The sequence below is a fragment of the Anastrepha ludens genome, chromosome X (genome assembly GCF_028408465.1).
Source record: "Anastrepha ludens isolate Willacy chromosome X, idAnaLude1.1, whole genome shotgun sequence".
Classification (NCBI taxonomy): domain Eukaryota; kingdom Metazoa; phylum Arthropoda; class Insecta; order Diptera; family Tephritidae; genus Anastrepha; species Anastrepha ludens.
Genome location: NC_071503.1, coordinates 14373573 through 14445661, shown reverse-complemented (window position 1 = coordinate 14445661; position 72089 = coordinate 14373573). Strand labels below are relative to the sequence as shown.

General features: G+C 39.9%; 3 protein-coding genes across 3 annotated transcripts; all 3 read left to right on the top strand.

The window, feature by feature from the left end:
* Positions 1–15101: 15101 nt before the first annotated feature.
* Positions 15102–20306, top strand: LOC128869764 (uncharacterized). Its single transcript, XM_054112370.1, has 2 exons — positions 15102–18949; positions 18995–20306. The coding sequence occupies exons 1-2, from the start codon at positions 15102–15104 to the stop codon at positions 20304–20306; spliced, it is 5160 nt and encodes a 1719-aa protein (XP_053968345.1).
* Positions 20307–29586: 9280 nt separating this feature from the next.
* Positions 29587–30570, top strand: LOC128869763 (uncharacterized). Its single transcript, XM_054112369.1, has one exon. It carries the CDS (start codon positions 29587–29589, stop codon positions 30568–30570), a length of 984 nt encoding a protein of 327 aa, XP_053968344.1.
* A 14144-nt stretch (positions 30571–44714) lies between these two features.
* Positions 44715–45698, top strand: LOC128869762 (uncharacterized). The gene has a single exon (XM_054112368.1). The coding sequence runs from the start codon at positions 44715–44717 to the stop codon at positions 45696–45698; it is 984 nt and encodes a 327-aa protein (XP_053968343.1).
* Positions 45699–72089: the final 26391 nt, after the last annotated feature.

The following is a 72089-nucleotide window of genomic DNA, read 5'->3' as shown; positions in this document are numbered from 1 at the left end:
ACTACATTTCAGAAGCATTAAAATCCGTTTTACACAAACTTTATTACAGGATATCACAAACGAAACCGAACAAGAAGAAATAATACTAACAGAGCACCAACGAGCTCATAGAAATAGCCGCGAAAATAAAACTCAAATTCTAAAAAAATACTATTTCCCTAGCATGTACTACAAAATAGAGAAAAAGGTCAAACAGTGCTCAACTTGCCTTCACAAAAATACGATAGACAACCCCCAAAGCCAGAAATCCAAGCCACCCCGATTCCACAAAATCCTGGAGAAATCGTCCATATAGACATTTACTCCACAGAAAAAAGGTTTATTCTCACTTCTGTTGACAAATATTCCAAATACGCACAAGTAAAAATAATCCCATCCCGAGCAGTAGAGCACATAAAAGATCCAATGCGTGAACTAATGATTGCATTTGGAATTCCCAAACTTGTTGTAATTGACAATGAGAAATTACTGAATTCTGCCTCAATTTCATCGCTATTGAAGGATCAAATGAACATCGAAGTATATGTTACACCGCCTTACGCTAGCACGACAAACGGACAAGTGGAGAGATTTCACTCTACTCTTTCTGAAGTTATGAGATGCTTAAAGTCCGACAACAATAGTCTGACTTTCGAGGAACTACTTTTTAAATCTGTTAAAGAATACAACTCGACAATTCATTCAACCACCAAGAAAAAACCGCTAGAAACATTTTTCGGAACCAGAGTCACCACAGACCCCCAAGAGTTAGAAAGACATGGTCAACAAAATATAGAATTACTTACAAAGAAGCAAATAAAGGACCTTGGCTACCACAATAAAAACAGGAAAAAAACTAAAGATTACTCCGTAGGTGAAGAGATATTTATCAAAATAAATAAAAAATAGGCTCTAAACTATCATCAAGATACAAGAAAGAAATAGTTGCAGAAAATAATAGGACTACAGTCAAAACCCAATCAGGCCGAACTATTCACAAAAGTAATATCAGAAGTTAACCTTACCACCCAAAGCGTACTTGGTTCACCAGGCCTCATAACAAGAAGAAAAATCACCAAAAAAGAAAACAAAACAGAAAAAAAAGAAAAAAGGAAAAGAAAAGGAAAAGGAAAGAGGAAAAAATAAATTTTAATTATAGAAAATTAAAGCTTGAACTGAATTTCTTCATATTAATTTAAATTCGCATCCATCGAATTAAATTAATTTCAAGAAATTAAACCAAACTTAGTTCTATTAAATTGAATTAATTTTGATACGATTAAAATCAAAGGAATTTTAATATGATTAAATTTAATTTGAAAATAATTTATGTAATCTTTAGCGATAAAGAAAAATCGAGTAAAATGCCATAGGCGTTCGATCTTTAGATAATAGGAAAAATCGTTAAAAATGCCATAGGCGTTCGATCATTAGATAATAGGAAAAATCGTTAAAAATGCCATAGGCGTTCGATCATTAGATAATAGGAAAAATCGTTAAAAATGCTATAGGCTTTCGATCTTTAGATAATAAGAAAAATCGTTAAAAATGCCATAGGCGTTCGATCTTTAGATAGTAAGAAAAATCGTTAAAAATGTCATAGGCGTTCGATATTTAGATAATAGAAAAAAAACGTTATAAATGCCATAGGCCAACGATATAAATTTAAAAATTAGATGAATAACCATAGGTCTATAATTACAACCTTTTTACAGTACCCTTGCCGCCATGGCTTACGCAGAAACCCAAATCCTAGATTATACGAACGCACTGCTTATAACCTTGAAGGATGGAACAGCACGAATACAGGAAAAAACATTTAAAATTATTCATATAATAGACACGAGACAGTACGACAACTTAACGAAAGAGCTTGAAAATACTATCGCACAAAATATCCAAATCAACCATCCATTACATCCTTTCCAGAGAACATTGATGATTAGAGAAGTCTCACGAGCTACGAATAGTGTGAGTTGTCAAAAATGAAGTGAAACCGCGAACACTATTTCACCTCGCTTAACTCGACAGCGGGGAAGTTCTTAACAGAGCTGATTACAGTGAATTATGTACAAGTACATTGGCTCTGCTCAGTTTTTGGTTTCTGTATGAAATCAAATTGACGAATGCCGACGGCATTTTGCAAGGCATTTGCTTGTGCATTTCTATGTTCCCTTGATAAACGAAAATTTATTCAATTTATATTTTCAAACAATATAACCAAATAAAAAGACAACATTTAAAATCAAAGTAACTTTAATGTTTGTTGTTTTAATTTTAAAAGAAAAATTTAAACAAAATACATTATAAAACGACCTCACATTTTGTTGTGTGCGTGTTAGTGTAAATTTTATGAAAATTTTTACTAATTTTTCGAGCCGAAATTAATTTTAGACAAGAATTCAAAGAGCATATTGGTATATTGATGAATATATATGTATATCAATATATGTTTATATACATATATTTTGTTAGTTATATTTGTGCAAAAGTTCAATTGCATCTTCAATTCTTATAGTGTTACAAATGTATGTATGTGCACACGCACTGCAGCAACAATGACCTATCTCACGACTCATTGCCTTATCATATTATATTTATGTACATTTGAATATGCATTTTTGTTCCTTTGCCAAACGAAATTTTTTGAAATTTACATATGTATATTACAGGGAATAATTCATATATGTATGCATTTTATAGATAGTACAAAACTTTGAAATTTAAAATAAATAAAAGAAAACTTCAAAGAAACGTATTTTCATACATACATATATGGGACAACTAAGTTCTATTGCATCTTTAATAAATATAGTGTTGCACGCATATGTATGCACTGAAGCAACATGACCTACCTCACGAGCATCGCCTTATCATATTTCATGCAATAATTAGGGTGTAAATATTCGAGTGATCGAATTCCTGCAAATGCTAAAACAACTTCTTCTGCATATGCATCGACATATGTGCATGTGCGTATATGCACACTTGATGCCCTAACTATATATATATGTATATGTACGTTCAATTGAGCAAATCAAAAAATTCTGTATACAAAACGCTTCATTACCAGGCACACTAGTCCAGTCAAAAGAGACGAAAAAAATAGCCAACTTCGTAATTTTAGGAGTATGCGAGTTTATGGTTCTATTATGTAAAACCCATCACTGTGAACTAAAATTTGAGTTTTCGGGGTCGGGGGTTGTGTCCCGCGGCCGCCATCTTGGAAATAAGGGTGCAACTAGTTTTTGCGATTATCTCGTGAATTTCGAAAGTTACGAAAATTTTGTAAAATACTTTTTTGTAGATAATAATATTATCTACAACTTTCATTCAAAACTTTTTTTTGTAAAATTAATAATAAAAAAGTTATAAACAAAATTACGCGAAAAATTAAGGGATCAATTGTTTTAAAGCGTAATAACTTTTTTTTTATGGATTTTATGGAAAATATACTTTTTTATAGAGCATTCTTTTGTGAACATTTTTGTCTATACGTTTTTTCCGCTATCTTTATTTAGTCGTATGATTTTGAGCTGCTAAGCGGAGCAACCAATACATTAGCGAAGCGCGTACATGATTACACAGGCCGACAAAATTTAACCAACATTCAGACCCAGAAACCAGACTATATATTTCCGAAGGTTTATGATGCGCTGAATCCAAATCTGGCCTCAGAATTGCTCTATCAGCTCTGGTTTTCGAGATATCCTAACCTAAAAGTGCAAAAAACACCATTTTTCCCCATATTTGAGGTTATGTAGCCTTGCAGATGTTTTCTTTCACCAAAATTAAAGGATGGCATCTTTAAATACAAGCCTTCTTTTTTCAAATGGCGTTTTGTTTGCTCAAATATCATTTTTTTTCGCAGAGATATCGCATTTTGAAATTTTCATGTTTCGAAATTTTCCTACACCTGAAAATCGATTAAGATAACATAGACATGATATATTCGATTACTAATTTTCTTGGGTTTGAGGGCCTGAAATATATGGATTAATAGTATGTAAATTTGGAGTTTGTGGGAAATCCTGCTCGCGGTATGATATTGATGGTTTCTAGGGGTTAGGGCTGTGTGTGACTCGGTACCCAAAGGTCAGATAGTGTAGGGGTGTGGTGAGTCAGCACACTTATAGTGTGAGACAAAATTTTAAGAAAAATAAGACTCAATTCAAGAAAATTAGTAATCGACTATATCATGTCTATGTTATCTCAATCGATTTTCAGGTGTAGGAAAATTTCGAAACATGAAAATTTCAAAATGCGATATCTCTGCGAAAAAAAATGATATTTGAGCAAACAAAACGCCATTTGAGAAAAGAAGGCTTGTATTTAAAGATGCCATCCTTTAATTTTGGTGAAAGAAAACATCTGCAAGGCTACATAACCTCAAATATGGGCAAAAATGGTGTTTTTTGCACTTTAGGTTAGCATATCTCAAAAACCAGAGCTGATAGAGCAATTCTGAGGCCAGATTTGGATTCAGCGCATCATAGACCTTTGGAAATATATAGTCTGGTTTCTGGGTCTGAATGTTGGTTAAATTTTATCGGCCTGTGTAATCATGTACGCGCTTCGCTAATGTATTGGTTGCTCCGCTTAGCAGCTCAAAATCATACGACTAAATAAAGATAGCGGAAAAAACGTATAGACAAAAATGTTCACAAAAGAATGCTCTATAAAAAAGTTCTGATGTATATTTTCCATAAAATCCATAAAAAAAAAGTTATTACGCTTTAAAACAATTGATCCCTTAATTTTTCGCGTAATTTTGTTTATAACTTTTTTATTATTAATTTTACAAAAAAAAGTTTTGAATGAAAGTTGTAGATAATATTATTATCTACAAAAAAGTATTTTACAAAATTTTCGTAACTTTCGAAATTCACGAGATAATCGCAAAAACTAGTTGCACCCTTATTTCCAAGATGGCGGCCGCGGGACACAACCCCCGACCCCGAAAACTCATATTTAAGTTCACAGTGATGGGCTTTACATAATAAAGCCATAAACTCGCATACTCCTAAAATTACGAAGTTAAATCTTCTTTTGACTGGACTACACAGGAAGATGGCATAAGCAAATATAAATATGTGAATTGAATTCAAGCAAATCAATGCTTATTAATATACACATATGCATGTACATACAACCACACACACAGGGCACTCACTTTATTCCTGAAAATGCGTATGTCGTTCAAAGCTAAAATTCTATGCCTAGCGGCTACAAGAACAAAATGCAGTCATAGACGCAGGCGTAGCGGCCATCATTCTAGTTGTCATAGCGCTGAACAGTCGCGGCGGCGCCGAACAGTTTCAACTATTGTACTGTGCAACAAAAACTCACCATCAAAAAATTCATTGATAAATTCGAGCTCATAGTTCTAAGAGCAAGTACTTTCATTCATAAAACGAGCCGCCCATATGCCAATTTTCTCGAGAATTCGAAAATAGTCAATATTGGAATATTTCGCGTAGAATTATTTGCCAATACAGTAGGTTCTGTTTTTATGCGGCTTTTTTTTATGCGGTTTTAAAATAGTGCGGTTTTTTTTAAATTACAAAATGCATGTCGACCTATCGGGAATTGTACATATAAACAAGTTTCTAAACCAGCTAAGCAAAAACTCATCACAGATTACATCAGAAATGCTAACCCTACAAGTATGGAACCGCCTGCATAACCATCTAGATCAGACGTGTACATTTCCTCCTGTACGAAAGTGATTTTACGCCAAATCCTAAACGAATGCGCAACATGCCGGTATTGCCTGATTCTATATATTTCTAACGATGTAAATTTATTTTTCGATTCAGACGTTTCTTAAATAAGGATATAATTTTCAAAAATACAATATTTTGTTTGTGCGATTTTATTTAATTATTTCAGATTCATGCGGTCTATGGAACGTATCTATAGTTATAATATGGGACTAGTGCCCTTTTTTATGCGATTTTATTACATTATTTCAGATTTATGCGGTTTTAGCATTTGAAACGTATCTATAGTTTTACTATAGAACTGGTAGCTTTTTTTATGCTGTTTCTTGCGGAACGTATCTACCGCATAAAAACAGAACCTACTGTATTTGATAAATCTTGAATTTTTGTCAAGTCGAGTGCCCGCGGCTTCGTACATATGTATGCATCAATATATGTACGTAAATATGTGTATATGTAAGTTTTTAATTCGAAAGTCGAATTTGGTTTTTTAAAAAAGGTCGGAGCTAATGCACCGCTTTATTGGACTCCAGATTAAGACTAAAAGTTTATTTTCACAATTCAATTAATTATAATAAGTTTTACAATATTAATGCAAGTATTGCATTTTTATTCTTTGGATAAATTTACAATCTTAATGCAAGTATTGCATTTTTTATTCTTTGGAAAAATTTACAATCTTAATGCAAGTATTGCATTTTTTATTCTTTGGAAAAATTTACAATCTTAATGCAAGTATTGCATTTTTTATTCTTTGGAAAGAATTGCCCAATTAGTGCCTGCAGGTCATTGTTCTGTTATTTGCATTTCCGGCACGCTTAAGAAATAAATTGCTTACCTAATGTCTACGACTTGTTTGTGTTATCAAATTAACAATTAAGTAAAAGTAGCAAAAGCAAAGGAAAAAGAGAAAATAAATGTAGCGCGTGTTAACTCCTCCGCATTTAAAAACGAACGTCCTCGTGCGTCTGAGTAGGATAATCTTCAGGATGTGGTTCGGGTTGTTGGAAATTTTTAACTGTTACCTCTTGTAATGGGGCCCTTTTGAAAAATTCGGAGACGTGTTTGGCCCCTCGCTTTGGGCCTTTCGTTGAAGTTAGTTTTAGTACCCCGATTGCCATTAGAGTTAAAGTTATACCAGATATCCCAAAATTAACTATTGATGTTGTTAACCCTTTATTTTTTAAAGTCTGGATATAGTTTATGTTTTTTAGGTGCAGTTCTTTCATCATTTCCAGGCTTAGCAATTCTTCTTCGGCCGTAAGTGTTGCATTTGGTTGTAGAACTGCAGGAAGGGGTTTTCCGCTGGAGATTTCTTTAGACAGAAATGTTTGGTTGTTTATTATAATGGTGGAGTTATGGTACTGGATTGCGAATGATCCAGTTAAGTTAATCTTCTCCTTGTCGATGTGAACGGTGTCGTTAAATCGATTTAAAAGTATTATTCCTGGGAGGACTTCTAGGACAGTGGGAATGTGTTGGTTGTTAATCGTAATGCAGCTAGGCGATCGGCTTTTGAGTAGATGAGGAATGCATGTGGAGTTACTGATGTCTACAATATTTTCCTTTGTACAAATTTTAATTTCATTATGTTCTTTACAGTTGCTTTTCTTTCCAAAGATTTTATTTTGACATCTTATAATTTTTTCAAATGGTATTTTATATAATCTATTACCTTTCTTTATTGCTTTTATTAATAGGGATTCACATAAATTGTTGTCAGTTATTGGGATTTCAATTAAGTACACAATCTTAGAATTACTAGAGGCTATCTTAACGTTACTGAATTCAAATGCCTCTTCTATATTAGTGAAGGGAATATTATTTTTCTCAATAATTTCTTTTAATAGTTTCATTTCAACGTTAGAAAATATATATGAATTTACAATGCCAACTTTGGCCCAATGTATTGCATAATTGATATTTATGATTTCATCTTTTATTAATTGTAGCTTAAATTTAATGTTTACGGCCATATCATGCTGAACATCTTCCTTATCTTTTAATATTTTAAATATTTTATTTGACACTTCCGTTATATTATTTATTCTTCCGCTCATTGCTCTATTTATTATTAATTGGTTATTGTTATTTTCAAGTAAATTGTTTATATGATTTTCTAACATAACGAGATCTTCGTGATCCGGGCTCCCTGTGAGCCATTTCCAGGCGGTACCAATTGCGTTTATGGATCTCTTGTTTACCTTTGGCTTTAATCTACTTAGGAAACTTTGTATTTCGGACATTTCATGGAGCAAGAAGGGGAGTAAGGAATTGTCGGGAGTTATTTTGTGTCTTATCGTGGAGTTGAGTTCGTTCAAAGTCCTTTGGTATTCGTCCGTGTCTATTGTGTGTATAATTTTGTAGGTGCCATTTTGGATTTTGGTCCATCCTGTATTAAAGGTTGCAAGTTGTGAATTTGTATAGTCGAGGATACGGAACTCGCCTGTGGCGAGTGGTATTATTAATCTGAAAGCAATAGATGCGTTAAGTTCTAATATTACTCTTGCGTACGGTTCGGTCTTTTTCTGTTATAACTACACTAGATTTGTCTTCCTTTACTATTTCCTTTTTGTATCTGTTAGTAAGTTTTGAGCCTAGTCTTTTATTTATTCGCACGAAAATAATGTCACCTGGCAAATATGTTTTCATTGGGGTCCTCTTCCGATTGTGCACTTCTAAGTCTTTTGCTTGTTTTTTCCTAAGTGCTTCGACATTTTCCTGCCGGGCCTTCTCGTACTGGTCAGGATTTGTAGAGACCCTGCGTCCAAAAAATATTTCTATCGGTTTCTTCCCTGTTGTCGAGTGGACTGTGCAATTGTACTCGTATACCGATCTGTCCAAAATTTCTAGGAATGTTCTATGGATTCGTTCCGCCTTTAGGCAGCGCGCAATTTCTGAGAGGGTTGAGTGGAATCGTTCCACCTGCCCGTTTACTGTGCTTGTGTAAGGAGGTGTCTTGTAGATTTCTATTCCAAGTTGATCCTCCAACATAAAACATAAGGAGGCTGAGTTTAATGCTTTTTCGTTGTCTACTACTATCATTTTTGGTACGCCGAATGCAAAAATTATCTGTCTCAGAGGTTCCCTAATATCTTCCGAAGCTCTGCTTTTTATTACTCTAGCTTGGGCATATTTGGAAAATTTGTCGACTGCAGTAAGAACTAGATTTTTCTCTGTGTTATAAATGTCAATATGCACTATTTCACCGGGGTATTTCGGAATGGGAGTTTCAAGCAGCTGTGGCTTATTTGGATGCCGGTCATATTTATTCTCCTTGCAAATTTTGCATTGTCTGACTAGAATTTCTATTTTAGCACTCATTTTTGGAAAGTAAAATTTTTGTAATAGTTGGATTTTATTTTCCTGTGCATTCCTATGGGCGCGTCTGTGTTCTTCTAGCATTTCTATTTCCTGTTTGGCTTCGTCTGTAAGGTCCTCGACTTTGGTTTGGGTAAAACGTATTCTGAATTTAGAGAAATGAAGGGGGTATAATCGTTGGATTCTTCCCATGATTGGCTCTGAGGTAAAAAGTCCGTTTATTACGGAGGGATTTAAATAACGTTTAAGAATTTAAATTAGATTTTGTTCATCGTAATCTTGTTGATTAAAAATGTGTCTATGGTATGTGGGAAAGGGTATTTTGAATTGGTAACTATTTTCGCCGCCATTTAGGAGCCAAATTTGGTTCTTGAAAGCATTTATAGGTCCTTCTACTGCTGGGATAAGATTGTGCGCCGAACTTTCGTCACTATGTTGCGTTCCTGTCAATGAATTGATTTGTGATACTTGTGGCGGTCTTGAGAGTGCGTCGGCCACAATATTGGTTTTTCCTGGTTTATAGATTAGCTCGTAGTCATACTCTTCTAATCTAGCCTTCCACCTTTTCATCTTATTGTTGTGGTTTCTGTTGCTTAGGGCGAAAGTCAGTGGCTGATGATCCGTAACGATTTTAACCTTCGCGGAACCGTAAAGGTAGTTTCTCAAGGAATTCAGCGCCCACACTATCGCTAGCATTTCTCTTTCGTTTGCTGCGTAATGCTCTTCGGCTTTAGAAAGAGTTCTAGAGATGAAAGTTATTGGCTTGTCGTTTTGCGATAGTACGGAGTAATTGGAGGCATCTGTTGTTAGCACAAATTCTTTAGAGTAGTCGGGGTATGCAAGCATTATGTCTTTACCAATGAGTGATCGTTTAAGTTTCTCGAAGGAATCTAAGGCGTCTTTGTTCAAGGTTACCATGACTTTCTTTGATTGATTCTTGGACACTCGTCCGCCTTCCCCCCTTAAGAGGACTGTAAGGGGTTTCGCGAGCTTCGCGTAGTCTTTGATGAAGCGGCGATAATACCCTGAAAGTCCTAAAAAGGATCGGAGTTCTTTTGGAGTTTTAGGTATTGGAAACTTTGCTATTGCGTCGGTTTTTTGTGGATTTGTTTTGAGGCCTTTTTCGGATATTATAAATCCTAAAAATTCCACTTCTGTTTTTAGGAATTGACATTTGTCAAGTTGTACTTTTAGATTTGCTTTTTCTAACGTATCGAAGATTTGTTGGATGTCATTAAAGTGGGTTTCCTGATCTTTACTAAATATTATGATGTCGTCGATGTACACGTAACATCTCTTTCCTATATGGTTCCTTAAGATGTCGTCAAGAGCTCTTTGAAAAATTGAAGGAGCGTTCTTGAGACCGAAAGGTAGCCGGGTAAATTCGTATTTACCGTGATTTACCGAAAAAGCTGTCTTCTCTATATCCGATTCCTTTAGAGGAATCTGGTGGAAGCCGCTCTTTAAATCGAGTACTGAGAAGTATTTATTTCTTCCTAGATGTGCTAGTACTCCATTTATTTCGGGTATAGGATATCTGTCCGATATAGTTACTAGGTTCAATTTTCGATAGTCAATTGCCATGCGAAATTTCTTCTCTCCTGAAGTGTCTGGTTTTTTTGGTACTATCCATACAGGTGAATTGTATGGAGACCTTGAAGGTCTTATTATACCATTTTGTAGCAAGTCTTTGATTTGTTTCTCTACTTCCACTTTCAGTGACATAGGGTACGGATAAAATTTGGTGTATATTGGTGTGTCCGTGGACGTCCTTATGCTTCCTTGTACTTTCGTAGTGTATGTCAGTCTTTCTTCGGGTTCGGTAAAAAGTTTGGGAAAATTCTTCGCAATTGCGTTAAGTGTGGTCTTCTGTCTGTAATTTAGGTGGTCGGTCTGTATGTCTATTGCGTTAATCGATTGTATGGTTTGCTGTTTTATTTTAATCCTGACTCTATCTTGTATTGTCATATAATTGTATTTTGTGTGGATTACCGCCGAAAGTTGCTTGAGGCTGTCATTGCCTAAGATGCCGTGGAATGACTTTAAGGAGGGTAACAAAAAAAATTTAATTTTTAGATCGGGTATTCCGAATAGACTAACGTTGGTGTGGTGCGTAATTTTTATTTTTCCAGCTATAGTGTTAGCAAAAAAGGGTTCGTAATTTGGGAGGGAATTGGGTACAATAGAGGGTTGCATATAATTGTTGTTTGAGTCCGTATCGATCAATATTTTTAAAATTCCTCCTTCCTTCGTTTTACATTCAAAATATGGAAGTGAGGAGTTTGCTAATCTAAAAAATGGATGTCCGAAAAATCCTCTGCAGCATTGTCGTCTGTACCGTACTGTTCGAGAGTTTCTTGCACGTTGTAATTGTCTTGTCTAATTTCGTCGTGTTGGTTTGCATATTCCAAATCTTGTCGGTATGCAACACTGTTGCATTGTTCCGCTTCTATGTTAAAGTTTCGTTGTCTTTTTTCCATATCTTGCTGGGGAGGTGGTGGCCTTTTCCCGTGAAATGCTAGGTTTTGTGGTGGCCTGTTAATGTAATTGACCCTTTTCGTCTGCATGCTCTGGTCGATGTCCATTGGTTCAGGTCTTGGCATAGGCTTTGGTGCAAAAGGTCTAGGTGGTGGCAGGTGTCGAGGTTGAGAATTGAAGTTTTGTTGTTGTGGGAAAAAATTCTGGGGTCTTTGCCAGTGCCCTTGTTGTTGAGGTGGGATATAGGAGGGTGGGAGTGTTTGTCTCTGCATTGGTTGATTCCAATGAGCAAGGTGTGGGCAAAACGGTTTCGGTACGGCGTGGAGCTGTGGGGGGAAATTCCTTCGTAGATTTACAGGTGGTTTCCTACTGGCGATATTTGCTCGGTAGGTTTGATTCTCCAATTTGAGGCATAATTGCAGAGCCTCTGGAAGGTCTGCTGGTTCTCTTATCCCTAGGAGTCTCGGAAGGTCACCATTGAGACCTCTAACGAAGGTATCCAACGCTTTGTTTCTATACGTGTCTACAAGAAGTTTCCGGGGTTCTGATCCGGCTTCTAAACAAGAAATTTTGCTCAGGATCAGAGAGAGGTTTGAATAAACCTTCTGATAATATTCGTGTATGGTTAGATTTCCCTGAGTCAGTGAGGCCATTTGGTATTCTAAAGTACCTAGGTCTCGTTTGTCGCCGTAATGCGTTGTGAGACAACGTGAAATCGCGGTCCAATTTAAGGGTGTGCTGTAGGATTCCAGCACAATGTCTGCTTGGCCTGTAATTTTGTTTCGTATGGTGTTTAAGATACCAAAGTATTTATGTGAGCCTCGCATTGGCTCGTACAGTTGTAGAACTCTATCGACACTTTTCTTCCAAGATCCGAATTCACCTGGGTCCCCTGCAAATTCTCGCAAAGAACGCACAACATCAGGAATTTTGTCGAGTTCACTGATTCCTTGGGGTCCTATGTTAACAGGTTCGTCTACCTCTATAACGTTCCTAACTGCTAACCTGTCGTCTAATATTCTATTGACCACTTCTGTTATTTGCCTAACTATGCCCCTATTTTCTTCGTTTTGGAGATTTGCACCCGGAGGGATTTGACCTAGAACCGGTGGTCTTATCAGATTGCTTGGATTACTCATCTTCGCAATTGGACACGATTATTTACGCCTTATAATTTAAATAACGGAAATGTCAAAATTAACTTGTATTTAGGTTTTGTCTTGATCCAGAATTGGATTTCTTTATCTTATTCCTAACTTTCAAATTATTTTTATTACACTTTATTTTTGTCGATTAAATATTTTCTATAGTTCTTGGTTTGAACCTTACAAATTAGAACACGCTTTTCGTACCTATGCGAAAAATTTGTTAAAATATATTGGAATACACAATGGATCACTTCTTATTTAATATCTCTAGTTATTAATTTTATTATTTTGTAAATTTAAAAAGGTTTAATTTCACTTAATGTATATTAATAACTCACTTCTTATTTAATATCTCTAGTTATTAATTTTATTATTTTGTAAATTTAAAAAGGTTTAATTTCACTTAATGTATTTAGTTAAATACGCTGACTTACAGTAGGAGTAGCATTGAACTACTCTTCCCTCGCTGGCTGCACGGATGAATTCCTTTTTGGTCGGCTAGACCTACTGCGGCTCCTGCTGCAACACTTCGATGCGAGGTGGTCTCCGGACGGACACTAGAGAGCCTGAGTCTTCTGGGAATCCTGTATGACCAGTCGGAAAGTAGGATTGGTGCCGTTGAGAAGTCAACTTTAATTTCTTCCTTTCACAGACACTTTTAAACACTTTACACTTTTTCACGACTGGTCCCTGCTCGGGCGCCAGTTTTTAATTCGAAAGTCGAATTTGGTTTTTTAAAAAAGGTCGGAGCTAATGCATCGCTTTATTGGACTCCAGATTAAGACTAAAAGTTTATTTTCACAATTCAATTAATTATAATAAGTTTTACAATATTAATGCAAGTATTGCATTTTTATTCTTTGGATAAATTTACAATCTTAATGCAAGTATTGCATTTTTTATTCTTTGGAAAAATTTACAATCTTAATGCAAGTATTGCATTTTTTATTCTTTGGAAAGAATTGCCCAATTAGTGCCTGCAGGTCATTGTTCTGTTATTTGCATTTCCGGCACGCTTAAGAAATAAATTGCTTACCTAATGTCTACGACTTGTTTGTGTTATCAAATTAACAATTAAGTAAAAGTAGCAAAAGCAAAGGAAAAAGAGAAAATAAATGTAGCGCGTGTTAACTTGTACAATGCTGTGCCTATGAATATGCGCTGCGCCATGAGTGCGCGCTGGATTTCTTGAGAAGTTTACCGTTTTATTTTGAGCTGTCGCTAGTGAGCATACATACACACAGCATATGCAAGTTAAATTTTTATTTATTCATTTTTGTTTTTAAAAAATATTGCGGAGCGAACTCCGTCTTTTTTATTCGAGCCTTTAACTAGAACTAAAGCTTATAATATTTTCTTAATACTAAGCATACCCAAAAAGCATAGCCAATTTGACGATGTCACCTGCTTTGCCGCGTGACACCGTTCCTGGAATTTTGTTTCGAAATAGTTCGCACGGTAAATAAGCAAACATAGTAGCGTCAGCATAATTGCAATAAAAGCGGATGCGCGTGCAACGGGTCGCTTACAGCGTATGCAGCGTTAACTCCTCCCCACTTAAATTCGATTGTCCTCAATCGCCTTTAAAAATATGGCAGGTCGTTTACACTCATCGTGGATGCGCGAATCGAGGTCGGGGGTTGAATGTTGGTTAGAATTATTGGTGTTACCGGGAGGTTCTTTGATTCGGTGATTTTCGTTGCTTTATTTGTTAAATTTGATGAAAATTTGCATAGACGTATCAGGAGGGCTGTGATGGCTATTATGACAATAAATGCTGTCATCGAGACTTCACCTACTGTTGAGTTCAATTTAATATTAGTTAAAATACTTTAATGTTTTTCAACTTTTGTTATTTGTTATAATTTTCTGTGAATTAAGTAGGTTTTGTTTGTAAAGAAATGTGTATAAATACGGAACATTTTGTAAAATAAATGTGAGAAAAAATTGTAATTTTGAATCAGAAGCAACATACTTTAAATTGGGAATTTTTGCCGCAATATCATCGCTACAATAACCAACAGGAATTTGTGCTCATCGTTAGTGAGGTCCTTCGTTCCGGATATTTCATCGCTTCAATCAACTTGGTCCTATCGCAACATCAAGAATTAAGGATTCTCCCTGCAAACGAATTTATAGCCGCCTTCAAAGATTCTTCCCGCATCAATTTCTTCCTGCAACATTATTGGTTCTTCCCGCAACAGTTTTGTAGCTGCATACAGGATTCTCCCCGCAACATTTTTGGTCCTTCGAGCCGGATATAGTCACTCCGCTTGCCTTTTGCATGTACGCATTCGCTTGTGTACATACATACGCGTAGCAAAAGGCGCAACGAATATTAAGAAAATTATTTTTGTGCATTAAATCGTGTGTACGTTTGTGCAGCCGTTCCTGCATTTAACATCGCGAAAATTCTAAAAAACCCGTCGTTTGCTTTTCTGTCATATTAAAAATGTCGAATTCTATTAAAACGCGCGATTCCGCTCTCAATGCCATTAAACGGTATATGGCAAAAAGTATTGATGAGGCATTCACTATGGATGCAGAGAATATTGCAAGCTACCTTCAGTTATTGAGTGAACAGTGGGTTCGTTTTAACGTTGCTCAAGACGCTGTAGAAATTACGTGTGGTGCCGATGTTATTGAAATTGAAGAAAATGTGCGTATCCAAGCCGAAACTTGGTACTCTACAGCTTCAGCTAACTTTAGCCGCGTGAAAAATTGTCGTACTAATTCGCAAGATAGCTCCACAAAGGCATCTGTGTCCACGGTTATACGTTTACCGAAAATGGAGTTGCCCACATTCTCCGGTGACTCTACAGAATGGATTGGTTTTTTCGACGCGTTTTCTTCGTTAGTTGATAATAACTCTGCATTATCAGATGGACAAAAGTTGCACTATCTCCGAAGCTGCTTGAAAGGTGACGCGTTGAAAATTATCAGTGGTTTTAAAATATGTGACGCAAATTACGTTGAAGCTTGGGGTCTATTAACATCGCGGTATAAGGTTATTCGTGTAATTGTGGAATCTCACCTTCGCGCGTTGGCTGAAATTAAAAGAGCTACGCATGACAATGCTGACGCAATCAAAGGTGTAATTGATGCGTTCCAACAGCATATTCGCGAGCTTAAAGCGTTGGGTCGTCCGATTGAGTTTTGGGATGATTGGTTGGTACATGAGGTCGTCAGTAAGTTGGCATTCGAAACGCGTAAGCAGTGGGAGTTATCGCTCGTTAGTGATGATCCTCCATCTTTTGAGCAACTAATAACATTTTTAGAGATAAGATGCCGATCGTTATCGATGTTTTCGTCGTCAACAACATCAGTACCAATTAAGGTTAAAACTGCATCAGCAAGCAAGTCGACAAATGTGTTCCACACGGTATCAAAACAAAGTAACGTGTGTGCATATTGTAATGGACCTCATAAAATTTACAGTTGTGAAAAATTTCGTGAATTGGACTTGTCTACAAAATCACAGTTCGTGAAGCAAGGTCGCATATGCTTCAACTGCTTAAGTTTAGGTCACTATAAAGACCGTTGTAATAGTGCTTCCACTTGCCGCATGTGTAAACAACGTCATCACACTCTGTTGCACGGTGCTTTGCAGTCAACGACCGTTACCGCAGTGAACAATTACGCGACGCATTCGTTATGCGCTGCTGACGCCACATCAAAGGTAAGCGCAAAAGCTTTTGAACTTCCAGCAAGCGTCGACGTTCCACGCGTTTCTTCATGCTTGAACTCGAGCTCCAATCCACCCATAGCTGTAGAAAGAGTTGTGCTGTTATCCACCGCATTAGTGAAGGTACGCGACTGTTCTGGTAATTGGCAGCCCGCACGTGCACTTTTCGATTCTGGATCACATGCTTCCTTTGTAACCGAAGCGTGTGTGCAACGCTTAGGCCTGCCGCGATCAACATCTGAAGTTATCATTACTGGAATTGGGTCAGCGCAAGGAGGACGAGCTAGAGGTGAAGTATCACTTTCTCTTTCTTCTTTCTCTACAAATCAATGCTTTACTGTCAAAACGTTAATTCTGTCTAAAATTACAAGCGACTTGCCAACACAGACTATAGCTACTTCATCGTGGCCACATATCCGAGGTTTGTTTTTAGCCGATCCCCATTTTATGAAGCCTGGACGGGTCGATATATTGATTGGAATGGACGTTATGGATCAACTGATCTGTACAGAACTTCGTAAGGGTCCATCTGGAGCTCCTATGGCTCAACTGACGGTCTTTGGGTGGACTCTGTTTGGAAGCGTGAATGGATCTGAGTCTGATATGCCACGCTTACAGTCGTTACATTGCGATGTTCATTTGGATCGAGCATTGAACAAGTTATGGGAGTTAGAGGAAGCTCCGCAAAAAACGTATCTTACGCATGAGGAGCGTTACTGTGAAGACCATTTTGAAACAACGCATCGAAGGGAACCTAACGGACGGTTTGTCGTCGAATTGCCGCTGAAGCCCGATGTAGCTCTGGGAGAGTCGCGAAACTTTGCTATCCGGAATTTGTTACGACTTGAAAGAAGACTCGCTTGTGACTCCGATCTTCGTTTACGCTACAATGAATTCATGAATGAACTTATTGACATGAAACATATGCAGGTCACGTCAGAGACTATGAATCCAACGTATTATATGCCTCATCATCCTGTTTTAAAGGAAAGTAGTACCACGACCAAATTGAGGGTTGTATTTAACGCGTCCGCAAAATCAACTTCCGGAAATTCGCTGAATGACGCATTATTTATAGGACCTCAATTGCAGGAAGATTTATACTCCATCTTACTTCGCTTTAGAACACACCGCTATGCTGTAACAGCAGATGTCGCCAAAATGTATCGTCAAATCTGTGTATCCTTAAAACACGCCGATTTGCAACGCATCGTATGGCGTAGCCACCCATCCCTGCCTATCCAAGATTTTCGCATGGTTCGCGTAACGTACGGAGTGGCAGCTGCGTCTCATCTAGCTGTCCGATCACTTCAACAGACGGCAAGAGATTCGTCGAATGGTTGTGCTAGGGCTGTTAGTGTTATTCTCAAGGATTTTTACATGGATGATCTACTTACTGGTGCATCTAGTAAAGAAGAACTTCGATTGTTGCAGCAAAATATTTCCGAAATATTGAGGGAAGGGGGGTTTGAACTTCGTAAGTGGGCATCGAACTGCGCTGAACTAATCGCAAGCATTTCCAATGCATCTACGAACATATCACATTATATTGTCGACGATAAGGATGTTCACGCTTTAGGTCTTATCTGGAACACAGAAGGAGACTACCTCACGTTTACTATTAACTTGAGGGAACCGCCAGTTAAGTTGACCAAGCGTATATTTCTATCAGATGCAAGTACGCTCTTCGATCCTCTGGGCCTACTTGCTCCCGCTACTATAAATTCAAAAATTTGGTTTCAAGACATATGGCGCACTAAGGTAGGTTGGGATGATATCATTCCTGAGTCTATCGCAACGAAGTGGTTGGAGCATCGCATAGAGCTCAAGCAATTGGCACATTTGAAGGTGAACCGTTGGTTTGGTACTGAAGTAGCTGGGTCATTTACGCAATTGCACGTATTCGCAGACGCGTCCGAGCGCGCTTACGCCGCCGTCTTGTATGCACGAACAACACAAAGCGACGGTAGCATTACAGTGTCATTAATTTCGTCGAAAACCAAAGTAGCTCCGCTTAAGCCGACAACGTTGCCACGTCTTGAATTATGCGCCGCTCATCTTGCTGCTAAACTAGTGCGAAGCGTGCTGCACTGCTGGTCTGAAATCCGTTATCCGCTTTTCGCTTGGACTGATTCTACTATAACATTGGCATGGTTACAAGCTCACCCCAGCAGATGGGTGACATTTATAGCCAACCGCGTAGCTGATATTCAAGAAGTTTTGCCTCCCGAATGTTGGAACCACGTTCGTTCTGAACAGAATCCTGCAGATTGTGCTTCAAGAGGTATAACTCCCTCCGAATTATTACGTCATCAATTATGGTGGGCTGGTCCTATTTTCCTGAAAAGCACTGAACAATTATGGAAGCAGAAAAAATCTAAAGAGCACACTACAGAGCTGGGCATACGAAATAGTATTCGTGCTCATGTGACTAATTCTACAGATTATTGGTCCGTGATGACAAAATACTCATCGTATTCTAAGCTGCGTCGAGTTATTTCCTACGTTTTACGCTTTTTGACTAACATTCGGGCTAACAGACGGCTTAATGTTATAAAGCGTTTTGGTACACCGAGTTGCCAAGAGTTATTTGAAGCTGAACTTCGCCTAATAAGGTATACGCAACGGTTTTATTTTTCTAATGAAATTTCTCTTTGCAGCGCTAAAAGACCAATCCCACTTCGCAGTAGTCTTTTGCGTCTGCAGCCCTTTCTGGATGAGACTTGTGTTCTACGTGTTGGAGGAAGAATAAAAAATGATGAAGTCGCTCCAGATGTTAAGCATCCCATTATCTTGCCTAAGAATTGTCCGCTTGCTAAGTTAATAATCTGCGAAATACACAAGGTCACTTTGCACGCTGGGCCCCGCATTATGCAAACTGTCTTGCAACGTCGTTATTGGGTTATCGGAGCTCGTAGCTTGATCCGTAATATATACCATAAGTGCGTGAAATGCACTTATTTGAACCGCAATCTTACCACACAAGTCATGGGTGATCTACCTGTCATTCGCACAACCTACGCCCGTTGTTTTACTCACACTGCTGTTGACTTCGCTGGACCTTACCTCTACAAATTCACCCAAGGAAGAGGAGCTAAGGCTACCAAAGGCTACATCTGTTCGTTCATTTGTATGTGCACTGGTGCGATGCATCTCGAATTTGTTGGTGACCTGTCAACACCAGCTTTCCTAAATGCGTTTAAAAGGTTCACAAATCGTCGAGGTTTTTGTAAGGTCATGACATCAGATAACGGTACAAATTTCGTTGGAGCCGAGAAGGAGTTGCGCATTGCATTTCAACAGTGCATGGCTGATATTAAACTTCGCTCATTCTTTGCGGACTCGAATATCGAATGGCGATTTAATCCACCGGCTGCACCCCATATGGGAGGTTACTGGGAGACCGGAGTCAAACGTGTTAAGTATCATTTAAAACGCGTATTAGGAGAAGTTCCACTATCATACGAAGAGTTCAACACACTTTTGACTGAAATAGAAGCTTGCGTAAACTCTCGTCCACTCTGTGACAACTCTGAAGCTGCTGGTGACTTAGAAGTTTTAACTCCCGGACATTTCATAGTCGGTGAACCGCTTAAGTCAATACCGGAACCTGAGGGTCAAGGGTTTCGTGGAAATCTTCGACAGCGATGGCAAGCAATTTCTGCCATGAGACAACATTTCTGGCGTCGTTGGAGAGACGAGTACCTCGTGAGCTTACAACGTCGCACTAAATGGTTTCGTTCTTCACGCAACATTGAAGAAGGGGATGTGGTTGCTGTATTCAACGAGCCTAATCCTCCGACGAAGTGGACGATTGCACGAGTGATCAAATGCCATCATGGTACCGATGGACGCGTAAGAGTAGTTACGTTGAAAACACCGCATGGCGAATTGGTTCGCCCTATAGTCAAACTTTGCCTTTTGCCAACGAAAGGAGATTTATTTCATGAAGAAACTAATAACTTATCGTAAATGTTTTTCAAGGCTTTTCATTTTCTTTTTAATATTTTATTTTGAACTTATTCAGATAGTTCAAGGGCGGCGGTATGTTGAGTTCAATTTAATATTAGTTAAAATACTTTAATGTTTTTCAACTTTTGTTATTTGTTATAATTTTCTGTGAATTAAGTAGGTTTTGTTTGTAAAGAAATGTGTATAAATACGGAACATTTTGTAAAATAAATGTGAGAAAAAATTGTAATTTTGAATCAGAAGCAACATACTTTAAATTGGGAATTTTTGCCGCAATATCATCGCTACAATAACCAACAGGAATTTGTGCTCATCGTTAGTGAGGTCCTTCGTTCCGGATATTTCATCGCTTCAATCAACTTGGTCCTATCGCAACATCAAGAATTAAGGATTCTCCCTGCAAACGAATTTATAGCCGCCTTCAAAGATTCTTCCCGCATCAATTTCTTCCTGCAACATTATTGGTTCTTCCCGCAACAGTTTTGTAGCTGCATACAGGATTCTCCCCGCAACAAATAGTGCTAAGGATGAACAATTTTTAGCACGTCGCTTTTCCTCCTCGATGATTCTAAGGCGCGTCCTTTCCTCTTTTTTTGTTAGTTTTTTGTCCACTCCGGCTAAGTGACCGGGCCGACCTGGTTCTCTTTGGCGCTACAAGAAGATCTTATCTTCATTTATTTTAATCGATTGAAAAGCATTGGCATGTGCGATGTCAAACAAATTGTTTAAGTTTGAAACAAACTCCTGTCGACGCTGTTCAAACACTTCTTGAGTTTTTTTCGCATTTTTTTGCAATTCTCTCCAAACTTGGTATAAGTTAATTAGTTTCTTAACACAGTTAGATATTGATCTGGTCGGTATACGTGCCTTTTCCCAATAAATAATACACTCACGAATTGTGAGATTTGCACTTTCATTGACACTTAAGTTCACTTCACGAATATTATAGATCAAAACTGCCAGTACTTGCCCGTTAGAGGGAAGTTTAGAACCGGTAATTTGATGTTTTACGTCCCCTATTAAAAATATCTCCTTTTTGGAACTTCGTAACTCCACTGACATGTTGACTACACGAAAACCCCGCGATTACTAATAAAACAAACAAGTAATTACACGCAATCAATCCGACAGTTCGCGCGCGCCGTACTATACAAGTACCGTTAGGTTTCCGCGCAACTCGGCACGGGTTGCCGTGATTCTAAATAGACGAAGCTTTAATTTTAGATGTTTTGAGACCATTCAAACAAAATAAGAGGGTATGTGTTAAAAAAAAAACACTTTAATTTTTTTGGGACACCCTAGTCTATATAGACGACATAATAGTGTTTGGTATAGACGAACAGAGCCACCTCAAAAATGTCGAAAACAGTTTTCCTACGCTAGAAAAAGCGAATATGAAAGTCCAATTGGACAAGTGTGAGTTTTTTCGAAAGGAAGTCGAATTTTTAGGATTCATCATATCCCCGCAAGGTATAAAAATCAATCCGGTCAAAGTAAGTGCAATTCAAAATTTTTCACGCCCAAAAACATTGAAAGACCTTAGATCTTTCCTCGGACTATCAGGCTATTATCGGCGCTTTATCAGAGGTTATGCCAAGCTAGCAAAACCTCTGACCTCGCTTTTGAGAGGGGAAGATGGACGAGTGTCCAAAAATGCATCCAGCAAAAAGCTAGTTGCGTTCAATAGTCTCGCCCTAACTGCCTTCAGGAATATAAAAACAGTGTTAACTTCAGAAGAAGTTATTTTATCATACCCCAATTTCAAAGAGGAATTTCACCTTACGACAGATGCATCAAACTACGCTCTAGGTGCCTGTCCTCGAACAATCAGGAAATCCAATTACCTTCATATCCCGATCACTCAATAAGACAGAGGAAAGTTATGCCGCGAATGAAAAAGAAATGTTGGCAATAATTTGGGCCCTCACTTCACTGAGGAACTATTTATACGGATCCGCTAAAGTTGTAATTTTCACAGATCACCAACCGCTCACCTTTGCATTAAGCAACAAAAACCATAATGGCAAAATGAAAAGGTGGAAGTGCATCCTCGAAGAATATAACTACGAGATGAAGTATAAGCCCGGAAAAACCAGCGTCTTAGCAGACACACTTTCGAGACCCCCCAAACGGACATTAATACTCTTACAACTACAGACCATAGCGACGAAAGTTCCTCACACCTCCTTATTCCGGCCACTGAAGCCCCCATAAACGCTATTAAAAACCAACTGTTCTTAATGATTGGCAACACCGATAGCTACTCATTCCAGTTACAATTTCCTAGTTTCCACAGGCACTCTGTTACAAAATCAAATTATTCTAATCAGGCCATCATAGACATATTTAAACGCTACCTCGACCCTTCACTCGTCAACGGACTATACACCACAGAAAGACTGATGGGTTAAATCTAAGAAATATTCCAACTCCATTTGAGCAACATAAAAATTCGCTACACACAAACTCTTCTCCAGGATATCACATCAGAAACCGAACAAGAACGAATTATAACACAAGAGCATCGGCGAGCTCATAGAAACAGCCGCGAAAGCAAAACGCAAATTCTGCGAAAATTCTATTTCCCAAGCATTCGCGCAAAACTCGAAAAAGTTGTTAAACAGTGCTCAACTTGTAGTGCACATAAATACGATAGGCCTCCAACCAAACCACAAATTCAACCGACCCCCATTCCACAATTCCCAGGTGAAATCGTCCATATCGACATATATTCCACCGAAAAAAACTAATCCTTACCGCCATAGATAAATTCTCTAAGTATGCCCAGGTGAAAATGAGACCAAATGTCAATTAACATTTATACCACACCACCCTACAGTAGCACAAGCAATGGGCAAATAGAAAGGTTTCACAGCACACTTTCGGAAATTATGAGATGCCTCAAGGCAAATCAAACGACAATAACATTTGAAGAACTTTTATTCTGTATAGCTGTACAATATAACTGTACAAGAATACAATTCCTCAATACACTCAACGACGAAAAATAAACCAATAGACACATTTTTCGGTAGTAGAATCCATAGTGACCCCCAACAGCTAGAACAACAAAGACAAGAAAACATAGCCCTACTTAAGTAAAAACAAGAACTTGACCTCTCGTACCACAACAAAAATAGACCCCAAAATAAGGATTTCTCACCAGGAGAAATTATTTAATATATGTTAAAATAAACAAAAGACTATGCTCCAATTTGACCCCGAAGTATAAGAAAGAGAAAGTTTCGGAAAACCGCAGGAAAACAGTTAAGTATCAGGACGAATAGTTCACAAATCCCTAATAAAAACTTAATTATTTTTCAGATAAAATGGATCACTACAAACTCTTTATTCTTCTTATGACGATCTCTACTTCTTCATCAAACATACAAATTCTTGACTATAGTAAATCTCAATTAGTAACAATAGACAATAAATAGCTTAAATTATACGTGTAATACCACCAATGACCACCACATACCAACAATAGAAAAAATAAACAAAGGCGTAATTCTACTCAATAAATTCAGCGGTAAAATAGAAGCCGATAAAATGGCACAGGAGATAAACGGGACACATGTTGTAATATTTTACAACGCTACCATTAGAATCAACAACAAAGAATATAGCAATATAGAAGAAATGCCAATTACATCTATGCCAGCAATATTACAGCCAAGTCCATTAGAGAAAGACCATATTGAGATACTTTCGCTCGAGTCCCTAAAGGACTTACATATAAACAACACACATAGAATAAATTCTCGCAAAAGGGCAACACTATCCATTGCGCTTTTCATTTTGCTAAAGAAAAAATCAATAAAGATACAATACATCGAGAAAGAAGTATCAAAGTCTAAAGCAGGAAGCCCGCCACAAGAAAGTAATGACATTCCAACATACCTAAACGACTTACCCTTCTATTAATGATCGAGGACAATCATACTTAAGAGGGAAGGAGTTAACACCACACCTTACAAAACCTCGAATTGGACAATAACCCCATGGGTTAGTTTCACCGATAATACATTCGATGAATTCGTTATAACCGCTGACGCTGCATCAGCATTCCACGAACATTTACATCAAATTAGTAAATGTATCGATCAGCAACAATAATGAGTCAACAACAGTCAGCATATTGACGGTCGAAATAGGTATAATGTAGAAGTAAGAAACATAATGTAATTAATTTTAAGTTGAGCTTAAACCAATTAAGACAAATGAATCGGACAATAGTCCGATTGTCCTTTTTAAAAATTAAAATCAAAATGTAAAACATTAACTGGCGCCCGAGCAGGGACCGGTTAAAAGTTCGCGTATCGGTAGTGAGTGGAAAAAAAAATAATAACGCCTGTAAGAAAAAAAAAACAGCCGAAGTATCAACGTGCGAAATTCTTAAAATTAATAAGTGACGATAAAACGCCTGTGAGAAAAAATAAAATAAAAAAACAGCCGAAAATCAACGCGCGGACACTCACAAAAGGAAATTCACATCACGCATATAAAGTGGAATAGGTTGAAACAAGGACATTGGTCTGCATGCAAAAGAAGTGGAATAATCCCAAAGGACTTCCATACCACGCATGCGAAGTAGAAATGCCCCCAACAAACGTGAACAAAAGAGCCGGTCCAGAAGACAGCAGCGTTAAATTCCTGTAGGACAGAAACGCACTCCTCTTCAAAGTGTGTTTGGTGGTACCACGAGTAGCTGCAGTAAAAGGGAAATTATACCGCAACACCAGGAGGACTTAAGTAAGTCATTTTATGTATATAAATTAAGAAAATATTTAACAAATGGTGAAAAAGTGTAAAAGATTTATTTGAACAAACTAATAAAGGAAAATTTAAACCAAGAAGGTTATTAAGCTCACCAAAATAGTGAACAAATTCAAACATTAAATTTTAAACAAGGATAACATTAACTGCACATTTGACATTAAAATTTTGTGTAATAAAAAGTAAACACTTATTTAGAAATATAGAATCATCGGAAATTGTGCAACCAAAAATATTGGTTAAATATCTAAAAGGAAAAACAAGAAAAAAAAAACGCTTATATATATAACGAGATTTTTTTCTTCTCTCATCAACTAATAATACTCACAAACATAATATCGGGCTAGTACAGCCAATCTTATATATAAAAATGGAGACGTTTTTTTGTGTTCGTTGGTCACCGATTCACGCCTAAACGCTTTCACCGATTTCAACCAAACTTTCACAGATCATTGGTATTGGTCCATAGATGGTTTATGTGAAGTTTTAAAGAAATCGGTAAAAGTATGCGTGCGTTGTGTAAGTGTGAAAAATACTGTGACTGTATTATTCGTAACGCAATAGTTGTCCTCTCTTTTCTTTCCTTTTTATGCATGCGTGACACGGCATCAAAGCACACTGCTTTTTTTAAACTGGAAAAATATTTTCAGCTTCATTTGAACGTTTTATGATTTAGATAAAATAAAAAGTTTTTGGACGAATATTGAAACGTTTACTTAAATTAAATGTTAAATACATATATATAAATGCGCAAATATGGGAGGATGGTTCCATGTGTAGAAGTCCACGCAAGTGGGGAAAGTTACTGATCGCCATTCACTTGGGAGTGGCCAGGACGATTCTTCTACATATGGCTCAAGCAGCTCACAACGGCCGGGATTAGCCCACGTATCCTCTGGGTAGCTTCCGAATACCCGTTCGGGAGTGAGCTAACGTGAGAAGGCGAAGCATTCCAGGATAGCTGGTTGTGCGCTGGGTTTGGGACCCGCCACTTAAAACCCCCCCCCCCAATGAAAAGAATTGCAAAGCCTCGGATGAGAACTGCCTTTACTGATGACGACCCCTGCAAACGAAATAAGGAATATGATTTGAAGACATGCACCTGGAATGTCCGGTCCCTTAATGGGGAAGGTGCCTCTGCCCGGCTGGTTGATGTCCTCGTGAGAGTAAAGGCTGAAATCACTGCCATCCAAGAGATGCGATGGACGGGGCAAGGTAAGAAAACCATAGGACCTTGCGACGTCTACTACAGCTGCCATGTAAAGGAGCGCAAATTCGGTGTCGGATTTGTTGTGGGAGAGAGACTTCGTCGCCAAGTACTGTCGTTCACTCCGGTGGACGAGCGTCTCGCAATAATCCGCATCAAAGCGCGATTTTTTAACATCTCGCTAATTTGCGCCCACGCCCCGATGGAAGAGAAGGACGATGCGACCAAAGATTCCTTCTATGAGCGTTTGAAACGTTCCTATGAGCGTTGCCCCCGCCACGACATAAAAATCGTGCTTGGCGACTTCAACGCCAGGGTGGGCAAGGAGGGAATTTTTGGTCCCACAGTCGGAAAATTCAGCCTGCACAACGAAACATCCGGTAACGGACAGAAGCCGATCGACTTCGCCGGTGCCCGAAACATGTTAGTCTGCAGCACCAGATTCCAGCATGAAAAGATACACCAAGCTACCTGGCTGCCTCCTGATCGAAAAACGCGAAACCAAATCGATTATGTTGTGATAGATGGAAGACACGCTTCTAGTGTATTAGATGTACGTACGATCCGAGGACCCAACATCGACTCGGATCATTACCTTGTTGCAGCCAAACTACGCACACGCCTCTGTGCAGCAAAAAATGAACATCTACCTACGCAAAGAATGTTCGACATCGAAAAGCTGCAATCACAACAGACAGCCAGAAGATTCGCCACTCGACTCTCACTCCTGCTCTCGCAGAGCACTGCCCAACAAACCGGCATGCGCGAGCAATGGATCAACATTTCTCGTTCCCCACGTACCGCCGCCGAAGAAGAAATCGGATTCCGGTGAGCCCGAAAAAACAATTGGTACGACGAGGAATGTCATGCTGCCGCAGAAAGAAAGGATGCCGCCTATAGAGCCACGCTGCGATCGGGCGCAACGCGAGCCATGTGGGATCGCTACAGAGAGCTGAAAAAGGAAGAGAGACGTATTATCCGACAGAAGAAACGAGAGGCCGAAATACGTGAGTGCGAGGAGCTTGAGATGCTGGCCAATAGGAACAACGCCCGAAAGTTCTACTAGAGGTTCGGCGGCGTACAGAAGGTTTTAAGACCGGGTCGTTTTCCTGTAAGAACAAAGACGGCGATCTGGTGACTGACGTACAGAGCAATCTTAAATTATGGAGGGAACACTTCTCGAACCTGTTAAACGGTGACAGCTGCGCATGTCATAGAGAATGTGAAGATCCCGATACCCCAATCGTTGACGACGGAATTGTCGTTCCGCTACCCGATCATGACGAGGTAAGAATAGCGATAACGCGGCTAAAGAACAACAAAGTCGCGGGCGCCGACGGACTGCCGGCTGAGCTATTCAAACATGGCGGCGAGGAGCTGGTAAGGTGCATGCATCAGCTCCTATGCAAAATATGGTCGGATGAAAGCATGCCTGCCTATTGGAATTTAAGTGTGCTCTGCCCAATCCATAAGAAGGGCGATCCTGCAATTTGTGCCAATTACCGCGAGATTAGTCTTCTAAACATCTTTACAAGGTTCCAGCGAGCGTATTGTGTGAAAGGCTGAAGCCCACCGTCAACCAACTGATTGGACCCTATCAGTGTGGCTTCAGACCTGGAAAGTCTACGATCGACCAAATATTCACAATACGCCAAATCTTGGAAAAGACCCATGAAAGGAGAATCGACACACACCATCTTTTCGTCGATTTCAAAGCGCCATTCGACAGTACGGAAAGGAGTTACTTGTATACCGCGATGTCCGAATTTGGTATCCCCACAAAACTAATACGGCTTGGCAAGATGACGTTGCTCAACACCAGCAGCGCCGTCAGAATTGGGAAGGACCTCTCCGAACCGTTTGATACCAAACGAGGTTTCAGACATGATGTTGGAGAGCATCGTACGAGCCGCAGAACTTAATCGCTCAGTCACAATATTTTATTAGAGCGTACAACTGTTGGCGTATGCCGATGATATCGATATCACCGGTCTTAACAACCGCGCTGTTAGTTCTGCCTTCTCCAAACTGGATAAAGATGCAAAGCGAATGGGTCTGGTGGTGAACGAGGACAAAACGAAGTACCCCCTGTCTTCAAACAAACAGTCGGCGCACTCGCGTATCGGCACCCACGTCACTTTAGGCAGTTATAATTTCGAGGTTGTAAAAAGACTTCGCTTATTTAGAAAACCCAATTTGGAATCTCTCTGGCCAACAAGTGCTACTTTGCTACGCTAAGTAGGCAACTGAGCAGTAAAGTCCTCTCTCGACGAACAAAATTAACACTCTACAAGGCTCTCATCATGCCCGTCCTAACGTATGGCGCAGAAGCGTGGACGATTTTTGGACCTTTGGCAACGGCGAATATCGTAGACGATGGAACGATGAGCTGTATGAGCTTTACGACGACATAAACATAGCGCACCGAATAAAGATCCAGCGGCTTCGTTGGCTGGGCCATGTCGTCCGAATGGATACAAACGCTCCGGCTTTGAAAGTATTCGATGCGGTACCAGCTGGTGGTAGCAGAGGAAGAGGAAGGCCTCCTCTGCGTTGGAAAGGTCAGGTGGAGAAGGACTTGGCTTCACTTGGTGTGTCCAATTGGCGCGGGTTAGCACGAGAAAGAAACGACTGGCGCGCTTTGTTAATCTCGGCCAAAATCGCGTAAGCGGTTATCGCGCCAATTAAGAAGAGAAATGCGCAAATGTAAAAGTTTAGATGGATTTAAAACATATGAAATTATTCAGCGGTTGCATCCATACATTTTTTGAAATCTATCAATATGGATCGACAGTCGCCATAAATGTTCTTTTAAAAAATAAAATTTGTTAATTTAATGGTAGCTGGAGTATTAAGATAAGGTCTCTATTAGTATAACTTTGTTCCCTTGGGGGAACCTGTTATCCCTATGGGGCGCGTCTCCAGGTGGTGGATAGGGGAACGCCTCCCAGATATGGAAGGTAGGAGAGTAGGTCTCCCGCGAACCACACAGGTCGAAGACGTAAACTTCGTTAAAAAAACTCCCTCAACCCAAGGTGTGATGCGACCCGTGTGAGGCTCGTACGGAGCCCTCCTGATATCAGGCCGCCTCAGGTTGTAACGGTGGCCTTGCCATGGTATGGGGCGCTGCCATGGTCGACCGGATATTTCCCCGCTATCCTCTTTGGTCAGCGCGCATGGCGACATGCGCAGCTCCCTCGGCGGGGCAGGTGACCGTACGAACCAGTTGAAATGAAAAAACAAAAAATTAAAAATTCGGATGACGGGAAAACAAACACGGAACAAACGGACAAAATGACGGGAAAACATACTGACGCATCGACAGCACGGACTGATAAAAAACCAAACATGCGGACAGACCTACAGGACAAGCAAACAGACAGACAGGAGGAAGTGACGGACGCACTTAAAAAACAGTCAGACAATTGGACAAGACGTACGCGCAAGGACGATTTGAGGATGACGGGGTCACCCTCAGAGGATGAGCTCTTGGCCTCCAGCCAAGAAACAGTTGAGGGCAAAGCTGTGGGCCACAGTACGCCAACAACTATAAATCAACCAACAACATCCGCTAAAGCCATGGGGCAAAAGCGTGGCAATAAAGGTCCCTCGAGGTATAAACTTTACCAGAGGTCTCTCGCTATCCTTGGCAGGATTCGCAAAAACGAGACCGAAGGTAAAGTTCATCCCAAAGATGAGACCGACAAGGCAAGATGTCAAAAGGTGGTTGATGAATACTTGGCATTCCAAGCCGCCAACAGGACAGATGCCAAAAAACGAAACCGCTCGCATGACGAAACTGGGAAGGTAACAAAGAAGCACAAGATATCGGATCAGGGTGCAGTTGCCTCCAAACCTATCAAGCGATTTAGTGAGGTGGCACGGGACCATCTCCAAATGGCATTGGTAGACGAAACCTCTAACCGCGGAAAACCAGTGCTTGACAAATGGTCAGAGATTGAGGCACGGTTGTCTCGCATAGGCGTTGACCATGTCATGGCGAACCCAGAGGGCCAAACACCAGGTTTCGACTCGGTGGAGGTAGTCCGCGGCTACCGTGCCATTAAATGCGATGACCAATTCTCACTGCATTTCTTGACAAACGTGATTGGTAAATTCCAGAACAGCTGGAAAGGCTTGAAACTCAAGCTAATTCCGGCTAGCGAGACTCCACGAAGGCCGAGGGCTCGCATCTGGGTACCAAACATGGAGTTTGATGCCAATCAACTAATCCCCTACCTTCAGGCGCATAATCGCTCGGTGCCGATGACCGATTAGTCGATCATCAAAGCGGAGGCTCCGCAAAGGCACAGCAGGTCATTCCTCCTTCTAATTACAGAAGAGAGTCTGGAACAACTGGAGAAAATGGGAAACAAACTTCAGTTTGGGATCAGGAAGACCCAGCTGAAGATATTCCGTTCTGCAAACCCGGAAGAGGAGCAGGATGAGGTCGATGGTGCCAACGAACTGCTGACTGGCATGCAGCTAGATGACACCGAGTCCGAAAAAGGAAACCAGTAAACATGGGTTTAAAAGTTGTCCAAATCAATCTGCAGCATTCACGGTGTGCAACGGACAACCTAACCGTTCTCCTGGCGGAGGAGGACGTGGACATCGCACTAATTCAGGAACCCTGGGTACGGAGCACCGAGGTGAAAGGGTTCACTGGGAAAACCTACAATATCTACTATAAACGGATAGAAGGTAATCCCAGAACATGTATTGTAGCTAAAAAACATTTAAACACATTTTTAATTCCATTGTATAGTTCACAGGATGTGACGGCTGTTGAGGTGGAAGCCACTGACGGAGTCAGAATTACGCTGGCCTCTATATACATGGCACATGAAAGACCAGCACCACCTGATTAGGCTTGTAAACTTGTGCAGGAAAACCCGAACAAAACCCTGCTTCTCGGATGCGATGCCAATGCAAGGCATGCTCTTTGGGGAAGCTCCGAAACAAACGACCGAGGTGAGTCTCTTTATGATTTCATAATTAACACTAACTTGTCGGTATGTAACAGGGGTAACACTCCCACTTTCCCCTTTCCAAGTACGGAGTACTTCAGGGGATGGGAGGAAGTGATCGATGTTACCCTAATGTCTGAAAACAGCTCAGTAAGGTTAGACAATTGGAGGGTCTCTGATAAAAGGTCTTTTTCGGATCACAGCTGGATCCTGTACGATCTGGATCTTAATGTTGATCCGCCCTTACCGTATAGAAATCCACTAAGAACCAACTGAAAAAGGTTCAGAAACATAGTCAATAAAAGGATAGGAGAGATTCCCATCCACAAAATCACTCTCACCGAAAACCTTGAGAGTAGGGTCACAACACTGGAGAAGGCATTTAGTAGGGCCTACAAAACGTCCTGCCCCATATAATTTAGTAAAAAATCCCATCCCCCTTGGTGGAGCAGTGAGCTCTCAAAACTAAGGGAAAAATCTAGATCAACGTTTAACCTCAGCTACTCGACAGGAAATTGGCAATTGTACAAAGAGAGTCGGAGACAGTACAAGAAGGCAATTAGGGCCGCCAAGAAAGAGAGCTGGAGCGAATTCTGTTCGTCAATCGAACAGAAAGATCATTCAATGGCTTCTTGGGTCAAGAAGCCTGATGGTACTTGGACAGCTACGACAGAGGAATCGCTAGAACTTCTGCTAAACATGCATTTCCCGGGGTGCAGCGTCCACGAAAGTGGGAGGGGAAGTATCAGGCGGAGCCAATATAATCCACAGCACCTTGCAAAAGAAATAATTACAAAGGAGAAAGTTGCATGGGCAATTAAATCTTTTTCACCTTTTAAATCTCCGGGGCCAGATGGGATCATCCCAAAGATGTTACAGGAAACCTTGGACTGTATCCTACCGTGGCTAGAGGAAATTTTCAAAACGTGTTTAAACCTAGGTCATATTCCAGATAGTTGGAAACTAGTGAAGGTCGTCTTCATTCCAAAAATAGGCAGGAGGGGACATGAATCAGCGAAGGACTATAGGCCAATCAGTCTCTCCTCTTTCCTGTTAAAAGCCTTTCAAAGACTTTTGGATATATATCTTAGAAGCTCTTTGGAGAGCTCTGGTATATCTACTGCACAACATGCGTACCTTAAAGGCAAATCAACGGAGACAGCGCTTCACGAGGTAATCCGAACAATAGAGGGCTCTCTAGAGAACAAACATTATACCATGGCGGCATTCTTGGATATAGAAGGCGCCTTTAACAATGTTAGTACAGATGCGATCCAACGGGCGTTGATAGACTTAGAGGTGGACAATTGCATCAGTAATTGGGTCATCTCTATGCTAGAAGCCAGGATCATCAAAGCTAATATGGGTAATATCAGTATAACCAAGAAGGTCCACAGAGGCACCCCACAGGGGGAGTACTGTCTCCACTTCTCTGGTTATGCGTTATTAGCAAAGTCTTAATAAAACTTAATAGAGGTGGGGTAAAAGCGGTGGCGTACGCTGATGATGTGGTGTTAATGGCGTCAGGACTGTATCCTAATACGATCAGTGGGATCATTCAAAGGGCATTAGGCGAGCTTAACTCTTGGGCCACAGGCTGTGACCTAGGTTTAAGCCCACGTAAAACAGAGCTTATGCTTTTCACCACCAGATATAAGGTACCACCTTTTCCCTACCAAATATTAACGGACAAACTCTCTCACTATCACCCAGAGCAAAGTACTTAGGGGTAATTCTGGACTTCAAACTAAGCTGGAAATTAAATGTTGAAGAACGAGTAAGGAAGGCAGAAATTGCTTTATATGCCTGTAAACGTATGCTTGGAAGAAGATGGGGTCTTCAACCTAAGCATACATTATGGCTGTATAAGACGGTTATACGACCTATTCTATCGTATGGTTCGGTAGTTTGGTGGAAGGCTCTAGGGAGAGAGTACAATACCAAACTACTCGGCAGAATACAAAGATCAGCATGTGCAATAACGGTCGGTGCAATCAGATCATGTCCTAGAGAGGCTCTCAATGCACTGACACACGTTATTCCAATAGACCTACATATTAAGAAGACGGCAACCATGAGTGCATTTAGGTTAAACGAAGCGGGTCGCTGGAGAGAAAAAACTTATGGTCATGCTAGTCTATTGTTGCGACAAACTCAGTTAATCTCGGTGAGAACTGACTACATCGTCCTGACGGTAACTTTCAATAGGAATTTTGCCACTCTCTTTCCAATTAAGGAAGAATGGAATAAGGGATTCTCTCTAAACAACTTCGACACTACAGTCTATACGGATGGAAGTAAAATGGGCTGCGGTGTTGGAGCTGGTATATATTCTCACAAACTTAAAATTGAGAAATCTGTGCGTCTCCCTAATACCAGCAGCGTCTTCCAGGCGGAAGTACTGGCGATTGGGGAAGCTTGTAGGCTACTAATCGCAGATTTCTCTTTTAAGGGTAATATCGCTATTCTTTCAGATAGCCAAGCTGCAATCCAGGCACTGGGTTCGGCCACAACAACCTCCAAAGTGGTGGAACAAAGTAGGAATAGCCTCACCATCTTGAGTGAAAACCATAAAGTTACCTTAATCGGGGTCCCGGGACATTGGAACATTGAAGGTAACGAAAAAGCAGATGAACTGGCAAGAGGGGGATCTGCCATGAATAACGCTCTTGCAGAATCGGTACTCACACCATTAGGTGCAGTCAAGAGCACAATTTCCCAAAAATACCTCCGAGTCGCTGACTGTAGGTGGAATGTCCAGACGAAATGCAAAATTAGCAGAACGTTATGGCCCACCAACAACCTCAAGCAATCGTCGGCATTAATAAGATTGAAACGACGGGACGCCTGGAGACTAACGGCAGTCATAACTGGCTTTTGGTCTATTCAAGAAGCCAAAATGGGTATCCCTCACAATACATACTGTCACAGTTGTAAACAACCGGAGAAAAAGAAGACAATCTTCCATTTCCTCTGTGAATGCCCTGCCCTATGGAAGGACAGAATGTTAACCCTGGGCCAACCGCTGTTCGAGAATCTCGAACAACTATCTGGCTTAGACGTTAACAACCTAATAAGGTTCCTAAACCGCACATACTGGATATAGTTATGCTGTAAAAAACCGTTAAACAAGTTGGCAACGAGGATGTGGCAACAAAATGGCGCGGAAGCGCTAGTTGGATTCTGGAAGAACCACCACTTTAACCAACCAACCAACCAATAACTTTGTTCATGGGTTTGCGTAATTTTTTTGTGGTGAAAGTCTAAAACCAAGAAAAGAAATCGCGAAATCGCGAAAGCCGATGAGCAAAATGTAAAAAATAAATCCTCCTGTATGTATATATACTCGAAAAAGTTATGCTAACACTTTTTTCATGCATTTAGGTAGACAATTTTATATGGCCAAACGTACGTTTACGAGATAAATGCCTAAATGCAGGTATTACTAAAATAGCGCTCTCGGGGATTTCTGTTACAATACTTCTGTAAATTTCATGCTCCAAGTGTTCGAGCATTGGTATAGCGCTGAAGACAAATGCTCAGGATATAATACAAAAATGCATATTTACGTGATTTCACATAGTAATATAATCATTGTTAAAAGAGAACAAGTTTGTATTAGGTAATAATTAAATAATGCAACCTTATGTGCTGCTTTGACCAGTGGAAAAACCAAAATAAGTAATTATATTTGTATGTGTGTTTAAAAGAGTTGGATTATTTTGTGAGTGTAAGCAGTTTCAAAGCCAAAGAGTAGTTGCAACATTAAAAAGTACCTGAAACACATTTTCATTTAACAACTAAAATAGCAAATATGAGCAAAATATGTACTTTCTTCAATTTTCTTCTGTTGCCAAATTTCTGAAAAACGTCAATTCACCGCGATGCGATACAGAAACAAAAAGACAGCGACAGCGCGCAGAGGGTTTTGAGCAATAATATAAATTTGTATCAAACAACGCATTAAATAGTCATTTCAGTATACTTTTGGTGTTTACTTATTCAAGTAAATGCATGTATTAGTTTTTCTTTAAGAAATTTCTCTAAAATTTTTTTTTATGATTTCTAAAGATTACTTTATTTTTGCCAAAGAGCAACCTTGCGTACAGAAAATTGCGTTGTACTTAAAACTTCACCAATATAAACTTGGTCCTTATAAAGCACTTTCACCACAGTTTGTTTACTGGATATACTGAGGTCAACATAATCAGCTGTATCAAAACCATTTGGTGAATGGTCAACAATTTTAAAGTGTGTTTTTCATTGTTGGTTTTTTTTTTGGGAAAAAAAGTATAAAAATAAAATATATTGTGCGTAAAATAATAATCAGTGAAAATAAAAAAACGGTGGTTTCGTTGTTGTTGTTAGCGATTGTAATGCACATTGTAAGTTTTTCATGTTTTCAGTTTACGAAAAGGCTTTGTGTTAGTTTAAGTTTAAAATTAACATTAATTTTATATTGTAAAAAAAGAATAAATACACATAGAGTGAATTTAAATCGAGTGTTCATTATTCGTTTCTAATTTTGATATGCCTAGCGAAGCAGGCAGAGGGTCCGCTAGTAATACAATATAATTTAAAGCTGCGATTCACCACCTAACGGGGGACCGTCCAGCTTATAATAAAAAATAAACTCTCTGCGATTCACCACCCACGGGACCCTCCAGAGAAGTATAAAGGAAAACATAATAAAAAATACTTTAAGAAAGGAAAAAAATACACCAAATTTAGTAAAACTTTAAAATAAAGAAATTAAAATTTCCAATTCAAATTTTTAAAACAAAAATTAAATAAATTTTCAATTTAATTTTTAAAAGCCAAAATTAAGTAAATTTTTAACAATGGCAAACCCCAATAATCTTGTCCGACCCCCTGTTCTTAACGCACCCCTACAACCAGGTGTTTCCAATTCCAACTCCAATTCATTTAACATGGACCAACTGACTAACTTAGTGACAGGACTAGTGAACAATATTATAAGACAAGAAGGACGGAACTATTAGACCGTCCCGCTCACCGTATAACTCACCCGTTTGGGTTGTACCCAAAAAACTAGATGCATCAGGCAAAAAGAAATACAGGTTAGTAATAGATTACAGGAAATTAAATACATTGACTATAGCCGACAAATACCCAATCCCAGAAATTAACGAAGTCATCTCACAACTAGGAAATAACAAATATTTTTCCGTTCTTGACCTGAAAAGTGGCTTCCATCAGATTCCATTAAAGGAATCCGACATTGAGAAGACAGCCTTTTCAATTAATAACGGAAAATATGAATTTACTAGACTCCCATTCGGTCTAAGGAAGGCACCCGCTATTTTTCAGTGAGCTTTAGACGACATTTTGAAGGAACATATCGGTAAAACATGTTATGTCTATATAGACGACATAATAGTGTTTGGCATAGACGAACAGAGCCACCTCAAAAAAGTCGAAAAAATTTTTCTCACGCTAGAAAAAGCGAATATGAAAGTCCAATTGGACAAGTGTGAGTTTTTTCGAAAGGAAGTCGAATTTTTAGGATTCATCATATCCCCGCAAGGTATAAAAATCGATCCGGTCAAAGTAAGTGCAATTCGAAATTTTCCACGCCCAAAAACATTGAAAGACCTTAGATCTTTCCTCGGACTATCAGGCTATTATCGGCGCTTTATCAGAGATTATGCCAATCTAGCAAAACCTCTGACCTCGTTTTTGAGAGGGGAAGATGGACGAGTGTCCAAAAATGCCTCCAGCAAAAAGCTAGTTGCGTTCAATAGTCTCGCCCTAACTGCATTCAGGAATATAAAAACAGTGTTAACTTCAGAAGAAGTTATTTTATCATACCCCAATTTCAAAGAGGAATTTCACCTTACGACAGATGCATCAAACTACGCTCTAGGTGCTGTCCCCGAACAATCAGGAAATCCAATTACCTTCATATCCCGATGACTCAATAAGACAGAGGAAAGTTATGCCTCGAATGAAAAAGAAATGTTGGCAATAATTTGGGCCCTTACTTCACTGAGGAACTATTTATACGGATCCGCTAAAGTTGTAATTTTCACAGATCACCAACCGCTCACCTTTGCATTAAGCAACAAAAACCATAATGGAAAAATGAAAAGGTGGAAGTGCATCCTCGAAGAATACAACTACGAGATGAAGTATAAACCCGGAAAAATCAACGTCGTAGCAGACGCACATTAATACCCACAAACGGACATTAATACTATTACAACTACAGACCATAGCGACGAAAGTTCCTCACACCTCCTTATTCCGGCCACTGAAGCCCCCATAAACGCTTTTAAAAACCAATTGTTCTTAATGATTGGCAACACCGATAGCTACTCATTCCAGTTACAATTTCCTAGTTTCCACAGGCATACTGTTACAAAATCAAACTATTCTAACCAGGCCATCATAGACATATTTAAACGCTACCTATACGACTATACACCACAGAAAGACTGATGGGTAAAATCCAAGAAATATTCCCACTCCATTTCAACATCATAAAAATTCGCTACACACAAATTCTTCTCCAGGATATCACATCAGAAACCGAACAAGAACAAATTATAATACAAGAGCATCGGCGAGCTCATAGAAACAGTCGCGAAAACAAAACGCAAATTCTACGAAAATTCTATTTCCCAACATTCAGACTAATTCATCTTATCGACCTGAAAAAATACGAACAATTTCTGACGGAAACCTACGACGAAATAACTTGCCAAATCCTCAAAGACAACCTCCTATATCCCGTCCTAAAACATGAAACAATCCAAACTTTCGAAATCCTTAATACCCTAAAACCTATTAACGACATTAAAAGGAAAAAATCAATTGATATAATATATTAGGAACGGCATGTAAATTAATAGACGGATCTTCTGATCACGAAGACTTAAATATAATAACTAATAATTTGAATAATCTAAATGAAAACAATGCCAAACAAGTAGTAATAAACAATGCACTTGAAAAACGTATGAATAATATAACTGACATAGTAAATAAGATGTTGAACACCATCAGAAAAGATGATAGTATTGTAATGGAAACTATAGTAAATTTGCAAAACAAAGTTAGATTAATAAAAGAAGAATTAATTAATATAGGATACGCCATTCCATGGCAAAGAGCGATATAATTAACTCTGTATTACTAAGTAAAGAAGAAATCGAATTTTCAATTAGCAAACTAAAAAGGGAAAATGTTCATTTACGAGTGCCGAAGATGCACTAAGATTAGCAAAAATAAAAGTTTTGAGTAAAGATATGAAAATCAATTATATTATTAAAATACCCCTAACATTAAGTGAAACATTCAAAGAAATAATTGTAAGACCTGTTAAGAAAATGAATAATATTATAATTGAAACAAAATACAAAGAAATTCTAAAAGGAAAAGATAAATTATATGGTATCAAAAATAAATGTGAAACTTACAATGATTTAATGATTTGCAAAGAAGCAGATGTCATAGATATTGGTAATGATTTATGTGTATCTACAATAGAATAATAAATAGCTTAAATTATACGTGTAATACCACCAATGACCACCACATACCAACAATAGAAAAAATAAACAAAGGCGTAATTCTACTCAATAAATTCAGCGGTAAAATAGAAGCCGATAAAATGGCACAGGAGATAAACGGGACACATGTTGTAATATTTTACAACGCTACCATTAGAATCAACAACAAAGAATATAGCAATATTGAAGAAATGCCAATTACGTCTATGCCAGCAATATTACAGCCAAGTCCATTAAAGAAGGACCATATTGAGATACTTTCGCTCGAGTCCCTAAAGGACTTACATATAAACAACACACATAGAATAAATTCTCGCAAAAAGGCAACACTATCCATCGGAGGCTTAATATCCATAACATCCGTGATAACCATTGCGCTTTTCATTTTGCTAAAGAAAAAATCAATAAAGATACAATACATCGAGAAAGAAGTATCAAAGCCTAAAGCAGGAAGCCCGTCACAAGAAAGTAATGACATTCCAACATACCTAAATGACTTACCCTTCTATTAATGATCGAGGACAATCATACTTAAGAGGGAAGGAGTTAACACCACACCTTACAACACCTCGAATTGGACAATAACCCCATGGGTTAGTGGCACCGATAATACATTCGATGAATTCGTTATAACCGCTGACGCTGCATCAGCATTCCACGAACATTTACATCAAATTAGTAAATGTATCGATCAGCAACAATAATGAGTCAACAACAGTCAGCATATTGACGGTCGAAATAGGTGTAATGTAGAAGTAAGAAACATAATGTAATTAATCTTACGTTGAGCTTAAACGAATAAAGACAAATGAATCGGACAATAGTCCGATTGTCCTTTTTAAAAATTAAAATCAAAATGTAAAACATTAACTGGCGCCCGAGCAGGGACCGGTTAAAAGTTCGCGTATCGGTAGTGAGTGGAAAAAAAAATAATAACGCCTGTAAGAAAAAAAAAACAGCCGAAGTATCAACGTGCGAAATTCTTAAAATTAATAAGTGACGATAAAACGCCTGTGAGAAAAAATAAAATAAAAAAACAGCCGAAAATCAACGCGCGGACACTCACAAAAGGAAATTCACATCACGCATATAAAGTGGAATAGGTTGAAACAAGGACATTGGTCTGCATGCAAAAGAAGTGGAATAATCCCAAAGGACTTCCATACCACGCATGCGAAGTAGGAATACCCCCAAGGAACGTAAACAAAAGAGCCGGTCCAGAAGACAGCAGCGTTAGTTTCCTGTAGGACAGAAACGCACTCCTCTTCAAAGTGTGTTTGGTGGTACCACGAGTAGCTGCAGTAAAAGGGAAATTATACCGCAAAACCAGGAGGAGTTAAGTTATTTTAAGTATATAAATTAAGAAAATATTTACCAAATGGTGAAAAAGTGTAAAAAATTTATTTGAACAAACTAATAAAGGAAAATTTAAACCAAGAAGGTTATTAAGCTCACCAAAATAGTGAACAAATTCAAACATTAAATTTTAAACAAGGATAACATTAACTGCACATTTGACATTAAAATTTTGTGTAATAAAAAGTAAAAGTAAAAACTTATTTAGAAATATAGAATCATCGGAAATTGTGCAACCAAAAATATTGGTTAAATATCTAAAAGGAAAAAAAAGAAAAAAAAAAACGCTTATATATATAACGAGATTTTTTTCTTCTCTCATCAACTAATAATACTTACAAACATAATATCGGGCTAGTACAGCCAATCTTATATATAAAAATGGAGACGTTTTTTTGTGTTCGTTGGTCGCCGATTCACGCCTAAACGCTTTCACCGATTTCAATCAAACTTTCACAGATCATTGGTATTGGTCCATAGATGGTTTATGTGAAGTTTTAAAGAAATCGGTAAAAGTATGCGTGCGTTGTGTAAGTGTGAAAAATACTGTGACTGTATTATTCGTAACGCAATAGTTGTCCTCTCTTTTCTTTCCTTTTTATGCATGCGTGACACGGCATCAAAGCACACTGCTTTTTTTAAACTGGAAAAATATTTTCAGCTTCATTTGAACGTTTTATGATTTAGATAAAATAAAAATTCGTTAAATATATTTGATTCCATTAATGACCATAAGCCTGTATTTTTCGAAGTTCACAGTTTTTGGACGAATATTGAAACGTTTACTTAAATTAAATGTTAAATACATATATATAAATGCGCAAAAATGGGAGGATGGTTCCATGTGTAGAAGTCCACGCAAGTGGGGAAAGTTACTGATCGCCATTCACTTGGGAGTGGCCAGGACGATTCTTCTACATATGGTTCAAGCAGCTCACAACGGCCGGGATTAGCCCACGTATCCTCTGGGTAGCTTCCGAATACCCGTTCGGGAGTGAGCTAACGTGAGAAGGCGAAGCATTCCAGGATAGCTGGTTGTGCGCTGGGTTTGGGACCCGCCACTTAAACCCCCCCCCCCCAATGAAAAGAATTGCAAAGCCTCGGATGAGAACTGCCTTTACTGATGACGACCCCTGCAAACGAAATAAGGAATATGATTTGAAGACATGCACCTGGAATGTCCGGTCCCTTAATGGGGAAGGTGCCTCTGCCCGGCTGGTTGATGTCCTCGTGAGAGTAAAGGCTGAAATCACTGCCATCCAAGAGATGCGATGGACGGGGCAAGGTAAGAAAACCATAGGACCTTGCGACGTCTACTACAGCTGCCATGTAAAGGAGCGCAAATTCGGTGTCGGATTTGTTGTGGGAGAGAGACTTCGTCGCCAAGTACTGTCGTTCACTCCGGTGGACGAGCGTCTCGCAATAATCCGCATCAAAGCGCGATTTTTTAACATCTCGCTAATTTGCGCCCACGCCCCGATGGAAGAGAAGGACGATGCGACCAAAGATTCCTTCTATGAGCGTTTGGAACGTTCCTATGAGCGCCACGACATAAAAATCGTGCTTGGCGACTTCAACGCCAGGCTGGGCAAGGAGGGAATTTTTGGTCCCACAGTCGGAAAATTCAGCCTGCACAACGAAACATCCGGTAACGGACAGAAGCCGATCGACTTCGCCGGTGCCCGAAACATGTTAGTCTGCAGCACCAGATTCCAGCATGAAAAGATACACCAAGCTACCTGGCTGCCTCCTGATCGAAAAACGCGAAACCAAATCGATTATGTTGTGATAGATGGAAGACACGCTTCTAGTGTATTAGATGTACGTACGATCCGAGGACCCAACATCGACTCGGATCATTACCTTGTTGCAGCCAAACTACGCACACGCCTCTGTGCAGCAAAAAATGAACATCTACCTACGCAAAGAATGTTCGACATCGAAAAGCTGCAATCACAACAGACAGCCAGAAGATTCGCCACTCGACTCTCACTCCTGCTCTCGCAGAGCACTGCCCAACAAACCGGCATGCGCGAGCAATGGATCAACATTTCTCGTTCCCCACGTACCGCCGCCGAAGAAGAAATCGGATTCCGGCGAGCCCGAAAAAACAATTGGTACGACGAGGAATGTCATGCTGCCGCAGAAAGAAAGGATGCCGCCTATAGAGCCACGCTGCGATCGGGCGCAACGCGAGCCATGTGGGATCGCTACAGAGAGCTGAAAAAGGAAGAGATACGTATTATCCGACAGAAGAAACGAGAGGCCGAAATACGTGAGTGCGAGGAGCTTGAGATGCTGGCCAATAGGAACAACGCCCGAAAGTTCTACTAGAGGTTCGGCGGCGTACAGAAGGTTTTAAGACCGGGTCGTTTTCCTGTAAGAACAAAGACGGCGATCTGGTGACTGACGTACAGAGCAATCTTAAATTATGGAGGGAACACTTCTCGAACCTGTTAAACAGTGACAGCTGCGCATGTCATAGAGAATGTGAAGATCCCGATACCCCAATCGTTGACGACGGAATTGTCGTTCCGCTACCCGATCATGACGAGGTAAGAATAGCGATAACGCGGCTAAAGAACAACAAAGTCGCGGGCCCCGACGGACTGCCGGCTGAGCTATTCAAACATGGCGGCGAGGAGCTGGTAAGGTGCATGCATCAGCTCCTATGCAAAATATGGTCGGATGAAAGCATGCCTGCCTATTGGAATTTAAGTGTGCTCTGCCCAATCCATAAGAAGGGCGATCCTGCAATTTGTGCGAATTACCGCGAGATTAGTCTTCTAAATATCTTTATAAGGTTCCAGCGAGCGTATTGTGTGAAAGGCTGAAGCCCACCGTCAACCAACTGATTGGACCCTATCAGTGTGGCTTCAGACCTGGAAAGTCTACGATCGACCAAATATTCACAATACGCCAAATCTTGGAAAAGACTCATGAAAGGAGAATCGACACACACCATCTTTTCGTCGATTTCAAAGCGCCATTCGACAGTACGGAAAGGAGTTACTTGTATACCGCGATGTCCGAATTTGGTATCCCCACAAAACTAATACGGCTTGGCAAGATGACGTTGCTCAACACCAGCAGCGCCGTCAGAATTGGGAAGGACCTCTCCGAACCGTTTGATACCAAACGAGGTTTCAGACATGATGTTGGAGAGCATCGTACGAGCCGCAGAACTTAATCGCTCAGTCACAATATTTTATTAGAGCGTACAACTGTTGGCGTATGCCGATGATATCGATATCACCGGTCTTAACAACCGCGCTGTTAGTTCTGCCTTCTCCAAACTGGATAAAGAAGCAAAGCGAATGGGTCTGGTGGTGAACGAGGACAAAACGAAGTACCCCCTGTCTTCAAACAAACAGTCGGCGCACTCGCGTATCGGCACCCACGTCACTTTAGGCAGTTATAATTTCGAGGTTGTAAAAGACTTCGCTTATTTAGAAAACCCAATTTGGAATCTCTCTGGCCAACAAGTGCTACTTTGCTACGCTAAGTAGGCAACTGAGCAGTAAAGTCCTCTCTCGACGAACAAAATTAACACTCTACAAGGCTCTCATCATGCCCGTCCTAACGTATGGCGCAGAAGCGTGGACGATTTTTGGACCTTTGGCAACGGCGAATATCGTAGACGATGGAACGATGAGCTGTATGAGCTTTACGACGACATAAACATAGCGCACCGAATAAAGATCCAGCGGCTTCGTTGGCTGGGCCATGTCGTCCGAATGGATACAAACGCTCCGGCTTTGAAAGTATTCGATGCGGTACCAGCTGGTGGTAGCAGAGGAAGAGGAAGGCCTCCTCTGCGTTGGAAAGATCAGGTGGAGAAGGACTTGGCTTCACTTGGTGTGTCCAATTGGCGCGGGTTAGCACGAGAAAGAAACGACTGGCGCGCTTTGTTAATCTCGGCCAAAATCGCGTAAGCGGTTATCGCGCCAATTAAGAAGAGAAATGCGCAAATGTAAAAGTTTAGATGGATTTAAAACATATGAAATTATTCAGCGGTTGCATCCATACATTTTTTGAAATCTATCAATATGGATCGACAGTCGCCATAAATGTTCTTTTAAAAAATAAAATTTGTTAATTTAATGGTAGCTGGAGTATTAAGATAAGGTCTCTATTAGTATAACTTTGTTCCCTTGGGGGAACCTGTTATCCCTATGGGGCGCGTCTCCAGGTGGTGGATAGGGGAACGCCTCCCAGATATGGAAGGTAGGAGAGTAGGTCTCCCGCGAACCACACAGGTCGAAGACGTAAACTTCGTTAAAAAAACTCCCTCAACCCAAGGTGTGATGCGACCCGTGTGAGGCTCGTACGGAGCCCTCCTGATATCAGGCCGCCTCAGGTTGTAACGGTGGCCTTGCCATGGTATGGGGCGCTGCCATGGTCGACCGGATATTTCCCCACTATCCTCTTTGGTCAGCGCGCATGGCGACATGCGCAGCTCCCTCGGCGGGGCAGGTGACCGTACGAACCAGTTGAAATGAAAAAACAAAAAATTAAAAATTCGGATGACGGGAAAACAAACACGGAACAAACGGACAAAATGACGGGAAAACATACTGACGCATCGACAGCACGGACTGATAAAAAACCAAACATGCGGACAGACCTACAGGACAAGCATACAGACAGACAGGAGGAAGTGACGGACGCACTTAAAAAACAGTCAGACAATTGGACAAGACGTACGCGCAAGGACGATTTGAGGATGACGGGGTCACCCTCAGAGGATGAGCTCTTGGCCTCCAGCCAAGAAACAGTTGAGGGCAAAGCTGTGGGCCACAGTACGCCAACAACTATAAATCAACCAACAACATCCGCTAAAGCCATGGGGCAAAAGCGTGGCAATAAAGGTCCCTCGAGGTATAAACTTTACCAGAGGTCTCTCGCTATCCTTGGCAGGATTCGCAAAAACGAGACCGAAGGTAAAGTTCATCCCAAAGATGAGACCGACAAGGCAAGATGTCAAAAGGTGGTTGATGAATACTTGGCATTCCAAGCCGCCAACAGGACAGATGCCAAAAAACGAAACCGCTCGCATGACGAAACTGGGAAGGTAACAAAGAAGCACAAGATATCGGATCAGGGTGCAGTTGCCTCCAAACCTATCAAGCGATTTAGTGAGGTGGCACGGGACCATCTCCAAATGGCATTGGTAGACGAAACCTCTAACCGCGGAAAACCAGTGCTTGACAAATGGTCAGAGATTGAGGCACGGTTGTCTCGCATAGGCGTTGACCATGTCATGGCGAACCCAGAGGGCCAAACACCAGGTTTCGACTCGGTGGAGGTAGTCCGCGGCTACCGTGCCATTAAATGCGATGACCAATTCTCACTGCATTTCTTGACAAACGTGATTGGTAAATTCCAGAACAGCTGGAAAGGCTTGAAACTCAAGCTAATTCCGGCTAGCGAGACTCCACGAAGGCCGAGGGCTCGCATCTGGGTACCAAACATGGAGTTTGATGCCAATCAACTAATCCCCTACCTTCAGGCGCATAATCGCTCGGTGCCGATGACCGATTAGTCGATCATCAAAGCGGAGGCTCCGCAAAGGCACAGCAGGTCATTCCTCCTTCTAATTACAGAAGAGAGTCTGGAACCACTGGAGAAAGTGGGAAACAAACTTCAGTTTGGGATCAGGAAGACCCAGCTGAAGATATTCCGTTCTGCAAACCCGGAAGAGGAGCAGGATGAGGTCGATGGTGCCAACGAACTGCTGACTGGCATGCAGCTAGATGACACCGAGTCCGAAAAAGGAAACCAGTAAACATGGGTTTAAAGGTTGTCCAAATCAATCTGCAGCATTCACGGTGTGCAACGGACAACCTAACCGTTCTCCTGGCGGAGGAGGACGTGGACATCGCACTAATTCAGGAACCCTGGGTACGGAGCACCGAGGTGAAAGGGTTCACTGGGAAAACCTACAATATCTACTATAAACGGATAGAAGGTAATCCCAGAACATGTATTGTAGCTAAAAAACATTTAAACACATTTTTAATTCCATTGTATAGTTCACAGGATGTGACGGCTGTTGAGGTGGAAGCCACTGACGGAGTCAGAATTACGCTGGCCTCTATATACATGGCACATGAAAGACCAGCACCACCTGATTAGGCTTGTAAACTTGTGCAGGAAAACCCGAACAAAACCCTGCTTCTCGGATGCGATGCCAATGCAAGGCATGCTCTTTGGGGAAGCTCCGAAACAAACGACCGAGGTGAGTCTCTTTATGATTTCATAATTAACACTAACTTGTCGGTATGTAACAGGGGTAACACTCCCACTTTCCCCTTTCCAAGTACGGAGTACTTCAGAGGATGGGAGGAAGTGATCGATGTTACCCTAATGTCTGAAAACAGCTCAGTAAGGTTAGACAATTGGAGGGTCTCTGATAAAAGGTCTTTTTCGGATCACAGCTGGATCCTGTACGATCTGGATCTTAATGTTGATCCGCCCTTGCCGTATAGAAATCCACTAAGAACCAACTGAAAAAGGTTCAGAAACATGGTCAATAAAAGGATAGGAGAGATTCCCATCCACAAAATCACTCTCACCGAAAACCTTGAGAGTAGGGTCACAACACTGGAGAAGGCATTTAGTAGGGCCTACAAAACGTCCTGCCCCATAAAATTTAGTAAAAAATCCCATCCCCCTTGGTGGAGCAGTGAGCTCTCAAAACTAAGGGAAAAATCTAGATCAACGTTTAACCTCAGCTACTCGACAGGAAATTGGCAATTGTACAAAGAGAGTCGGAGACAGTACAAGAAGGCAATTAGGGCCGCCAAGAAAGAGAGCTGGAGCGAATTCTGTTCGTCAATCGAACAGAAAGATCATTCAATGGCTTCTTGGGTCAAGAAGCCTGATGGTACTTGGACAGCTACGACAGAGGAATCGCTAGAACTTCTGCTAAACACGCATTTCCCGGGGTGCAGCGTCCACGAAAGTGGGAGGGGAAGTATCAGGCGGAGCCAATATAATCCACAGCACCTTGCAAAAGAAATAATTACAAAGGAGAAAGTTGCATGGGCAATTAAATCTTTTTCACCTTTTAAATCTCCGGGGCCAGATGGGATCATCTCAAAGATGTTACAGGAAACCTTGGACTGTATCCTACCATGGCTAGAGGAAATTTTTAAAACGTGTTTAAACCTAGGTCATATTCCAGATAGTTGGAAACTAGTGAAGGTCGTCTTCATTCCAAAAATAGGCAGGAGGGGACATGAATCAGCGAAGGACTATAGGCCAATCAGTCTCTCCTCTTTCCTGTTAAAAGCCTTTCAAAGACTTTTGGATATATATCTTAGAAGCTCTTTGGAGAGCTCTGGTATATCTACTGCACAACATGCGTACCTTAAAGGCAAATCAACGGAGACAGCGCTTCACGAGGTAATCCGAACAATAGAGGGCTCTCTAGAGAACAAACATTATACCATGGCGGCATTCTTGGATATAGAAGGCGCCTTTAACAATGTTAGTACAGATGCGATCCAACGGGCGTTGATAGACTTAGAGGTGGACAATTGCATCAGTAATTGGGTCATCTCTATGCTAGAAACCAGGATCATCAAAGCTAATATGGGTAATATCAGTATAACCAAGAAGGTCCACAGAGGCACCCCACAGGGGGAGTACTGTCTCCACTTCTCTGGTTATGCGTTATTAGCAAAGTCTTAATAAAACTTAATAGAGGTGGGGTAAAAGCGGTGGCGTACGCTGATGATGTGGTGTTAATGGCGTCAGGACTGTATCCTAATACGATCAGTGGGATCATTCAAAGGGCATTAGGCGAGCTTAACTCTTGGGCCACAGGCTGTGACCTAGGTTTAAGCCCACGTAAAACAGAGCTTATGCTTTTCACCACCAGATATAAGGTACCACCTTTTCCCTACCAAATATTAACGGACAAACTCTCTCACTATCACCCAGAGCAAAGTACTTAGGGGTAATTCTGGACTTCAAACTAAGCTGGAAATTAAATGTTGAAGAACGAGTAAGGAAGGCAGAAATTGCTTTATATGCCTGTAAACGTATGCTTGGAAGAAGATGGGGTCTTCAACCTAAGCATACATTATGGCTGTATAAGACGGTTATACGACCTATTCTATCGTATGGTTAGGTAGTTTGGTGAAAGGCTCTAGGGAGAGAGTACAATACCAAACTACTCGGCAGAATACAAAGATCAGCATGTGCAATAACGGTCGGTGCAATCAGATCATGTCCTAGAGAGGCTCTCAATGCACTGACACACGTTATTCCAATAGACCTACATATTAAGAAGACGGCAACCATGAGTGCATTTAGGTTAAACGAAGCGGGTCGCTGGAGAGAAAAAACTTATGGTCATGCTAGTCTATTGTTGCGACAAACTCAGTTAATCTCGGTGAGAACTGACTACATCGTCCTGACGGTAACTTTCAATAGGAATTTTGCCACTCTCTTTCCAATTAAGGAAGAATGGAATAAGGGATTCTCTCTAAACAACTTCGACACTACAGTCTATACGGATGGAAGTAAAATGGGCTGCGGTGTTGGAGCTGGTATATATTCTCACAAACTTAAAATTGAGAAATCTGTGCGTCTCCCTAATACCAGCAGCGTCTTCCAGGCGGAAGTACTGGCGATTGGGGAAGCTTGTAGGCTACTAATCGCAGATTTCTCTTTTAAGGGTAATATCGCTATTCTTTCAGATAGCCAAGCTGCAATCCAGGCACTGGGTTCGGCCACAACAACCTCCAAAGTGGTGGAACAAAGTAGGAATAGCCTCACCATCTTGAGTGAAAACCATAAAGTTACCTTAATCGGGGTCCCGGGACATTGGAACATTGAAGGTAACGAAAAAGCAGATGAACTGGCAAGAGGGGGATCTGCCATGAATAACGCTCTTGCAGAATCGGTACTCACACCATTAGGTGCAGTCAAGAGCACAATTTCCCAAAAATACCTCCGAGTCGCTGACTGTAGGTGGAAAGTCCAGACGAAATGCAAAATTAGCAGAACGTTATGGCCCACCAACAACCTCAAGCAGTCGTCGGCATTAATAAGATTGAAACGACGGGACGCCTGGAGACTAACGGCAGTCATAACTGGCTTTTGGTCTATTCAAGAAGCCAAAATGGGTATCCCTCACAATACATACTGTCACAGTTGTAAACAACCGGAGAAAAAGAAGACAATCTTCCATTTCCTCTGTGAATGCCCTGCCCTATGGAAGGACAGAATGTTAACCCTGGGCCAACCGCTGTTCGAAAATCTCGAACAACTATCTGGCTTAGACGTTAACAACCTAATAAGGTTCCTTAACCGCACAGACTGGATATAGTTATGCTGTAAAAAACCGTTAAACAAGTTGGCAACGAGGATGTGGCAACAAAATGGCGCGGAAGCGCTAGTTGGATTCTGGAAGAATCACCACTTTAACCCACCAACCAACCAATAACTTTGTTCATGGGTTTGCGTAAGTTTTTTGTGGTGAAAGTTTTTTTTTGTTTTTTTTTTTTTTTTGCCTCCTTTATTAATTACACCTGTCGTATGACACTAAATAATTCTTTCTGCAGCTTGGATTTTATAACATTAATCATTATCAATATTACATTTGGGTTAAGTTTTTGTGTGAGTTTACAAGTGTAGGTATGTACATAGCTTTAAATTATTCTAGTTATCAGCTGAGTTGGGGTTGGTCGTTTGAGCCGCCTAGAGTTTGCCCTTTCGGCTGTTGGGAGTTGTCGCATGTCATTATTGGAATGGTTCATTAAACGGACAATATGATTTGTGCTGCGTTTGCGGATGATTTCTGCTACTGTTTCGATGTTGAGATCGCGATGAATGTCTTCGTTTGGGATGTACCAAGGTGCATTGGTTATACATAGTTCTGAGTATTTTTGATTGTAGTCGTTGAATAATGTTAATGTTACTTTTGCTTGCAGTACCCCAGATTTCTATGCCGTATGCCCAGATTGGCACAATCACAGTTTTGTATATAAGTATTTTATTCAGCAATGACAGTTTCGAGCGGCTGCCAAGTAGCCAATATAGTTGTCGGAATCTGTTTTTTACCTCATTTCTTTTCATCGTAATATGTTCTTTCCAGAGAAGTTTGGAGTCAATAGTCATTCCAAGGTATCTTGCTTTGGTGTCTATTGGGATTTGTGAGTGGTTTATTGTCAGATTCTTGTGTCTTACTTTCTTGTTGGAATAAACTACATGAATTGTTTTGCCACTATTGATTTGTATACCCCAAGCATTAAACCATGTTAGTGTTTTGTCCAAAATTTGTTGTAACTTGTTTGTTGCTGCTTCTAAGGTTTTATGAGTTGCCAATAGGACAGTGTCATCTGCAAAAGTTGCTATCATGTCGATACTTGCAGGCAGGGGAATATCAGCTGTGTACAGCACATATAGTACAGGCCCTAGTACACTGCCCTGAGGTACACCGGCTTCCATGAGTTGAATATCGAGTATTTGTCTCTATATTTCACATAAAAGAATCTGTTTGCTAAATAGCTTTTCATTAACAAATAGTAGTCGAGTGGAAGATACTGTTTAAGTTTAAATATTAAACCCTTGTGCCACACGCTGTCGAAAGCTTTCGCTACATCAAGATACACAGCAACTCATGTATTTCTTTTGTCAATTTCTGATAATATTTTATTTGTTACTCTATGTACCTGTTCTATTGTTGAGTGTTTTCTACGAAATCCAAATTGGTGTGAGGGAAGTAAGTTTCGCGCCTGTAGTATGGGGTCAAGGCGGTCAAGTATAAGCTTCTCAACAAGTTTAGATAATAATGGTAATAAACTAATTGGTCTGTATGAAGAAGCTTCAGAGGCATCTTTATTAGGTTTGGGTATTGCGATGATTTCAGCAACCTTCCAAGGCAGTGGAAAATACTTCATTCGTAATGCTGAGTTAAATACATTTCTTAAGTACAGAGTTGCTTTGTCAGGTAACTCCTTTAGAATCCTTCCTGTGATTCCGTCATATCCTGGGGATTTATTTACGTCAATTTTTGTCTCAATTGCTATACGAATTTCTTTTGAAGTTATTTTCTTGATTGGTATATTTATGTTATTTGTGAGGTGGGCATGAAATTCAGAATTGTCAATGTCTTGGTTGTTATGTTGATTTGTAAATGTTTTTTTAAAATGATCAGCGAGTAGTTTTGCTTTTTCTTTTGGTGTTTTCGCCCAAGAATTTGTACTTGTCCTTAGAGGGGGTTGGTGCATAACTGCGTTTTCGATTTTTTTGCAGGCCTTCCATAGTGTATAGTTTGTAGCTCTAGTAGCTCCCAGTGATGCGATATATTTTTCAAATTTTTCGTCCTTGTCCACTTTTAATATATCTTTAATTTCTTTTGCTGCTATATTCAGCCTTTTTTTGATATCTGGTGAGTGTGTAGATTGCCATTGTTGCCTTAGTTTTCGTTTTTCTCTGATTTTTTCCAAGATGTTATGGGGTAATTTTTGTGGTGAAAGTCTAAAACCAAGAAAAGAAATCGCGAAATCGGCAAAGCCGATGAGCAAAATGTAAAAAATAAATCCTCCTGTATGTATATATACTCGAAAAAGTTATGCTAACACTTTTTTCATGCATTTAGGTAGACAATTTTATATGGCCAAACGTACGTTTACGAGATAAATGCCTAAATGCAGGTATTACTAAAATAGCGCTCTCGGGGATTTCTGTTACAATACTTCTGTAAATTTCATGCTCCAAGTGTTCGAGCATTGGTATAGCGCTGAAGACAAATGCTCAGGATATAATATATTACAAAAATGCATATTTACGTGATTTCACATAGTAATATAATCATTGTTAAAAGAGAACAAGTTTGTATTAGGTAATAATTAAATAATGCAACCTTATGTGCTGCTTTGACCAGTGGAAAAACCAAAATAAGTAATTATATTTGTATGTGTGTTTAAAAGAGTTGGATTATTTTGTGAGTGTAAGCAGTTTCAAAGCCAAAGAGTAGTTGCAACATTAAAAAGTACCTGAAACACATTTTCATTTAACAACTAAAATAGCAAATATGAGCAAAATATGTACTTTCTTCAATTTTCTTCTGTTGCCAAATTTCTGAAAAACGTCAATTCACCGCGATGCGATACAGAAACAAAAAGACAGCGACAGCGCGCAGAGGGTTTTGAGCAATAATATAAATTTGTATCAAACAACGCATTAAATAGTCATTTCAGTATACTTTTGGTGTTTACTTATTCAAGTAAATGCATGTATTAGTTTTTCTTTAAGAAATTTCTCTAAAATTTTTTTTTATGATTTCTAAAGATTACTTTATTTTTGCCAAAGAGCAACCTTGCGTACAGAAAATTGCGTTGTACTTAAAACTTCACCAATATAAACTTGGTCCTTATAAAGCACTTTCACCACAGTTTGTTTACTGGAATAATAATCAGTGAAAATAAAAAAAACGGTGGTTTCGTTGTTGTTGTTAGCGATTGTAATGCACATTGTAAGTTTTTCATGTTTTCAGTTTACGAAAAGGCTTTGCGTTAGTTTAAGTTTAAAATTAACATTCATTTTATATTGTAAAAAAAGAATAAATACACATAGAGTGAATTTAAATCGAGTGTTCATTATTCATTTCTAATTTTGATATGCCTAGCGAAGCAGGCAGAGGGTCCGCTAGTAATACAATATAATTTAAAGCTGCGATTCACCACCTAACGGGGGACCCTCCAGCTTATAATAAAAAATAAACTCTCTGCGATTCACCACCCACGGGACCCTCCAGAGAAGTATAAAGGAAAACATAATAAAAAATACTTTAAGAAAGGAAAAAAATACACCAAATTTAGTAAAACTTTAAAATAAAGAAATTAAAATTTCCAATTCAAATTTTTAAAACAAAAATTAAATAAATTTTCAATTTAATTTTTAAAAGCCAAAATTAAGTAAATTTTTAACAATGGCAAACCCCAATAATCTTGTCCGACCCCCTGTTCTTAACGCACCCCTACAACCAGGTGTTTCCAATTCCAACTCCAATTCATTTAACATGGACCAACTGACTAACTTAGTGACAGGACTAGTGAACAATATTATAAGACAAGAAGGACGGAACTATTAGACCGTCCCGCTCACCGTATAACTCACCCGTTTGGGTTGTACCCAAAAAACTAGATGCATCAGGCAAAAAGAAATACAGGTTAGTAATAGATTACAGGAAATTAAATACATTGACTATAGCCGACAAATACCCAATCCCAGAAATTAACGAAGTCATCTCACAACTAGGAAATAACAAATATTTTTCCGTTCTTGACCTGAAAAGTGGCTTCCATCAGATTCCATTAAAGGAATCCGACATTGAGAAGACAGCCTTTTCAATTAATAACGGAAAATATGAATTTACTAGACTCCCATTCGGTCTAAGGAAGGCACCCGCTATTTTTCAGTGAGCTTTAGACGACATTTTGAAGGAACATATCGGTAAAACATGTTATGTCTATATAGACGACATAATAGTGTTTGGCATAGACGAACAGAGCCACCTCAAAAAAGTCGAAAAAATTTTTCTCACGCTAGAAAAAGCGAATATGAAAGTCCAATTGGACAAGTGTGAGTTTTTTCGAAAGGAAGTCGAATTTTTAGGATTCATCATATCCCCGCAAGGTATAAAAATCAATCCGGTCAAAGTAAGTGCAATTCGAAATTTTCCACGCCCAAAAACATTGAAAGACCTTAGATCTTTCCTCGGACTATCAGGCTATTATCGGCGCTTTATCAGAGATTATGCCAATCTAGCAAAACCTCTGACCTCGCTTTTGAGAGGGGAAGATGGACGAGTGTCCAAAAATGCCTCCAGCAAAAAGCTAGTTGCGTTCAATAGTCTCGCCCTAACTGCATTCAGGAATATAAAAACAGTGTTAACTTCAGAAGAAGTTATTTTATCATACCCCAATTTCAAAGAGGAATTTCACCTTACGACAGATGCATCAAACTACGCTCTAGGTGCTGTCCTCGAACAATCAGGAAATCCAATTACCTTCATATCCCGACTACTCAATAAGACAAAGGAAAGTTATGCCGCGAATGAAAAAGAAATGTTGGCAATAATTTGGGCCCTTACTTCACTGAGGAACTATTTATACGGATCCGCTAAAGTTGTAATTTTCACAGATCACCAACCGCTCACCTTTGCATTAAGCAACAAAAACCATAATGGAAAAATGAAAAGGTGGAAGTGCATCCTCGAAGAATATAACTACGAGATGAAGTATAAACCCGGAAACATCAACGTCGTAGCAGACGCACTTTCGAGACCCCCACAAACGGACATTAATACTCTTACAACTACAGACCATAGCGACGAAAGTTCCTCACACCTTCTTATTCCGGCCACTGAAGCCCCCATAAACGCTTTTAAAAACCAACTGTTCTTAATGATTGTCAACACCGATAGCTACTCATTCCAGTTACAATTTCCTAGTTTCCACAGGCATACTGTAACAAAATCAAACTATTCTAACCAGGCCATCATAGACATATTTAAACGCTACCTATACGACTATACACCACAGAAAGACTGATGGGTAAAATCCAAGAAATATTCCCACTCCATTTCAGCAACATAAAAATTCGCTACACACACACTCTTCTCCAGGATATCACATCAGAAACCGAACAAGAACGAATTATAACACTAGAGCATCGGCGAGCTCATAGAAACAGCCGCGAAAGCAAAACGCAAATTCTACGAAAATTCTATTTCCCAAGCATGCGCGCAAAAACCGAAAAAGTTGTTAAACAGTGTTCAACATGTAGTGCACATAAATACGATAGGCCTCCAACCAAACCACAAATTCAACCGACCCCCATTCCACAATTCCCAGGTGAAATCGTCCATGTCGACATATATTCCACCGAAAAAAACTAATCCTTACCGCCATCGATAAATTCTCTAAGTATGCCCAGGTGAAAATGAGACCAAATGCCAATTAACATTTATACCACACCACCCTACAGTAGCACAAGCAATGGGCAAATAGAAAGGTTTCACAGCACACTTTCAGAAATTATGAGATACCTCAAGACAAATCAAACGGCAATAACATTTCAAGAACTTTTATTCAAATCTGAACAAGAATACAATTCCTCAATACACTCAACGACGAAAAATAAACCAATAGACACATTTTTCGGTAGTAGAATCCATAGTGACCCCCAACAGCTAGAACAACAAAGACAAGAAAACATAGCCCTACTTAAGTAAAAACAAGAACTTGACCTCTCGTACCACAACAAAAATAGACCCCAAAATAAGGATTTCTCACCAGGAGAAATTATTTATGTTAAAATAAACAAAAGACTAGGCTCCAAATTGACCCCGAAGTATAAGAAAGAGAAAGTTTCGGAAAACCGCAGGACAACAGTTAAGACAGAATAGTGCACAAATCCCTAATAAAAACCTAATTATTTTTCAGATAAAATGGATCACTACAAACTCTATATTCTTCTTATGACGATCTCTACTTCTTCATCGAACATACAAATTCTTGACTATAGTAAAACTCAATTACTAACAATAGACAAGGAACAAGCGAAAATACAGGACGCAACATTCAGACTTATTCATTTCATCGACCTGGAAAAATACGAACAATTTCTGACGGAAACCTACGACGAAATAACTGGCCAAATCCCCAAAGACAACCTCCTATATCCCGTCCTAAAACATGAAACAATCCAAACTTTCGAAATCCTTAATACCCTAAAACCTATTAACGACATTAAAAGGAAAAAATCAATTGATATATTAGGAACGGCATGTAAATTAATAGCCGGATCTTCTGATCACGAAGACTTAAATATAATAACTAATAATTTGAATAATCTAAATGAAAACAATGCCAAACAAGTAGTAATAAACAATGCACTTGAAAAACGTATGAATAATATAACTGACATAGTAAATAAGATGTTGAACACCATCAGAAAAGATGATAGTATTGTAATGGAAACTATAGTAAATTTGCAAAACAAAATTAGATTAATAAAAGAAGAATTAATTAATATAGGATGCGCCATTCCATGGCAAAGAGCGATATAATTAACTCTGTATTACTAAGTAAAGAAGAAATCGAATTTTCAATTAGCAAACTAAAAAGGGAAAATGTTCCATTTACGAGTGCCGAAGATGCACTAAGATTAGCAAAAATAAAAGTTTTGAGTAAAGATATGAAAATCAATTATATTATTAAAATACCCCTAACATTAAGTGAAACATTCAAAGACATAATTGTAAGACCTGTTAAGAAAATGAATAATATTATAATTGAAACAAAATACAAAGAAATTCTAAAAGGAAAAGATAAATTATATGGTATCAAAAATAAATGTGAAACTTACAATGATTTAATGATTTGCAAAGAAGCAGATGTCATAGATATTGGTAATGATTTATGTGTATCTACAATAGAATAATAAATAGCTTAAATTATACGTGTAATACCACCAATGACCACCACATACCAACAATAGAAAAAATAAACAAAGGCGTAATTCTACTCAATAAATTCAGCGGTAAAATAGAAGCCGATAAAATGGCACAGGAGATAAACGGGACACATGTTGTAATATTTTACAACGCTACCATTAGAATCAGCAACAAAGAATATAGCAATATTGAAGAAATGCCAATTACGTCTATGCCAGCAATATTACAGCCAAGTCCATTAAAGAAGGACCATATTGAGATACTTTCGCTCGAGTCCCTAAAGGACTTACATATAAACAACACACATAGAATAAATTCTCGCAAAAAGGCAACACTATCCATCGGAGGCTTAATATCCATAACATCCGTGATAACCATTGCGCTTTTCATTTTGCTAAAGAAAAAATCAATAAAGATACAATACATCGAGAAAGAAGTATCAAAGCCTAAAGCAGGAAGCCCGTCACAAGAAAGTAATGACATTCCAACATACCTAAATGACTTCCCCTTCTATTAATGATCGAGGACAATCATACTTAAGAGGGAAGGAGTTAACACCACACCTTACAAAACCTCGAATTGGACAATAACCCCATGGGTTAGTGGCACCGATAATACATTCGATGAATTCGTTATAACCGCTGACGCTGCATCAGCATTCCACGAACATTTACATCAAATTAGTAAATGTATCGATCAGCAACAATAATGAGTCAACAACAGTCAGCATATTGACGGTCGAAATAGGTGTAATGTAGAAGTAAGAAACATAATGTAATTAATCTTAAGTTGAGCTTAAACGAATAAAGACAAATGAATCGGACAATAGTCCGATTGTCCTTTTTAAAAATTAAAATCAAAATGTAAAACATTAACTGGCGCCCGAGCAGGGACCGGTTAAAAGTTCGCGTATCGGTAGTGAGTGGAAAAAAAAATAATAACGCCTGTAAGAAAAAAAAAACAGCCGAAGTATCAACGTGCGAAATTCTTAAAATTAATAAGTGACGATAAAACGCCTGTGAGAAAAAATAAAATAAAAAAACAGCCGAAAATCAACGCGCGGACACTCACAAAAGGAAATTCACATCACGCATATAAAGTGGAATAGGTTGAAACAAGGACATTGGTCTGCATGCAAAAGAAGTGGAATAATCCCAAAGGACTTCCATACCACGCATGCGAAGTAGGAATACCCCCAAGGAACGTAAACAAAAGAGCCGGTCCAGAAGACAGCAGCGTTAGTTTCCTGTAGGACAGAAACGCACTCCTCTTCAAAGTGTGTTTGGTGGTACCACGAGTAGCTGCAGCAAAAGGGAAATTATACCGCAAATCCAGGACGAGTTAAGTTATTTTAAGTATATAAATTAAGAAAATATTTACCAAATGGTGAAAAAGTGTAAAAAATTTATTTGAACAAACTAATAAAAGAAAATTTAAACCAAGAAGGTTATTAAGCTCACCAAAATAGTGAACAAATTATAACATTAAATTTTAAACAAAGATAACATTAACTGCACATTTGACATTAAAATTTTGTGTAATAAAAAGTAAAAGTAAAAACTTATTTAGAAATATAGAATCATCGGAAATTGTGCAACCAAAAATATTGGTTAAATATCTAAAAGGAAAAAATAAGAAAAAAAAAAAACGATTATTTAACGAGATTTTTTTCTTCTCTCATCAACTAATAATACTCACAAATATAATATCGGGTTTTTACACCGAATGATACAATATAATTTAAAGCTGCGATTCACCACCTAACGGTGGACCCTCCAGCTTATAATAAAAAATAAACTCTCTGCGATTCACCAACCGAGGGACCCTCCAGAGAAGTATAAAGGAAAACATAATAAAAAATACTTTAAGAAAGGAAAAAATACACCAAATTTAGTAAAAATTTAAAATAAAGAAATTAAAATTTCCAATTCAAATTTTTAAAACAAAAATTAAATAAATTTTCAGTTTAATTTTTAAAAAAATTAAGTAAATTTTTAACAATGGCAAACTCCAATAATCTTGTCCGACCCCCTGTTCTTAACGCACCCCTACAACCAGGTGTTTCCAATTCCAACTCCAATTCATTTAACATGGACCAACTGACTAACTTAGTGACAGGACTAGTGAACAATATTATAAGACAAGAAGGACGGAGCTATTAGACCGTCCCGCTCACCGTATAACTCACCCGTTTGGGTTGTACCCAAAAAACTAGATGCATCAGGCAAAAAGAAATAAAGGTTAGTAATAGATTACAGGAAATTAAATACATTGACTATAGCCGACAAATACCCAATCCCAGAAATTAACGAAGTCATCTCACAACTAGGAAATAACAAATACTTTTCCGTTCTTGACCTGAGGAATCCGACATTGAGAAGACAGCCTTTTCAATTAATAACGGAAAATATCAGTTTACTAGACCATTCGGTCTAAAGAGGGCACCCGCTATTTTTCAGTGAGCTTTAGACGACATTTTGAAGGAACATATCGGTAAAACATGTTATGTCTATATAGACGACATAATAGTGTTTAGCAAAGACGAACAGAGCCACTTCCAAAATGTCGAAAAAATTTTTCCCACGCTAGAAGAAGCGAATATGAAAGTCCAATTGGACAAGTGTGAGTTTTTTCGAAAGGAAGTCGAATTTTTAGGATTCATCATATCCCCGCAAGGTATAAAAATCAATCCGGTCAAAGTAAGTGCAATTCAAAATTTTCCACGTCCAAAAACATTGAAAGACCTTTGATCTTTCCTCCGACTATCAGCTAGCAAAACCTCTGACCTCGCTTTTGAGAGGGGAAGATGGAAGAGTGTCCAAAAATGCGTCCAGCAAAACGCTAGTTGCGTTCAATATTCTCGCCCTAACTGCCTTCAGAAACATAAAAACAGCGTTAACTTCAGAAGAAGTTATTTTATCATACCCCAATTTCAAAGAGGAATTTCACCTTACGACAGATGCATCAAATTACGCTCTAGGTGCTGTCCTCGAACAATCAGGAAATCCAATTACCTTCATATCCCGATCAATCAATAAGACAGAGGAAAGTTATGCCGCGAATGAAAAAGAAATGTTGGCAATAATTTGGGCCCTCACTTCACTGATGAACTATTTATACGGATCCGCTAAAGTTGTAATTTTCACAGATCACCAACCGCTCACCTTTGCATTAAGCAACAAAAACCATAATGGAAAAATGAAAAGGTGGAAGTGCATCCTCGAAGAATATAACTACGAGATGAAGTATAAACCCGGAAAAACTAACGTCGTAGCAGACGCACTTTCGAGACCCCCACAAACGGACATTAATACTCTTACAACTACAGACCATAGCGACGAAAGTTCCTCACACCTTCTTATTCCGGCCACTGAACCCCCATAAACGCTTTTAAAAACCAACTGTTCTTAATGATTGTCAACACCGAAAGCTACTCATTCCAGTTACAATTTCCTAGTTTCCACAGGCACACTGTAACAAAATCAAATTATTCTAACCAGGACATCATGACATATTTAAACTACATATATGTATGACATATACAAACTATATAAAACTACCACGACCCTTTACTCGTCAGCGGACTATACACCACAGAAAGACTGATGGGTAAAATCCAAGAAATATTCCCACTCCATTTGAGCAACATAAAAATTCGCTACACACACACTCTTCTCCAGGATATCACATCAGAAACCGAACAAGAACAAATTATAATACAAGAGCATCGGGGAGCTCATAGAAACAGCCGCGTAAACAAAACGCAAGTTCTACGAAAATTCTATTTCCCAAGTATTCGCGCAAAAATCGAAAAAGTTGTTAAACAGTGTTCAACTTGTAGTGCACATAAATACGATAGGCCTCCAACCAAACCACAAATTCAACCGACCCCCATTCCACAATTCCCAGGTGAAATCGTCCATGTCGACATATATTCCACCGAAAAAAACTAATCCTTACCGCCATCGATAAATTCTCTAAGTATGCCCAGGTGAAAATGAGACCAAATGCCAATTAACATTTATACCACACCACCCTACAGTAGCACAAGCAATGGGCAAATAGAAAGGTTTCACAGCACACTTTCGGAAATTATGAGATGCCTCAAGGCAAATCAAACGACAATAACATTTGAAGAACTTTTATTCAAATCTGTACAAGAATACAATTCCTCAATACACTCAACGACGAAAAATAAACCAATAGACACATTTTTCGGTAGTAGAATCCATAGTGACCCCCAACAGTTAGAACAACAAAGACAAGAAAACGTAGCCGTACTTAAGTAAAAACAAGAACTTGACGTCTCGTACCACAACAAAAATAGACCCCAAAATAAGGATTTCTCACCAGGAGAAATTATTTATGTTAAAATAAACAAAAGACTAGGCTCCAAATTGACCCCGAAGTATAAGAAAGAGAAAGTTTCGGAAAACCGCAGGACAACAGTTAAGCCAATATCAGGACGAATAGTTCACAAATCCCTAATAAAAACTTAATTATTTTTCAGATAAAATGGATCACTACAAACTCTTTATTCTTCTTATGACGATCTCTACTTCTTCATCGAACATACAAATTCTTGACTATAGTAAATCTCAATTAGTAACAATAGACAATGGACAAGCGAAAATACAGGACGCAACATTCAGACTTATTCATTTCATCGACCTGGAAAAATACGAACAATTTCTGACGGAAACCTACGACGAAATAACTGGCCAAATCCCCAAAGACAACCTCCTATGTCCCGTCCTAAAACATGAAACAATCCAAACTTTCGAAATCCTTAATACCCTAAAACCAATTAACGACATTAAGAGGAAAAGATCAATTGATATATTAGGAACGGCATGGAAATTTATAGCCGGATCTCCTGATCACGAAGACTTAAATATAATAACTAATAATTTGAATAATCTAAATGAAAACAATGACAAAGAAGTAGTAATAAACAATGCATTTGAAAAACGTATGAATAATATAACTGGCATAGTAAATAAGATGTTGAACACCATCAGAAAAGATGATAGTATTGTAATGGAAACTATAGTAAATTTGCAAAACAAAATTAGATTAATAAAAGAAGAATTAATTAATATAGGATACGCCATTCAATGGGCAAAGAGCGATATAATTAACTCTGTATTACTAAGTAAAGAAGAAATCGAATTTTCAATTAACAAACTAAAAAGGGAAAATGTTTCATTTACGAGTGCCGAAGATGAACACAGATTAGCAAAAATAAACGTTTTGAGTAAAGATATGAAAATCAATTATATTATTAAAATACCCCTAACATTAAGTGAAACATTCAAAGGCATAATTGTAAGACCTGTTAAGAAAATGAATAATATTATAATTGAAACAAAATACAAAGAAATTCTAAAAGGAAAAGATAAATTATATGGTATTAAAAAAAAAAAATGAAACTTACAATGATTTAATGATTTGCAAAGAAGCAGATGTCATAGATATTGGTAATGATTTATGTATATCTAGAATAATAAATAGCTTAAATTCTACGTGTAATACCACCAATGACCACCACATTGGGTTAGGTCAAATGGCTGCCCTAGCTAAAGGGCTCACTTGGACAAATGTTAGTAAATTCGTCCGTTGTGGTGCCATACATGGGAGAGGAGGAGGGAGATGGGAAGGAATAAGGAGCCTTGGGATTAGAAACGATGATGACCATACATTTTTACGACGGCGCCGACGGGGGCTGATTTGCGTTCGTAGTTAGCCGTAACAAGCTACTAATGAACTTCACCAAATTTATGATATCTATACCGGCTATATCCGCAGGCTTAGCGAAAAAATGAAAGCCCAGATATCTAAGTCTTTGCCAGACAAGAGCAGGGCAGCTGAGAAGAAGGTGTTGAGATGATTCCACCTCGTCCTCCAGACAGTTTGTGCAGAACGGACTTAAGGCAATCCCTAGTCTTACGGCGTGAACACCTAACGGACAGTGTCCGGTAAGGATGCCCACCAAATTTGAGAGCTGGGGTTTTGTTAGCCTTAGGAGTTACCTTGAGCGTCCTCGATCTACCCGTGGCCAGAAGGATCTCACGACCTTGCACGTTTGCGCAGTAGCCCAGCGCTCGCTGAGTTGACTCGAGGCCCATCTTTCCAGGAGCAGACCACAGGTTCTCAGGGGAACCCCAATTCTCTCAATTCGCGACGAATCCGTCTCCAGAGTTCCCTGTCTAGCCAGCTCATCAGCCCAGCAGTTTCCCTCTATGCCGCTGTGCCCGGGAACCCAAATGAGCCTGTTGATGAAGTATTCGGATGCAATCGCGAGAGAAGCCAGACATTCCCCGACCAATCTCGAGCGCACAAACAGCGAGCCCAAGGCCCCAATTGCCGATTGGCTATCGGAGTAGATATTTACTTCCTTAACGGTAATCACCGAATTGAGCAACCAGTCCACCGCTTCCTTAATTGCGGATATCTCCGCTTGGAAAACACTACAGTGGTCCGGGAGCCTAAATTTAAGTTTGATGGGAGGCTCCTTACAGAATACTCCCCCACCAACCCTTCCGTCCAACTTCGAGCCATCCGTGAACATGTTTGCCATGCCTTGCCGCCGAATGTTGCACCCTGCCCACTCATCCCTTGAGGGAATGTGAGTAGAAAAAGGTCCGCTCGGACCTAACGGGGGTGTACAGTGGTCCAGCACCATAGGGATGAACTCAAAGTTTTTAAGAATGCTAGAGTGTCCGTAACTTAAGTCTAGCCTATAGCCCGAACACTTTAATCTGATTGCGGCGCGTGCAGCGGTAGTTTTTCCTACAATGTCCACGGGCGCCACATTCAGCATAGCTTTAAGCGCTAGAGTAGGAGTGGTACGGAGAGCTCCACTGATTCCAATGAGGGCAGACCTTTGTACCTTCTCCAGCTTCTTAACTGATACCATCCTTTCTAGCGAGTTCTACCAGACAAGAACTCCGTATAGCAAGATTTTTTTTATAATCGTGTTATAAAGCCAAAAAATGACTTTAGGCGAGAGGCCCCATCTTTTGCCGATAGCGCCCCTGCAACCATACAAGGCGACTGTTGTCTTTCTGATTCTCTCCTCAATGTTTGGCTTCCATGTAGGACCTCTGTCAAGGATGAGTCCCAGGTACTTCACCTTGTCAGAGAGCACCAACGGAGCGCCCGATATTGAGGGGAGAAACACTCTTGGTACTTTGTGTTTCCTCGTAAATAAGACGAGCTCCGTCTTCAGAGGATTAATCGATAGGCCGCAATTAGCGGTCCAATTTATAACTAGATTCAGATAACCCTGCATCAGTTCCATCAGAGTATCTAGAAACTTGCCTCTGACAATAAGTGCCACGTCATCCGCGTAGGCAATCACCTTACAGCCCCTCCCCTCCAGCTCCTCCAGCAGACCGTTAAGTACGGAAACCCAGAGTAGTGGCGAGAGAATACCGCCTTGTGGAGGGCCTCTGTTCACTTGTCGGCGGAAAGAGGTGTCACCCCATTCTGCCACGACCGTTCCATCGGTAAGCATCGTGTGGATAAGCCTTATAAGTTCGGTTCCGACCCCTAGTTTACCTAGCGATCTGGTGGTTGCCTCAGGGAGGACATTATTAAAAGCCCCCTCAATGTCGAGGAAGGCACCCACAGTGAACTCCTTCTGGTGGAGGGACACCTCGATGTCCTTAACAATTGTATGCAAAGCAGACATCTGCCTTTACAGTAAGCATGCTGAGCGTACGATAAGCGCTCCCGAGGAATTTCACTCCTTATGTGCATATCAATCAGCCTCTCCAGGGTTTTTAAGAGGAACGAGGAGAGACTGATTGGTCTGAAATCCTTAGGGGATACATGTGAAATCTTACCTGCCTTGGGCATGAAAGTTACTCTCACAGCCCTCCAAGATCTGGGTATGTAGCCCCTATCTATGCAGCTCGCGTAGATAGGAAGAAGCCAATGACAAGATACCTCAGCAGATTTCTGCAGTTGAGCCGGTATAATGCCATCGGGCCCAGGTGACCTGAAGGGTTTGAAAGAGTCAATTGCCCAAGCCAGGCGTCGCTTATTCAGCCAGCGATGGTGGGTGTGTGGAGTGCTATGCGTCCTATCCCAGCCGATATTAAGCGAGTCCGGATTTGTCGGAAAATGGGCGTCAAGGAGTAACCGGAGTGACTCCTCGCTACTCATGGTCCAGCACCCCGAGCTGTCTTTCAGGTACCCCATAGGTGTGGAATTCCTCGAGAGAATACGTCTGAATCTCGCGGACTCATGACAGCCCTCCACGCTTTCGCAGAATCTCCTCCATGAGTCTCGCTTCGCTTTCCTGATTTCGGACTTGTAAGTACCCAGTCCTACTTTGTACAGTTCCCATCCCGAGGGAGACTTAAGTCTTCTGGCTCTATTAAAGAGCCGCCTACATGAAGCCCTGATTTCCGTGAGCTCGATTGTCCACCAAGGCGGCTTTTCCTTTTTGGGGGGCGGTCTTAGTGGACAAGCGCTCTCGAGGGCTCCACCAATACATCTATAAATTCTTCCGAGAGATCCGCGTTTTCTTGCGGTGCTTCCGGAAGGAAAACCTGCAGGTTTCTGCAGTATAGGTCCCAGTCCGTGCTCCTAAGGTTCCTGTAGGAGGATCTATTCGGTTTGGTTTCATTCAGAGAAAACTGGATGTATCTGTGATCCGAAAAGGAATGAGCGCAGAGCACCCTCCAATCAGATATTCGATACCTTAGTGTAGAAGAGGCTAGGGTGAGGTCAAGCACCTCTTCCCTGACCGCCGTAATGAAGGTTGGGTCCTTACCTCTATTGCAAATAACTAAGTCTTCGCTTATAATAAAATCAAAAAGTGGCTCACCTCTTGAGTTGATATCCGAACTTCCCCAGCAAGTGTGATGGGAATTTGAACCGGTTCCGATAATGACGTCGATTTTTCTCCGCCTCGCCTCAGCTAGGGCCTCCCTTAGCAGCAACGGAGGTGGCTCCACCTCGTCATCGTGCACCATATAGGCTGAGATCAGCCAGAGTCTCCCGGTGGTGCTCTCCAGGCTTATAGAGACAATGTCCTCATTGCTGAAATTAGGCAAAATGAATGCTTTTAGTTCTTTTCTGATAAGTATGCAGGATCTTGATTTACCTGCACCACTGTGAACCATCAGTAAATAGTTTTTCGTCCTGATTCCAGAGATACCGCTACTGCTCAGCCACGGCTCCTGGATCAGGACTACGTCGACTCCACCTTGCTCAAGGTGGATTAGTAAGTTGGCGGAAGCTGCCTTAGAGTGCTGGATATTTATTTGAAGAATCTTCATCTTCAATAATCTTCTCCAACATCCTGAGGTCAGCCTCCTCACTATCCGAGGCCAGAAGCCCCTCCTCCTCCGCCCTGTCGAACAGTTGCCCGATACTGAAGACTGACCCCGCTAGAGAGCGGGCGTCGTCAGCACTGCCCCCATCCGACATGACAGATTCCACATCCATCTCCACGGGAGCTTCCTCTACCGTGGGCCTATCCCCCCCCAGCATTACCGGAGTTGCAGAGACATCACCCCTGGCATCGGTCTGGTAAACCTTCATGGCTACCTTCTCGAAACCATAGGTGAGGATCCCTTTAGTTTCAGTGAGAGGTCCGAGGGACTCTGCATTTAGCAGAATCAGCGCTTGCCGAAAATGTCCTTCGGACTTCTCCACCTTGACTACCTTCCAGTTATGCGTGGGAAATTTCGGGTTACAGTAACGGAGGATTTCCTCCATATCCTCTGGAGCAGAGGGCTCTGAGTGAAGCCAGACCCGTTCGTGCGGACGAAGAGGTAAGTCCTTTTTGTCCACAGCTTCCAGCTTGGCGCGTGGTGCCACCCGGCACTCTCACAGCACGGTGCAGGTCCAGGGTTTTCCCTTACCACCTTCATAAATACCGCAGAGATAGCCGATGCCACTATTTTCCACTCGTCCCTGGAAATGGCGCCATCTTCCCTGCTGTTGTCGACCACCCCCAGAGTGATGGATCCCGCCTGCTTAGCGACTTCGCTAAAAGATTTCGGCGGGCCGTCCCCAGTCCTCGGCTTCTTCGGCCGGAGAATTTCCTCCTCTTGAGAGCGTTGCCGCTTCACTGCCGATTCTACTGGCGGTGCTACCGCACCCACCCTTTCCACTCGGCCTTTCTCTGCCCCACTAAGTACCATCCTGGCCCACTCAAGCGTCCTTAAATACTTCTCAGGTACCTGCGAAGCATTTTGGCCGCCGTAGCGTTCCAGGATTTTAGCGGCTATGCGTTGATCAGAGAAGGCTTTCCTGCTCTGTCCTGGCTGCCGTTTAGGCCTAGCAAGGGACCCCTGAAAAAAAGCCCCATAAACCCCCGGAAAACTTGGGGAAAACCCCTTACTGGTACTGGCCACCACCTCCAGTCCTACCTCACTACGGGTCGCAGGCGGTTCCGCAAGCGACCGTCTACCTACGTAAAGCAGGTTCCCGCTCATCCCCCCCTGGGATGGTGCTCGAAGTCGATTCCGACTTCCTCCCAGAGCCCCACCCAGATAACGCTATGAGCGTCGACTCCGACGCCCTTCCGCCCCTACTTGTTTTGTCCCCTTGGGCTGCCTTTCTGTTAGGGCTGGTTAGAGAAGGCGGTTCCGCCCCTCTTTCCTTAAGTGAGGACACCTTGGGGTTCAGCTCCGAGTCCCCACTGTTGCCTAAATTCTTAGGGTTTTTGTTATTGGTTTTGTTTTTGTTGTTGTTGATGTTGTTCATGTTTATTTTATTGGGTCCATACTCGGAGCCGCTATCCATAACTCGAAAGTGTAGTCGTCCTTAAGTGATCCCACGGTTATCTGTGCCGAGGCAGGGAGGCCGTGCTAGGATTGACGCATACCCTTATGAGGCATGCGTTCAGAGCCAGATCGGACGCAAAGCGGGAGTCCTCTCAACCGCACCTACACCACCAACCCAATGGCGACGAGTTTGGAACGTACTCCGAGTCCTGCCAGGGTTTTAACGGGACGGGGGCAGTCACGACATTTGCCCACCAGCCGTTTCGGCAACACTATCCATCGGAGGCTTAATATCCATAACATCCGTGATAACCATTGCGCTTTTCATTTTGCTAAAGAAAATATCAATAAAGATACAATACATCGAGAAAGAAGTATCAAAGCCTAAAGCAGGAAGCCCGCCACAAGAAAGTATTGACATTCCAACATACGTAAAATTCAACGACTTACCCTTCTATCAATGATCGAGGACAATCATACTTAAGAGGGGAGGAGTTAACACCACACCTTACAAAACCTCGAATTGGACAAAAACCCCATGGGTTAGTGGCACCGATAATACATTCGATGAATTCGTTATAACCGCTGACGCTGCATCAGCATTCCACGAACATTTACATAAAATTAGTATATGTATCGATCAGCAACAATAATGAGTCAACAACAGTCAGCTTATTGACGGTCGAAATAGGTGTAATGTAGAAGTAAGAAACATAATGTAATTAATCTTAAGTTGAGCTTAAACGAATAAAGACAAATGAATCGGACAATAGTCCGATTGTCCTTTTTAAAAATTAAAATCAAAATGTAAAACAATAACTGGCGCCCGAGCAGGGACCGGTTAAAAGTTCGCGTATCGGTAGTGAGTGGAAAAAAAAAAATAATAACGCCTGTAAGAAAAAAAAAACAGCCGAAGTATCAACGTGCGAAATTCTTAAAATTAATAAGTGACGATAAAACGCCTGTGAGAAAAAATAAAATAAAAAAACAGCCGAAAATCAACGCGCGGACACTCACAAAAGGAAATTCACATCACGCATATAAAGTGGAATAGGTTGCAACAAGGACATTGGTCTGCGTGCAAAAGAAGTGGAATAATCCCAAAAGGACTTCCATACCACGCATGCGAAGTAGGAATACCCCCAAGGAACGTGAACAAAAGAGCCGGTCCAGAAGACAGCAGCGTTAAATTCCTGTAGGACAGAAACGCACTCCTCTTCAAAGTGTGTTTGGTGGTACCACGAGTAGCTGCAGCAAAAGGAAAATTATACCGCAAATCCAGGAGGAGTTAAGTTATTTTAAGTATATAAATTAAGAAAATATTTACCAAATGGTGAAAAAGTGTAAAAAATTTATTTGAACAAACTAATAAAGGAAAATTTAAACCAAGAAGGTTATTAAGCTCACCAAAATAGTGAACAAATTATAACATTAAATTTTAAACAAAGATAACATTAACTGCACATTTGACATTAAAATTTTGTGTAATAAAAAGTAAAAGTAAAAACTTATTTAGAAATATAGAATCATCGGAAATTGTGCAACCAAAAATATTGGTTAAATATCTAAAAGGAAAAAATAAGAAAAAAAAAACGATTATTTAACGAGATTTTTTTCTTCTCTCATCAACTAATAATACTCACAAATATAATATCGGGTTTTTACACCGAATGATACAATATAATTTAAAGCTGCGATTCACCACCTAACGGTGGACCCTCCAGCTTATAATAAAAAATAAACTCTCTGCGATTCACCAACCCAGGGACCCTCCAGAGAAGTATAAAGGAAAACATAATAAAAAATACTTTAAGAAAGGAAAAAATACACCAAATTTAGTAAAAATTTAAAATAAAGAAATTAAAATTTCCAATTCAAATTTTTAAAACAAAAATTAAATAAATTTTCAGTTTAATTTTTAAAAAAATTAAGTAAATTTTTAACAATGGCAAACTCCAATAATCTTGTCCGACCCCCTGTTCTTAACGCACCCCTACAACCAGGTGTTTCCAATTCCAACTCCAATTCATTTAACATGGACCAACTGACTAACTTAGTGACAGGACTAGTGAACAATATTATAAGACAAGAAGGTCGGAGCTATTAGACCGTCCCGCTCACCGTATAACTCACCCGTTTGGGTTGTACCCAAAAAACTAGATGCATCAGGCAAAAAGAAATAAAGGTTAGTAATAGATTACAGGAAATTAAATACATTGACTATAGCCGACAAATACCCAATCCCAGAAATTAACGAAGTCATCTCACAACTAGGAAATAACAAATACTTTTCCGTTCTTGACCTGAGGAATCCGACATTGAGAAGACAGCCTTTTCAATTAATAACGGAAAATATCAGTTTACTAGACCATTCGGTCTAAAGAGGGCACCCGCTATTTTTCAGTGAGCTTTAGACGACATTTTGAAGGAACATATCGGTAAAACATGTTATGTCTATATAGACGACATAATAGTGTTTAGCAAAGACGAACAGAGCCACTTCCAAAATGTCGAAAAAATTTTTCCCACGCTAGAAGAAGCGAATATGAAAGTCCAATTGGACAAGTGTGAGTTTTTTCGAAAGGAAGTCGAATTTTTAGGATTCATCATATCCCCGCAAGGTATAAAAATCAATCCGGTCAAAGTAAGTGCAATTCAAAATTTTCCACGTCCAAAAACATTGAAAGACCTTTGATCTTTCCTCCGACTATCAGCTAGCAAAACCTCTGACCTCGCTTTTGAGAGGGGAAGATGGAAGAGTGTCCAAAAATGAGTCCAGCAAAACGCTAGTTGCGTTCAATAGTCTCGCCCTAACTGCCTTCAGAAACATAAAAACAGCGTTAACTTCAGAAGAAGTTATTTTATCATACCCCAATTTCAAAGAGGAATTTCACCTTACGATAGATGCATCAAATTACGCTCTAGGTGCTGTCCTCGAACAATCAGGAAATCCAATTACCTTCATATCCCGATCAATCAATAAGACAGAGGAAAGTTATGCCGCGAATGAAAAAGAAATGTTGGCAATAATTTGGGCCCTCACTTCACTGATGAACTATTTATACGGATCCGCTAAAGTTGTAATTTTCACAGATCACCAACCGCTCACCTTTGCATTAAGCAACAAAAACCATAATGGAAAAATGAAAAGGTGGAAGTGCATCCTCGAAGAATATAACTACGAGATGAAGTATAAACCCGGAAAAACTAACGTCGTAGCAGACGCACTTTCGAGACCCCCACAAACGGACATTAATACTCTTACAACTACAGACCATAGCGACGAAAGTTCCTCACACCTTCTTATTCCGGCCACTGAAGCCCCCATAAACGCTTTTAAAAACCAACTGTTCTTAATGATTGTCAACACCGAAAGCTACTCATTCCAGTTACAATTTCCTAGTTTCCACAGGCACACTGTAACAAAATCAAATTATTCTAACCAGGACATCATGACATATTTAAACTACATATATGTATGACATATACAAACTATATAAAACTACCACGACCCTTTACTCGTCAGCGGACTATACACCACAGAAAGACTGATGGGTAAAATCCAAGAAATATTCCCACTCCATTTGAGCAACATAAAAATTCGCTACACACACACTCTTCTCCAGGATATCACATCAGAAACCGAACAAGAACAAATTATAATACAAGAGCATCGGGGAGCTCATAGAAACAGCCGCGTAAACAAAACGCAAGTTCTACGAAAATTCTATTTCCCAAGCATTCGCGCAAAAATCGAAAAAGTTGTTAAACAGTGTTCAACTTGTAGTGCACATAAATACGATAGGCCTCCAACCAAACCACAAATTCAACCGACCCCCATTCCACAATTCCCAGGTGAAATCGTCCATGTCGACATATATTCCACCGAAAAAAACTAATCCTTACCGCCATCGATAAATTCTCTAAGTATGCCCAGGTTAAAATGAGACCAAATGCCAATTAACATTTATACCACACCACCCTACAGTAGCACAAGCAATGGGCAAATAGAAAGGTTTCACAGCACACTTTCGGAAATTATGAGATGCCTCAAGGCAAATCAAACGACAATAACATTTGAAGAACTTTTATTCAAATCTGTACAAGAATACAATTCCTCAATACACTCAACGACGAAAAATAAACCAATAGACACATTTTTCGGTAGTAGAATCCATAGTGACCCCCAACAGTTAGAACAACAAAGACAAGAAAACGTAGCCGTACTTAAGTAAAAACAAGAACTTGACGTCTCGTACCACAACAAAAATAGACCCCAAAATAAGGATTTCTCACCAGGAGAAATTATTTATGTTAAAATAAACAAAAGACTAGGCTCCAAATTGACCCCGAAGTATAAGAAAGAGAAAGTTTCGGAAAACCGCAGGACAACAGTTAAGACAGAATAGTGCACAAATCCCTAATAAAAACTTAATTATTTTTCAGATAAAATGGATCACTACAAACTCTTTATTCTTCTTATGACGACCTCTACTTCTTCATCGAACATACAAATTCTTGACTATAGTAAAACTCAATTACTAACAATAGACAAGGAACAAGCGAAAATACAGGACGCAACATTCAGACTTATTCATTTCATCGACCTGGAAAAATACGAACAATTTCTGACGGAAACCTACGACGAAATAACTGGCCAAATCCCCAAAGACAACCTCCTATATCCCGTCCTAAAACATGAAACAAT

Excerpts from the sequence above, each read along its gene's own strand:
- LOC128869764 (XM_054112370.1), top strand. The coding sequence starts at position 15,102 with ATGTCGAATTCTATTAAAACGCGCGATTCCGCTCTCAATGCCATTAAA. Across the intron at positions 18,950-18,994 it reads GCTGAACTTCGCCTAATAAG|CGCTAAAAGACCAATCCCAC; the intron begins GTATACGCAACG and ends TTCTCTTTGCAG.
- LOC128869763 (XM_054112369.1), top strand. The coding sequence starts at position 29,587 with ATGACGGGAAAACATACTGACGCATCGACAGCACGGACTGATAAAAAA.
- LOC128869762 (XM_054112368.1), top strand. The coding sequence starts at position 44,715 with ATGACGGGAAAACATACTGACGCATCGACAGCACGGACTGATAAAAAA.